The 66,550-nt window shown below is 37.5% G+C and overlaps 1 protein-coding gene and 2 long non-coding RNA genes across 8 annotated transcripts; all 3 read left to right on the top strand.

Moving 5' to 3' along the window:
* The first annotated feature begins 24,435 nt into the window (after positions 1–24,435).
* Positions 24,436–36,736, top strand: LOC149846892 (cyclin-dependent kinase F-4-like). 5 transcript variants are annotated; one of them, XM_089996642.1, is made up of 20 exons: positions 24,436–24,639; positions 25,977–26,574; positions 27,394–27,444; positions 27,687–27,749; positions 27,834–27,912; positions 28,009–28,077; positions 28,161–28,250; positions 29,298–29,436; positions 30,795–30,897; positions 31,009–31,061; positions 31,147–31,213; positions 31,313–31,421; positions 33,137–33,202; positions 33,436–33,504; positions 33,622–33,688; positions 34,568–34,681; positions 34,795–34,826; positions 34,918–34,999; positions 35,080–35,143; positions 36,313–36,577. In XM_089996642.1, exons 4-20 carry the CDS (start codon positions 27,742–27,744, stop codon positions 36,470–36,472), a joined length of 1,371 nt encoding a protein of 456 aa, XP_089852768.1. In that variant the 5' UTR covers positions 24,436–24,639; positions 25,977–26,574; positions 27,394–27,444; positions 27,687–27,741; the 3' UTR covers positions 36,473–36,577. The 5 variants fall into 5 exon arrangements, with proteins under 5 accessions (XP_089852768.1, XP_089852770.1, XP_089852766.1 ...); XM_089996644.1 differs by having other exon boundaries at positions 24,500–24,639; positions 26,305–26,570; positions 27,394–27,749; positions 35,080–35,186; positions 36,313–36,736; XM_089996640.1 differs by having other exon boundaries at positions 24,500–24,639; positions 26,305–26,570; positions 27,394–27,749.
* LOC149846893 (uncharacterized) lies at positions 33,773–34,209 on the top strand. The gene is made up of 2 exons (XR_016430326.1): positions 33,773–33,901; positions 34,149–34,209. It is a non-coding gene; the product is annotated as an uncharacterized LOC149846893 (long non-coding RNA).
* Positions 36,737–44,643: 7,907 nt separating the features above from the next.
* Positions 44,644–53,121, top strand: LOC149846891 (uncharacterized). Of its 2 annotated transcripts, XR_016430571.1 has the most exons (4): positions 44,644–44,719; positions 44,984–45,094; positions 48,293–48,422; positions 52,596–53,121. It is a non-coding gene; the product is annotated as an uncharacterized LOC149846891 (long non-coding RNA). The 2 variants fall into 2 exon arrangements; XR_016430570.1 differs by having other exon boundaries at positions 44,650–45,094.
* Positions 53,122–66,550: the final 13,429 nt, after the last annotated feature.

The following is a 66,550-nucleotide window of genomic DNA, read 5'->3' as shown; positions in this document are numbered from 1 at the left end:
CCCAATGTCGGCGAATACCCTGCAAAAACAACATAGACAGGGAGCGTACCTGAACTTACCATTGTTCGTGTAGGAAGTTTGGCGTTCTCCTCAGTCGGTCGACGCCCACAATGAGCCCAGGCCTTAGGTCGACGGTGAGCAGGACCCTTTCCGCTAAATCTGAATGCATAATAGAATTCAGGACAGGATAATGGCTATGAATACTCATCATTTTCGTAGCCCCTAACCCCTTATTTGTAATGGGAGATTAGGCAGTTACGTGAATGTGGTCTCTCCACATTCACATAACTCCCACCCACTATCTCCATTACTTGGCCACTTACGTGACCCACTAAGAGGGTGTCAAACCGGGTCACACTGTGGGTTGGACCCAAAACCCATAATGTCCAACACACCAGTCGGTAGTCGCTCCTTCGTGGCTTTGTCCTTCTCCTTCCCCGCGCTCTCACCAGTCACCCCTTAGAGGCTTGAACTCGAAATTTACAATCACCAATCGCCCTTCTCCTTCCCCCACTCAACCACCACCACTAAGTATTCTCATGAGGCCAGGGTTCTTGATCAAGTTTGAATAACCATAGCTCTCTCTCTCTCTCTCTCTCTCTCTCTCTCTCTCTCTCTCTCTCTCTCATGCCCTAATCACCAAAAATAGCATACTGAGCTCGAGCCAGCTGGGTCTGTTATGCGTGCTTGTAGCTTGGAAAATAGCAGACACACACACACACACACACACATATATATATATATATATATATATATATATATATATATATGTGTGTGTGTGTGTGTGTGTGTGTGTGTGTGAAGCACCAACTCTTACGTACTTGAAGTCATAGTTGTAGGTTGCATCTTCTCAATCAGACTTTGTAGATGTATTCAACAAAGTTTATTTGATAGGAACCATATCATGTTTTTTGGACATAAAACTAAGATTTTTTAAGTCATGAAATTTTGATGTATTGTAAGTTTTTGATTTTTAACTAAAGAATGCTTATACATTATATCCACAGGGTGATCAACAAAAAAAGTTAAAAAAAATTGTAAATATAAAGCATCTATTAGGTGGGAGTAGGTGCTCTTGGACCACCTTATCATTATTGTGTGTGTGTATATATATATATATATATATGCTACATTCGTGGGGAAGGAATTTTTGGTTAGTACTCATAAGGAGAGGTTGTTTTGACTGAATTTGACCTAGTAGATATGGTCAACAAAGTGAAAAATTGTAGGAATCAAAGTATTTCAATGTACAAATATGGTTTTTTGAGAATTTGGTATATTGTAGGCCATTGTTTTTTCAGCCATAATAAAATCTGACATATACATTAGAAAAAAGAATAATCCATATGTTAGGTTCTACTCAACTTAACATGTAGACCACACCTGGGTCAGATGTATCAACAAAAAGACTTATAAAAAAACATCACATTTTTTTCACTAGGGGTTCTTTACCCATGCGGGTAGCAAATATCACACGCATATATAATATATGATGGTTTTATACCATGATAACATATGGTGGTACACACTATTCCTTTTGCTTATATCTAATCATCAGATGGTATATCTAACCGTGCAAATATGTCAAGCATGAATTATTAGTATCTTAAAAGGTTTTATCATGTTTATTACACTGCAATGCAGTGAGAATCAACAACTTACAATTCATGAAAATAATACCACTGTAAGTTGTGGTGGTACAATACCACCAAAGACGCTCCATTTATATATATACATATATATATATATACAAATTTTGGCTGTTGCTCACTCATTAGGTGGTAAAAACTAAATCACTCCTGCTCAACGTCATTTTGCAAACAAACACTTTTACTGGCGCTAAAATAGGTGTCAGTAAAAAAGTATCAGTGGAACACTTTGCCTTTTACTGGCACTTTTAGTGCACCTGTAAAAGCATTTTGGAACAAAAAGGACCTTGAGCATCAGTGTAAGTGAGTTCTGTTTGAGCACCTAACAAGTGAGTCTCTCTCTCTCTCTCTCTCTCTCTCTCTCTCTCTCTCTATATATATATATATATATATATATATATATATATATATATATATATATATATATACACTACAACAAAGCAGTAGATTAGCGACGACCACATTCCGTCGCTAACATGGTTAGCGACGGATTAGCGACAACGAGACGACAGTATGCTTACGTCGCGAATATTTCGACGCTAACTGGCGACAGAATTATTCCCTTGCCAGGTCTGTCGCTAATTGCGACAGAATAATGAGCGCTATATTCCATCGCCAATCCGCCGGTACTCAACGTCGACCACCGCTTGGCGACGGATTTACTTCCGTCGCTATGTCGTCGCTATATTAATATGAATAGCGACGGATGGTTCCGTCGCTAATCCGTCGCAAACACGAAAAAAAATTAAAAAAAAAATTATTTGAAAATTAATTACCGAGAACTGTACAATTTCTATTTCCTGTACAATTTATATTTCCTGTAAATAAAAAACAAACCACACAAAAAAATTCATATAACAAGAATCTACAACAATTAATCGTTCCACCTTAAAATTACGAAGTTTAATTATTTACAATTCAACAATTACAATTAGGAAAAATAAAAAAAATAGAACTTCTTCAACACAGTCCTCTAATCATCGCCAAGATTTTGTGCGTCTTCTTGTTCATTGTCTTTATCTGTCCCTTCAGCTCCACTACCCTGATTATCGCTAGCAGCCTACACAAGAAAAGAACAGTCAGTATTGATAAACAAAATATAATGAAATAAATTACACACTATATGTGATTCTATCATGTACTCATGTGTGATCTAAGGCAATAAAAAAACTCTATATGTGATTCTATCATGCTCATATGTGCTCTAAGGCAGTCAAAAAATTGAATATGTGATTATAGCATGTTCATATGTGTTCTAAGGCATCTAAAAAAACTCTATATGTGATTCTAACATGCTCAGATGTGCTTTAAGGCAGGCAAAAAACTATATATGTGATTCGATCATGCTCGTATGTGTGCTAAGGCAGCAAAAAAATTGAATATGTGAATATAGCATGCTCATATGTGCTCTAAGGCAGGCAAAGCCAAAAATTTTATATGTGATTCTGTCATAAATGATATATAACATGTTCATATATGTTCTAAGGCAGTAAAAAAACTCTATATGTTATTATAGCATGCTCATATGTGTGTTAAGGCAGTCAAAAAACTGAATATGTGATTATAATATGCTCATATGTGTTCTTAGGCAGTCAAAAAACTGAATATGTGATTATAGCATGCTCATATGTGTTCTAATGCAGTCAAAAAAACTGTATATGTGATTCTATCATGCTCATATGTGCTCTAAGGCAGACAAAAAGTTATATATATATATATGTGATTCTATCATGCTCATATGTGTGCCAAGGCAGTAAAAAAATTGAATATGTGAATATAGCATGCTCATATGTGCTCTAAGGCAGGCAAAGCCAAAAATTTTATATGTGATTCTATCATAAATGATATATAACATGTTCATATGTGTTCTAAGGCAGTCAAAAAATTGAATATGTGATTATAGCATGTTCATATGTGTTCTAAGGCATCTAAAAAAACTCTATATGTGATTCTACCATGCTCAGATGTGCTTTAAGGCAGGCAAAAAACTATATATGTGATTCAATCATGCTCGTATGTGTGCTAAGGCAGTCAAAAAATCGAATATATGAATATAGCATGCTCATATGTGCTCTAAGGCAGTAAAAAAACTGAATATGTGATTATACCTGAGAGGGACCTGGAATCGAAGATCCCCTATCCTGAACAGCGGCCTTGATCTCATTTCAGAGAAAGGGGGCGACGGTGTATTGAAAGTAGTTATTCAGTGATTCATTAATGATCTCGCGTACATCATCACCAGAAAGAATAGTCGGCTGCTTGGAGCTTATGTCGGCGCAAGAAGTCGGTGAGCCGTAACTGGAAGAACCAATAACTGGTGAAGTGTTCATATTACTCTCAAACCCGAACACGCGACCTTTTTTGGGTTCACCTGCTGCAGTCACCCATGCTGTAGGATCAAATGATGGATGCTGAGTAGCGTCTTCGCCATATCGCTCTACCATCTGTTGCTCATATGCCTCGTACAAAATAATGTTTAAAGTATTCATTAATAATTAATGATAACATTATGATAACTTGCATATATATTGCAATGATTATCAATAGAATTAATACATACCGTTGTCGTTCTCGCCTTCTCTGATACGAAGACTCTCGTGGTCTTCCGTTTATGTGTTTCTACAAACACATCCTTATATGGTACACTGCCTCCTTTTCTGCTTTCTGCGAAGTTAAATGACAAAAGATTTAATACACAAGTTTGCAACAATACTTATAAAATTAATATTATATATTAATGAGTTACCATTTTCTTTAGGTGGCTCCCAAATGTCTTAGATCCACCTGTGTGTAGATGGGCTTCGGGCATCTTCGATCGATTTTGTGAAGCCTTCGCAGAGCAATTTTTAAATGCATCTCCCGCCCACTTATCGCACATTTCATCCCAGTAATCTCTCCTGATAGTAATAGGACCATGGCCCTTCCACAGTAATGGATCATCTACTACGCCAGATGTTTTTTTGCTGCAGTCTTCATAGTGTGCAGCATGTCTGCAAATCGATTGGCAACCACCTTCTGCCACACCTTCCTTGCATCATTTTCTTTCACCGTAGTTGCGAAGCGATTCAAAGCCTACAAATATTTTCAGAAAGTTAGTAGACATTGCTTAAATAAATTAAATATAAAACACATTAACTATGAGGAACGACTGTATACCATGAATGAGGACCACAATCTGTCTAACACCTCATTTGGGTACTCTTTCCATTGAGCAACTGGTCCTGGTAGATGTTGAAGAAGTGAATTCCTAATCTCTCGTACTACTTCTTGTGGCTCAAACCTCGTGCTACATATGAATTGTTACACAATAAATATCAATATAAAATATTTAAAAGATATGCAATAATTGAAAACAAAATACTTACGGTCGATTATCGATATACACTATTCGAATGAGTCTTCTTGTGCCAGCCTGAGAAGACCCTGTTTCCTGTGTTGGTTGTTGACTTGTGTGATCAACTGGTGTAGGTGGGTTGTGTACAGGCGCAACATCATCTGTAAAAAAATACATTAGAAATTCTCAGAATGTGCATTTGAACTAATCAAGCATCTAATTAGTTATATGATATACCTATCACAGGAGCCCGTGAAGATGAAGGCTGAGCCTGGCTACTACTGGATGAGCGACCACTATAACCTTCACGAACCATATTCTAACAAATAACATATGTCATACAATACATTCAAATAATTCACATCAAGTATTACAATGCATTCAAGTCATTCACATCAAACATTGCAATGCATTCAAATAATTCAAATCATTGGCATCAAGTATTGCACTAATTCAAATCATTCGTTAATTGCATAAATTATAATACATTCAGATAATTAAAATCATTCACATCAAGTATTACAATGCAATCAAGTCATTCACATCTAGCATTGCAATGCATTCAAATAATTCAAATCATTGGCATCAAGTATTGCACTAATTCAAATCATTCGTTAATTGCATAAATTATAATACATTCAGATAATTGAAATCATTCACATCAAGTATTACAATGCAATCAAGTCATTCACATCAAGCATTGCAATGCATTCAAATAATTCAAATCATTGGCATCAAGTATTGCACTAATTCAAATCATTCGTTAATTGCATAAATTATAATACATTCAGATAATTGAAATCATTCACATCAAGTATTACAATGCAATCAAGTCATTCACATCAAACATTGCCGAGCCATGTATCCACATATAGAACATAAAAGGATTTATAATTGAGTTACATATACATATACTTACTCGATGTATGGGTCGATCGCTGAGCAATTAAAAAGAATATAGATGTGTGTTGCATCTTGCTCTCGATCTGTCAATAGCCTTGATCGACAACTACCAAATGCATGCCCAAGTGGTTGAAATATCGACAGCTTGTCAGCTACAGTTACTTGTTCCCCATCATCGTTAGGGGGAGGGCATGTGTAACGTGTTGGAATATGAGGTTCGAAGTACATAGATGAGAAATTTGAAATCTCTTCTAAAGTGTACGCCTCACAAATAGAGCCTTCTACTCTTGCTTTATTACGAACCTTTTTTTTAAGTCAAACATGCATCTGACAAGAATATACATTTCAAATTTTAAATATTTGTCATTAAAGAGACAAATATAAAAAAATATATACCTTTCAAATGGGTACATCCATCGATATTGCACAGGGCCACTAACCCTTAGTTCATATGGCAGATGTATGATCAAATGTTCCATAACATCGAAAAATGCTGGCGAAAATATCTTTTCTAACAGACAAACAGTGGTGATGACAGAGTTCTGGAGATTCTTTACATCTGATACAACGACCTCCCGTGCGCACAATGTTCTGAAAAATCCGCTCAACTCAGACAATACCCCCCATATAGGTTTGTCTAACATATCATGGAATGCTAGGGGTATCAATCGTTGCATAAAGATATGACAATCATGGCTCTTCAACCCATATAACTGTCCATCGTCAATCTTCACAGCCCGAGCAATGTTAGAGACATATCCATCTGGAAATCTCAGTTGTCTCAACCATTGACATACATGTTTTATTTGATCAGGTCCGAGCACGTACTTCGCCTTTGGTTTCAGTACTTTGCCATTATACTCTGAGTTCCAATTCTGGTCTTTTACATATTAATTTTAAATCCATACGGGCCTTCGGATTATCCTTCGTTTTTCCTTTAATATTCATTACTGTATTGAACACATTATCAAACACATTTTTCTCTACATGCATCACATCCAAATTATGTCGTATCAATAGGGTCGGGCAATATGGTAATTCCCAAAAAATAGATTTTTTCGTCCAATTGTGATCCTTCCCAAATCCACGGAAGGTTGTAGGACTGCGGGCATCTGTTAATACATCGAGAAAGTATCACAATCTTCTTAGAATCTCTATGCCAGACAATCTTGAGGATGGACCTTCCGTTTCAGTTGTGCCTGCTTTAAATGCATTCTTTTGACGTCGGAACGGATAATCGCTGGGTAGAAATCGACGATGACAATCAAACCAGCAAGGCTTCCTTCCATGCCTCAATCTAAAAGCTTTGGAATCCTCCATGCAGTACGGACAAGCCAACCTCCCATGTGTGCTCCAACCAGATAACATACCATATGCAGGGAAGTCACTGATTGTCCATAGAACAGTGGCCTTCATGTTGAAATTTTATTTTTTGTGGGCATCATACGTGGTAACACCGTCATCCCACGGTACTTTTAATTCATCAATCAATGGCCTTAGATATACATCAAGATTTTGGCCAGGTGAGGTCAGACCAGGGATCAACAGAGACAAGAAAAGATTTGGATGTTTCATACACAAGCTTGGTGGAAGGTTGTATGGAGTTACAAATACTGGCCAACATGAGTATGGAGTTGATCTACCTCCAAATGGATTAAATCCATTTGTACATAGACCGAGTCTAACATTTCGCACTTCCATTGCGAAGTTCTGATGAGTACGATCAAAGTGCTTCCAAGCTTCAGCGTCAACAGGATGCGTGATCTTGTTTTCATCGTGTCGAACTTTATTTGCATGCCATGTCATGTGTTTAGCTGTCTTTGAAGACATATACAATCGCTGCAATCTAGGAGTGATAGGAAAGTAGCGGAGCAACTTGTATGAAACTTCATTTGATCTCGTGCTACCATTGCCTCTTGTCTTTGGCTTAACCGAGGATGCCCACATGACGGGCATGATATGTCGTTTTCCTGCTCCTTGAAATACAACATGCAGTGATTTGGACAAGCATCAATCTTTTTGTAACCCATACCTAGAGCGTTGACCATAACTTTCGCACGATAGAAATTTTGTGGCAATTTCTCATCTTTAGGCAACATACTCTTCACAATCATGCACAAACGGTCAAAACATGATTGAATCAAATTATACTCGGACTTCAAATTCATTAGTTGAAGAACTGCAGACAAGATAGTGTGACTCTCACAACCGTTCCAAAGTGGCTCATCAGCATCTTTAAGTAAATCATAAAATCTACTAGTTGCATCGTTTGGTGATTCTTCATCTACGGCAGTTCTTACATCACTAGAACTCATAGCAGAACCCAGTTCTGTTCCTGCAGCATCAAATATCAAATTCGTATATGGATTATTGTGCACCACATTCACCCGTGCATCAAAATCGTTTCTAATTTCTTCTCCATGAAACGTCCAGTTCTGATAATCACTCACAAAACCCTTCCTGTATAGGTGATGTCTAACGCCATGAGGTTCTACAAATCGATTATTCTTACAAATCTTGCAGGGACACCTAATCCGACCTGTGGGATCTACCGTACTGACACTTGTCGTTGCAAATTCAATAAAACTATCGACACCATCCATATATTCATGCGATAACTCATTGTCCACTATCCTACGGTACATCCATTCACAGTTTGCAGTCATTCTGTCGTATGATGTTACAAATAGTATCCTAACCAGTTAAAAAAGAACCATCAGAATGCTATGATGAAGAAAATATCAAATTTATCATGCAATATATGATGTCATACAATCACAAGAATTATGATGCATGCATTGATAACTTAATATTTTCATGTGCAAACTATTCATGACACGATACATTCATTTGAAGCATGCTTTCAGTATACAATTTCACATGAAAGACATAATCAAATTGAAAGTAACTACATGTAAGCATGGATACAATCACATCAAACATTGCAAAATATCGAAATAATTCATATCAAACAAATGTCAAACATGTACCTGCAGCAAACACACTTCAATATCTCACTAACTACTATTATGCATAGCATGGACTCCGTACTCCAAAAATAAGAACACTTTTATTCTCATACATTAAAATCATGCTCAGCATGATCTCCGAACTCCAACAAAGCAGTCCTAGATATCAACAACTAAGTGAGTGTGTGAACAATAAAGTGTTACATTCAATCAATTAAATAAATGTGATGCGCTTGCATCACTTACTCACCACGGGTATTTACCCGATTTGCATTGTTTTTGTCACTTACTTACCACGGGTGGCGGGGCACAAGCGAGTTCCGTTGAGAAATCTGCAAAAAACACTATGTTAAAATGAATATTGAAGCTAATTAGGGAAACACAAACACTTATGCAATGCAAAAAACAACTAAACTGTTGATGATATATCTAATGATGAAATGCGATGAAATAAAGTGAAAAAGAAGCATTGATGATATATTTTTTTAAACTAGCGTCTTCCCCTAAAAAAAAGGGAGAAAAATTATAAGTGCACTCTGAACCTTGTTTTTGAAGCTTGAACATCAAATTGTAGTGAGAACTCGATGAAAAAACTAAAGGCTAATTTTTCACATTGCTCCCATGTTTTCAGTATAATTCAAAATTGCACCAATGTTACAAAACTTTTCGCCCAAAGTAGGAAAAAAAAAGAAATCTGATTCTTTCATGCTTGATGCACACATTCATGATCATCACCAAAGTGGAAAAAAGAAAAAAAAAATACTTATGGCTCTGCAAGTTTACACTGAATGTAGGTTCTTAAGGTTAAGGAGTTAGAAAGTTTAGCTTGTAGCTTTTAACACTTGACAAATTTTGCATCAAGAGTCAAGGAACATGTTCTCTTTGTATATGCTTCTTCTCCTGTACTAACCTCACATGTCTTACTTCCAATGGTGTTTTGTCATCATTATATTGCCCTATTTGTGGAGAAGTTTAACATATTGTTAAAATGTGTGTTTCCACTTATATATCCTTGTTCAATGACATTTTCTTATTCTAAGAGTGAAATTTTATATGTTTTGTTCTTATTCTTTATGAAATTCATGGTTGGCATTTTCTAGTGGAATAACAGTGTGATAACCCTTTTCTGAAAGTCTTAATATTTAAAAGTCTAAAAAGTATTGTCATGAGTCCACGTTTTGCCAAAATATGAATTTTACTCAAACAAAGCTGGATCCAAAATGGCAGTTTTTTAGATGGTCGGTCATGGCATGAAACTTTTTAAGGAGAAAAAGTCTAAATAACTGTAACAGGAAAAAACAAAAAAGTTTTAGGCGTGGATGAGCAAGACCTCAAGCCTGACTGAAGTGAAGAATGGAGGCTAGGCTGAGGTGAGCTCGCCTCAGGGGAGGCTCAGACGTGAACCTGGCCCAGGCGAGGGCTCGACCCTGTCCTCAACGAGCACACCTTATGGCTCGAGCATGAGGCTGGCTCAAGCGAGGACTCACCTCAGGCTATGAGCCTGAGGCAAGCCCGGCTCAGGCGAAGCCTCACCTCAGGCCATGAGCTTGAGGCAAGGCAAGCTCAGGCGAGTTTCTTCGCCGATAGCCCGGGCTCAACCTCATCGGCCATCGCCGGGGCGTACAACGTGAAGAAGAAGAAGAAGAAGAAGAAGAAGATTACCTGCGCGTCGCCGGGCGGTGGCGGGAGGTTGACGGGGAGCGGCAGCTGGCGAGCGGCGGACGGGGAGCGGCGGCTGGCGAGCGGCGGCGGCTGGCGAGCGACGGCGGCCGGACGGTGGCGAGAGCCGACGGGCGGCGGGAGGGAGAGGGCGGCGGGCGGGAGCAATACAGCAAAACATGAAAAAGAGAAAGAGGGATGAGATTAGGGATTTACGCGACATTTAGCGACGGCTTAGCGATGGAAACATTCCGTCGCTAAGCCGTCGCTAAATCAAAATACAAAAAAAGCGACGGAATATATTCTGTCGCTACGCCCTCGCTAATTAGCGACGACAGAGTTCCCTCTCTAAATCCATCGCTAAAATGGTGTTCTTGTAATAAAAAGTAGCGACAAAAAATGCAGTCGCTAATCCGTCGCTAAGTAGCAACAGATTAGCGATAAAAGTTGTTTCCTCGCTAATCCGTCGCGAATTAGCGACAGATTCTATCTCTAGCTAATCTGTCGCTAATTAGCGACGAAAAAAATCCGTCGCTAATGTCCGTCGCTAATTAACAATTTTCTTGTAGTGATATATATATATATATATATATATATATTGTGTGTGTGTTAATATTTGGTGCTATTGAGCTGAAAATCATAGCTTAATGCTTTATCAACTCAATCCGACCATACAGATGTGTTTAACATTGTTTGCTAATGGTAAAAAAAATCAACCATATAATTTCAATCTCAAATTATGATTTTTTGCGTCATAAAATTTTAGTGCATTGTAGGTAGTAGGCTTTTAGAGCCCTTAAAAAACCTACTTACATGTCACAACTGCATGCTTCAAAACTCATTTTCTACTAAATAAATATTGTATTTCACATCCATAAGGTCTGATACGCAAAAAAAAAAAATGGAAACAAGGTAATTTATACTCAAATATTTATGCCTTAAATAACATGAAATATTGACCATATACATAGTGTTAGCGTTTGGTCAGGTCATTGATCATGCATAATATTTGTATTTTGTTAATCATTATTTATGCATGATTTATGTTAAAATCGCTCTAAAAACCTATTTTTATCGTTAGTTTTGAGAAACTGCATTGAATTGAATTTTTGTCAGAAAATCAGGTTTTTCAAAGCTTTCTTTGCAGTTTTAGTGTTTTTATTAGATTTTTATTTTCTTAATTGTAGTTCAATTAGTTTAGGCTTGTATTAGCTAAATTTTAATTTGTTTAGTAAGTTTTAATTTTTAGAAAAACATGTTTTTCATAAGAGACCTTGTTTTGGAAATTAGTAAAAATCTTCAGGCTCTTTTTGAAAAAAACTATTTTAACCTAATTAGATCTTTATAAATACATATTTTCAAGCCAAGGAGGTTGTTTTTCCAGCAGCCTCTTGCACCCCTTTCATCTTGCCTCCCTCTTCTTCCCTCTCTTGCCTTCTCTCTCTTAAAGTTGATTTCTCCTCTCTTTTCTTCTTCTTCTCCCTCCTTTTCATCAAGCTTCAGATATCTCTTCATTGGCAACCTCTTCTTCTTCGTCGGAATTGTGTGCACGCAGCTGAAATCACAACTTTCTTCTTCTCAACCCCTCCATCAGAAGAGATCCACGATGATTTGCTTCTTTTTTCCCCTTTTTCGTAGTTAGGCTCATGGCATGCATCATTGTTTACTTTTTTGCATATTTACAACATGTAGAGTAACCTGAGTTTATTGCATTTAATTTAGTATATTTGTTTCAGCCCTTTTACTGGAAAAGAAGAAAAAATCGACAAAGTATAGTGCAGCGTTTTGCATTTTTAGTTTCTTTATAAGTCAATTCGTGTTTTGTATAATAGCCACAGTCGTTTTCCCTTTTTTTATTGGTAGTCGGTCATGTTTTTGCCGATTAATAGCAATATGGGTTAGTGTTAGTTATTTCAGCAGTCAGCATTAAGTGGATTCACGTTTATTTGGTATAGGTCAGTTAATAGATTTTATAGCAGTTAGTTAGTTCATTGATTTTATATAGTACACATAGGTTAGTTGATTAATGTTTTACATAGCATAGTTTGGCATGTTTTGTTAATTTCTGTTTTCTATAGTGCAACAACGTGTTCTTATGTTTTTTTGGGTTTTCTCATTAGTTTGTTTCAATCAACGATTTAGCTCTTTGATACTTTGCTTTAGCTAATCAGTATATGATATTTTCTTCAGTCTTCACCGTGATTGACGTTCATTAAGGGTTTAGTTATAACTTAGGTAATTTAAATATTAAGCATTAGTTTTAGTGTTGGTTCAGCCTATTTAATGTTGCAATTTAACTTACTTTATCAAGTGGCTCTTACATGTGTTATGTTTTTTTTTTAGCACAAGTTTTTTTAGTTCCTTTCATTAGCCATGTATGATGTAAGTAAATTTACATAGTTTAATTTAATAGTTGCTGATTGGTTTCTTTGATTAATTTATTTAGTATAGATTGAATTCAGTAGTTTAGTTGAATTGTGGCATTAGATGTGTAGTATTGCATTAATGTTTTTCTTTGGAATTAGCTATTCATTATTCATTAGACATTAACTTCATCAACTGTGATTTGTGATTAATTAATTTTGTATAGTTTTTGGATTAGCATTTTATATTAGTCAATTCTTTCCTTGAATTTGGAGTACTTATTCTATTAGTTAATTTTTGGTTTACACATATACGTAGTAGATTAGTTTCTTGATTTCTTGATTTCTTGAATTAGTTTCCTGAATTCGTATTGGATAGTTTGCTTTTCCATTGTGTCTTTTAGTATAGTTGTTACAATTAGTATTATAGTTAGTTCATGTTATTTATTCATGTTTTTGTGATTTTTTGTCATATTTTCTGTAGATATTCTTATAGATTTTTTGGTTCTGCTTCGTGCTTTATTATTGTGTTTTGCAGGAAAGCGTTTGAACGTGCGATAGAGCCCATTTTGTGCCCTCAAAGTGCTCTCTGAGGTCTCCTCATGCCCTCAAAAGTGCCTTCAAGGAGCCCTCAGAAAAGCAAAAGTTCAAGAAAACATGCATTACCTTAAGAAGGGACAAAAAGATTTTAAGCACTGAAGCCTTTTTATTTTCGTTTTAGCTTAGAATTTTTAATTATTTTATGTTATTGGGTTTGTAATAAAACTAATTATTTATTTTGTTTAAGCCCTCTATGTAAGGTCGTATTCCCTTAGTTATTTAATTATTTAATTAATTCTTTTATTTTAGCAATAAGAAGTAATTTAGATTGTGTGATTGAATACAAAGTATTTTCCGTTCCCTGAAATCGACCCAGACTCCACCGCTCGTGCGAGCCGATTTTTATATTTTTTGTGTCTGGCTTTCACTAGATTTTCATACAAAATATTGTTTTAAAAAATGTTTTCATAAAACTCATACCAACTTTTGGCACCGTTACAAGGGAACGGTGAAATATGAGTATTCACTTTATTGCCTTGTGTTTGTTCTCGTATTTCAGGTTGTTAGTTCGCTTTCAATTCATTACCTTGGACTGCTTAGTATACATTTCTCTTGATTTCTTAGGATTGCTTAGTTTGTTTTTCGCATTTAGGATTAGAACCACGTGTGTGCATACCGTAGATATGAGCTTACTTTTCCTGTACAACCCACCCATTAGGACACCCTTAGAGGTGACTGTGTAAGATTGGTACCGTGTACATAGATTTCATTTTTCTGCATAATCCTTGTTGTGTGCAACTACGTGGTGCTTGTTTATTTCCAGTTTCCAGCTTTTGCTTTTTGTTTTACTCGCTTTGTGGTTTGTGTGGGTTGGCCGCTTAGTGCATTAGTTAGATAGAAAACCCAATTTTAGGACAATTGTCGCACCGGTCTACTCCGTTGGTGCATGTAAGGGCGACGATCGCTCAACCCCGAGCTTGTTGAGCCTATTAAGGATCCTAAGTCTCTCATTAGGAGAGCCCCCCGGTCCCATCACCATGGCCAATGATCAACCTCTGATTCGTCCGCTTAGGGAGTATTTCATGCCAAATCAGTACACTCCCACCTCCTGCATCATGAGACATGATGTAGAAGCGAACCACTTTGAGATTAAGGCCAGTGTAATCGAGATGCTACCTTTGTTTTATGGCCTTAGCAATGACGACTCATATCGTCATCTCGACGAATTTCTTGAGATTTGCTAGACAGTGCGAATCAACAATTTTGGAGACGATGCTATGAGGTTGACCTTATTCCTCTTCTCTCTGAAGGATAAAGCCAAGCATTGGCTTAAGGGGTTAGATATTGTTTAAATGACCACTTGAGAACATATGCAAATGGAGTTCTTAAAGAAATATTTCTCAATTGGTAAGACGAATCAATATCGAAAGTCTATCACCAACTTTTCATAAATAGAGGAGGAATTGTTTCACGAGACTTGGGAGAAGAAGAAGGATCTTTTCCGCAAGTGCCCCTACCACCAGGTGCCCCGTTGGCAACTGGTGCAATAATTTTATGATGGCCTGACCGAGAAGAACAGTCAAATAGTTGATTCGTCATGTGGGGGCATTTTTATACTCAAGAGTGAGGACGAGGCTTGGTCTTTATTTGAGACCTTGAGTGAGAACATGATGCATCAAGCCTTGTCTTCACGGCTTGATAGGACCATATATGTGCCTAGTGGTCCTAGGAAAGTTGGGATTTTCGAATTAGGGTCTGAGAGAGATTTGCAAACCAAGGTCAACCTGTTGACTAGGAAATTAGATCAATTCCTAGTCAATTATTTGCGAAGTCCAGTAGGAAGAGTGTGCAAGCTATGTGCTATCTCTGCACACTGTGTTTTAGAGTGTCTGACAACATCACTATATCTTGAATTCGTTCAAGAGCAGGTGAAGGTTGCCCAAGGTTTCGCTAGACCCGTGCACGATTCATTTGCACCCTCATATAACCCGGGATGACAAAACCACCCCATCGGCTCTTCTAGACACAGCATACACAAAGTAACTTTTCATAAGGTTACTCATGTCCCATCATTTCATAGGTCCACCCCCAGTATAGTTTGCCTTCTCTTCAGAAGCCCACATCGAGGACATCGTGTTAGGAGAAGATGTTAGAGGCTTTTTTTGATATTAAGGATACTCTTTGTTCCCACATGCAGTCAATAGCCAAACTAGAGACTCAAATGAGACAGTTGGCTAAGGCCTTCAACAGACAAAGCGAGGGAAGCCTATCTAGTCATTATGTTGTCATCCCCAAAGAAGCAGATTCTTTGTCATGTGACCTGCACCCCACAGATTCACACCCTGCGCAGGTCAAATCTGTTATATCCCTTAAGAATGGGAAGGCATGTCACCTCATTCAGGAATCGACTCAGGAGCCCAATGTCATAACCATTGCAGAGTCAATATCCTCCATTAGGCCTCATAAGAAGGGGCAAGGCCCGCAACATTCATTATCATCATATATCCCCCGAGCCCCTGTTTCCCAAGCCTTACGGCAAGCGATTGCTTTTATCAAGTAAGATGTGTAGATGCAAAAGATGCTTAACCTAATCAAGCAGGATCATGGCCACCACTCGTTTTATGTTTCATATATTGATAGTGGATCGGTCCTAGATTCTTCTTTTGAGAGTAGTCTCCTAGAAGAGACTAACCTTCGTTTTTCTTGTAGTGAGAGTCATGATACTACTTTTAGGGGTCGAGTGGGCGGGAACATAGTGCGCAGTGTCATATATGACACTCTTTTCTTCAGAGAGCCCGATTAAGCCTAACTTTATGTCCATTGATCTCGTGGACGATGAAGGATTTTTCCTGGGATCCGTCTGGCTGGGGACATGAATCTTAACACTTTATGGGAGACAACCCATATTTTTGATGTACCACTAGTAGCTTTAGTAATTTTCTATTTTTAGATAGTTTTTCTTCATGAGCGTCAAGCCTAGATCATGTATGCATTGCATTCTTTTGCATATTTCTATGAGTTGTAAACTGTGAGACAGGTGGAACCTATGCAGAGCTATTCGCATATCGTATCAGGTAAGGTTCCACAGTATGGATCAGGTGATCTCTACCCTTTTCTCCCATTCATTTCGTTCTCATATGCATTCACTTAGTTTCATGCAAGCATGGAGGAGTGCCACTGAGGACAGTGTCATTCAAGCATGGGAAATTGTGTAGTTGGCACACCCAGATTTTTTTTGTTTTAGTACTTGCACTTTTGATGAAAACTCATAAAAACTGGGCTTTTAAGGAACAAGATTGAACTTATATGACTGTTTTGTAAAATCTAATGTTTTTAGAGAATTTTCAAGCCCAAAAAAAAAAAATCGGACACGGATCTAGAAAATCATTGTTGTTTATGTGGATTTTAAAGAAATGGCGATAAATGCATGTTAGAGTTTATTTTGAATCACAAGTATGTATATGCACAATTTTATTTTTTGAAAAACTAATCAAATGAACAACATTGCATTTATGAGCTCAAAAAGTGAAAAAGAATATATGTTTAGTTGTTTGATATCTTCGTACTCCTTAATAGCTGGACTTAGAGATGTGAAGACGTCACACCCTGGACTTCTTAATTAACACCCTCACATATGGGCCCTGCCGGTTGGCTCTCTCTGCTTCAGACATGGAAAAGTGTCATGTTTTTTTTTTCTTCTTCTGATATATACATGTGTCCATTGACTTTTTCACATGCAAACAAGACACCTAATATCACCTTTATAGGTCCCACGTAAGCATGAATGACCCTCACTGCCTGCAGAAAAAAACATGTAGATCTTGGAGCTCATATGTGCGCCATCTTCTGAAATTCGGGTCGTAACAAGTTCGTCGAACTACGCCACACAAGGTCATAATTGATAAAATAGAGAAAGGCTCAACATCAGGGGGTTCAATATTTTACTTTTTAATGTCAATCAAGTTACTATTTTTATCCATAGATCCTCTTTTCTCTTGAGAAAATGATTGAGGCGAAACCGCCGCCTTTGCGATATGACTCTTAAGCTTATAAATCCTGCAATTCGACCTTAGAGCGTGACCTAGTTCCTCTAAGCGCTAATTTTCGAACAGACATAACTTTACATTGCATTTTAGGTTCGTTCTTTGGTTTCTTAGTGCTAGTAGGATTACTGTTTTTGTTTACAAACTCTGTCTTTTCTCGAGCAAATGATTATGATGAAACTACCTTCTCTGCACACTTTCCACAACCAAGACCCTCTCTGTTTGCTAAGGACCATCAACATTATTCACCACCTCAACATCTCCACCTCCTATCTTCTCTAAAATATTCTTCACCTCAGTCATGTCATTCTCCCCTTTTTGTTCCAAAATCTTCTTCAGTATCACTTTTTAAAGGCGAAAACAATCCCTAAAATGCAAACCATCATCTTTTTAATATCAAAATGTTGTTTTAAATGTTGAAGCATTACAATTAATGGGGTTCAATCAAACTTGCATGAAAAAAGTTACGCAGATCACTATGTATTTATGGATCTCTTGTGAGTATATTCACATTTTTTGGAGGACTTCGTATAATTGGGAGAAAATTCGCATATTTGTGAGGAACTTCGCATATTTTACGAACTTCACGATGTTCACAAAAAACCTCCTTTGCGATACTCAACGGGTAGGGATATATAGCGTGAACTTCGTGAGTGTCGCACATGTGAAGGTTAAAAGGGTCTTTTTACAATTATCGATTTGCGATTTTGGACATCGGCAAATTTTGGCAAATTATAGGTTTTTTGGGAAATACATGATTTTTGTCATAAAATATGGTTATTTTTTGTTCACCATCATGAGCAACTTTAGAATACATTTACATTTGGATGAATATTATGAAATTTAGGTAATTGTGAAACATAAATATATTCTATGTGTGCCAATGTTATGTATATAAAACTTTTCCTTACATATGGTTTTATATTTAATTTTCTTCATTAAAACCTTTATCTTGGATGGATTGTATTTAAAAAAACAGGGTATAAAATGCTTTAAGCACATATATATATTTTTGTGTCTTTGTCTATTTATTTGTCATAAAAATATTAATTAAAACATGATATATCTAGGACATACCATATGAACGGGCCACTAAATATCTAGCGGTGAATAAAGAGTCTGGATCGGGTGTAATATGATTGCACAAAAAATAATGCATTAAGCACCCGATCACCTTTCATCGGGTCTTCATCGGGTCTTGGCCCCACACCTAGCAGACCCTGTCCCTAAGATGGAGTGCTTAATGCACAAATATTCGTGCAATCATATTTGCTCTGATCTTTTGACGTGAATAAAGGCAGAATGGATCAAGTGCAATGTGATTGCACAAAAAAAACATGTCCCACTCCATCATCTTGCTAGGGAACTGTCTGTTTCGGCTGAATGGGACAGATGCCATTGCATGTTTGGTACGTCACGTGATTTTGCACAACCACATTGCACGTGATGCCTGGGCATCCACACAATGGCGTTGCATGTTGGGCAGAAGCATGGCGATCACGATAAGCCAAGGCTTAGAGAGCCATCAGTCTTTCACTTCAAAATGCGCCTATGTGAGTTACTATTTTTTTTATATTTACACCGAGAAACCACCTTCAGTATAGAGACTTCGCGCTGGCTTTGCCTGCTATACTTACTATCACTAAAACTCCTTAGGCTGACCCTTTGCCTTAGCTAGGGCTACGGGACACTAATTGAAACTTTTGAATTGAGGTGTCCCAATGGGTCTGATTGAGAGGACGACCTCATGTAGACAGAAGAAAAGCATTGATGGCCACACTAATGAAGATGAATGGGTTGGATAGAGATCCGGCCAGGTTCATGGAAGGTCCATCAAGCAGCACCCAAAAGTTCATACATCATGACACTACAAGAAAAACGCCAATTCACGACGGACGCTATCCATCGCTAATCTGTCGCAAATTCCGTTGCTAACGTGTTAAGCGACGAATAGCGTTTGTCACATAATCTTAATCGCTAAATTACGACGGAATTTATCTGGCGCCAGTCCATCACTATTTAGTGATGAATTAACGACAGACTATATCCGAATAAACTTCGCCGCTAACTTTTCGTCGACAAGTTAGCAATGGATTAGAGACGGATTAAAGTTCTTCGCAAACCATTGCCTGATTGAAATTGACGATGAAAATAATCCGTCGCTAATTTAAAAAAAAAAACAAAACTTTTTTTTTATTATGAAACTCGAGAAAAATTTCTTGTAATACAATTAATATAACCTGCTTATAAAAAACAAAATACATATACATGTGAAACAAAATTAACACAGGTTCTAAGTTAAACAATCAAATACCGTCTTTGCCAAGTTATAATTAATTACAAGTACGTCAAACAAATTAAATACATGAAACTAATCGTTGTTAAAATTCGGTGCATCATCCTCTTTATTTTCTCGATCTACCTCTCCCTCCATACCTCCGTCAGCTCCTCTACGCTGATCATTTCTAGCATCCTATAAGAGAACCAAACTGTTAATATTTATAAACAAAACACTCATATATGTTATAAAATAGTCAAAAACTTGCATATTAATTCAACCATGCTCATGTGTTCTAAGGCAGTCAAAAAACTTGCATAGTGATTCTATCATGCTCATATGTGTTCTAAGGCAGTCAAAAAACTTTATATGTGCTTCAATCATGCTCATATGTGTTCTAAGGCAGTCAAAAAACTTGCATAGTGATTCTATCATGCTCATATGTGTTATAAGACAGTAAAAAAAAATTATATGTGCTTCAATCATGCTCATATGTGTTCTAAGGCAGTAAAAAAACTTTATATGTGATTCTATCATGCTCATATGTGTTTTAAGACAGTAAAAAAAACTTTATATGTGATTCTATTATGCTCGTATGGTTTCAAAATATTGATCCAACTTTAAACAAGCAAATTTGATTTGCATAGTCCAACTTCAGAGGGGAGACAAAAAGGCTTTGTTTCTCCACTAACAGGAAATATCATCATTGAAATTTTTGAGAAACAAAAAAGCTGGGCAAACACTCATGATTCGATATGTTTCATGTCACCACTGGCTAAAGATTATATAGAGAGTTATCTCATCCTAACAATTCAATCATTTTAATTAAATGTCTCTGCCATTCCCTTTTCCATTGCATATTATGTCTTTCAGCTTATTTCTTTTTTTAAAGTTTTGCCCAACAATTACCTCTGATCATACAAGAAACAAAAAACCACAACTAGATACCATCTGCAATATGAAAATAACTATATTAAAAAAGATTGATTGGAAATCAAGACCTATACAACAAAATCTCTTAGGAAAAGAATTGAAGTTTTTTTTAACATAAAAAATTAACTAGAGTTTTATCTTAATACTATCATGCCAGGGTATAGCCGTAAAGGAAAGCAAAAATCAGGAATTTGGTGGGACAAAATTGGGTAACAAAAAATGTTCCATTCAAAATCAATCCCTTATCGATAAGAAGATAGGAGAAGAGAAGAGAGAAATAAGAAAGCAGGAGAAGAAAAAGGCAATTACTTAGAACATGATATAAATAATCCATTCTAGTGATCATTACTAACATATATGCTGGTAATTTATAGATTCTAAAACAAGTCTTCACAAATATGCAACAATCTTAGATACCAAACAAATAAAAAACAAATAATAATACACCATACATGGCCATGGAATTGGAGAATACTACTAGTGTCTGCTCATATGTTACAGTTTCACACCTTAGGCACCTCAAAAAGCAAAAGCAAAGGTTTACCTGCAACTGCAATCGAGCGAGTAGATTCAGATGGTCGAGTATGAGTTGCTAGAGGAAGAGGAGGAGGGTGTACCAAACGACCGAGAGATCGCTTGTTCGAGTCCGAAACCGGGTGACTGAGCTCGCATTTTCTCTGAGACCATGGTTTCCCTATCGCAGATTTCGGCACGCTCCGTAGTCGATTTGGCAAAGTCCAAAGCCACCGAAGCTCGATCCATGCGGACCCTGCGCTCCAAATTCTTCCTCCATGTCGATCTCCCGCCTTTCGATGCCTCGTCGCTCGCCGACTCCAGAGACATCGACCTCGCCCAGCTCGTGGGCTCCTCTACCTCATTCCGCGATGCCCACAAATTAAATTTCAACCCACCATCGTGAAATGCTTGAAGTTCAGGCCTTAACATTACAACATCTGAGCTTCAAAAAAATAAAAACCACTAGACTCGTCAAACTTAAATTGAGAAAACATTACCAAAAGTATCAAATACATAACAAAGAAAAACCAACAAAGACAAGAAAAACAAGGGAAGGAAGACCTCAAGCCACTCTTCTTTGTCAAGATCGACAACCTTGGAGTCTAGCATCATCGCCTGGACCGTCAGATCTACAAAGTACTTGATCCAGTAAGTCTTTTGGATCTCTCTCTCACCTGTACACAAAACGAAAAGAAAAATCCAAACAACAAAACAAACAAACACATGTTATCCATCACACTGAGAGCACTATAAACGACCAACAAAGACGAAACAACTGTGCAAAACACTAGAACGAGAGAACAAATGGCAACAAACGAGTGAGTGCAAAAAAGCAAGAGGAGAGTAGAAATTCGATAAAAAACTACCTGTTGCGTCAACCATTCTGGAGAGAACGACGTGAAGGATTTGTGAGTTTTTTAGAATACCCTAGCATGGAGCTCGGGCATCTCTGGAGGCAAGGAGTACGAAATGAAGAGGAGGAAAATTGCCCTCTTTTCCTCTCTTTCTTCTTGTTGGGTCGTTCGGGAGCTCCAGCGCCTCGCCTCGATTCCGGCCGGATCTGACAAGGCCGATCGGGACATCGCTGCCTCTCTGTTGGAGTTGGATGTAGGGTTGGCATTTGGGGAACGACTGTCGGAAGAGGAGGAAGAAGAGATTCTAGGGTTTTTGGAGAGCATAGACGCGGAGGAGCTCGAGTCGACGATCAACCTGCTCATCTCGGCTCTCGGATCGCCGTCGGTCTCTGTTCGGCGGAGTGCCACCTGAAAGATCCGCCTTCTGGCGAATAATTGGGAGGAGAATCGTGAGCTGAGGGCGACAAACATTTGCGGGTCGGTGGTGGTTACGGCGAGGCGTCACGGATTTGGGGTTAATCAAAGAGAGAAAGAGGTAGGGAGAGAGAATTTCGCGCTCAGTTTTTATCGAAAACTAGCGATGAACTTAGCGACATAAATATTACGTTGCAAATCCGTCACTAAGTTGCGTGGAAAGAAATTCTGTCTCTAATTAACGACAGGCCTTTGCGACAAAATTTTTCTATGGTGAGTTCGTCGCTAATTAGCGACAAATTTTTTTCTGTCGCTAATTTCATAAATATTTCGCAGTTTAGCCATGAATTGTTTTCTCTCGCCAATCCGTTGCTAATTTGTGACGAAAAAAAATCATCGCAAATGTCCGTCGCTAATTAACAATTTTATTGTAGTGTGAATGTCTACGTGGATTGGACCCACATAAAGAACACAAATCAATTGGATTAGCCCTGTTTTTACTGGATCCAGTTCATAATTGTCAGATCCGGACAGTATATATCAGAACGCAGGTTGGGCTGAGAACAAATATGGCTGTTGGTTGCACGACTCGCATCTAGGTTGAAATATATCACGTGGACATGGATGTGAATGCAGACTCCAATAGCATACAATACACAAGCGTGCATTTTTTTGGGTTGGAAATATATGGCAGGGGAGCACGTTTTTTTTAGTTTAATTTATAAAAACGTTTTAAATATTTTAACAGATCTTTATATATTATTATTAAGTAATATCGTGAGTGTCATAGCATGTAACATTGTGCGTCTATACACAGCGATTGCATATCGACGGTCAATAACATCAAATGACCTGATCATTTGTGTCCCTCCATCACCGACCACACATTGGCTATCTTCCATATGGTTGAAACAAACGTTGAACTTAATGGTTGAAACAAACGTTGAACTTAATTGATACAGTTGTTACAGAACAGACCGTTTTGTTTGTTAGTTCATTCTATTCAATCTTGAGCAATGCATCAAACATGCTCTAAAGGGCATTCGTTATGCCGGACAAATGTTGTGCGGACAGAATGCGTGGCGTTTCAAACTCGAAATAAATGTGGTATGATCTAATTATGTCTAGGCGGGGATCACATAAATAAATACGTTGATAACGGGGTCGAGACTTGAACTAACCACAACCTGTTTTACAACTTTCACAAGAAAGTCGATATGTTTGATCCGTTTAAAGTTGATCCAGCACAAGTGTTACAACTTACATCTTGCCTGGATCTCGGATTCTACTATGATATTAAGATGGATCTGAATCTTAAACCAATCCGCTATTAAATTCTGTATCGAGTATCAGGTCAGTCTTGACTTGACCCATACACAAGCCCTTTGAATCTGTAGCCACAGCTAGACCTCCCGGGAGGTCTTCTAATTTTCCAAGTTGAGCTCGGAAAGTAGGATGTCAACAGGTCAGATCTAGGAATTACCAAATCCGACTTAATCAAACCTGACCTAATTGGAGTCGGATGAAAAAAGATTAATTAAACTGAATCTGGATCCAATGAATCTAAAACCGGATATTTACACATAATGGGATTCGTGTTTTAATCGGTTTCAGATTCAGATTACAATGCAAAATTAATACCAAATCCAACTAATCAGATTCAGATTCAGGTAGGATATCGGGTTACATCCGACCCGTTGACATCCCTATTGGATAGAGGGCTGGACAACACAAACACATGGCCCCACAAGGTTCAATAAAGGTCGATGCAACCAGACCCAAACCTGATAAGACCTGGCTCAGCTGGAACCTGGTAAGGGTCAGCGGGGTTTCAGCAGGCCAGGTTTGGACCTGGGCCCGCGGGATCTGATGGACATTGGATCGGGCCGGCTTGATTCCCACCCCAAGATTCATAGAGATCCGAACCCGGACCGAGGCGCTTAATCGGCTGTTTTTTGAACGCGCGCGAAGGATATTCGCGGGGATGTTCTATTTGCGGTGGCTTTAATTTTCCCGAGAAATTAAAGAGTGAGAAATAAGGGAAAGACGACGGAGGAAGAGTCATCGCACCGCTCGGACTCTTGCGCGTGGACTATTTTAAAGGCGTGTTGGCCACCGCTCCGATTCGACGCACAACACATCGTTTTCTTTCAGGAACTTCTTCTTCAGGGGAAAGGCGTCGAGGTGCGAAAATCCCTTCTCCTCCTCCTCTTTCTTCTTCATCATCTTCTTATTCTTATTCCTATTATTCTCATCATCATCCTTATCTTCTTTCTATATCGCATCGATTATTTTCCTCGATCCTTTCCTATTGTTGTTTGTTTTCTTGCGGAGAAAGAAAAACCCTATAATTCACGGGGCTCTTTTGCTTTTACGAGGAATTCTAGGGTTTGAGTTTTATATATTGTAGTTCGGATTTTGATGTTCTGGTATGGCTTTTTAGTTTTTTTTTAATTAACGGATTGGACTTTGTGGAAATTCGAGTTGTCGTTGTAGGATTTGTGGCGTTGATTGATTTGTCGATGTTGGATCAACTTTGTGGTTTATTGATTGTTTGGAGTAAGATTTGATTGGGATTAGTCGTCGCCTCATCGGTGTTTTTTCCTTTTTCTGTTTTTTGCTGGAGATTAGATTGATGCTCCTAAAATCTATCATGTATAGATCGATCGTGCAGTCCCTTGTTTTCCTTTTTCGGATAAGATGTGTCGGTTTTCGTGAATTGGAATTGTGAAACCTTTGCATGTTTTTTTTTTGTTTATTAATTAATGCCTTTATACTGCTTCACGAGGCGAAACTCTCTTTAGATGTACGACCTTTTTTAATTTTATTTGGATAACTGTAGCGATGATGATTTCTTGGTATGCAATCAAATATGCGATGTCCTGAATTGTTTAAGCATGCATTGATTTGGTTTTTATTTACTATGTTGCAATTGTAGATTTGTGGTGTCATTCCTTGAATTTCTTATATTGATAAATTTCGTGCTAGTCTTCTTCTTTAATTCACGAGAACACACAATTGAAATTCTGATAAATTGGTGTGTGTAAGGAATTTTAGCAAGGGACCTTTTACGTTTCCCGTGGGTGCAATTTTTGCTCATACTGACCAAAATGGTTTCAGGATGAAATACTTATCATGCATTCATATTTATCATTTATGTTCGAAGGTTTTGCTGTACCATTCAAATAAGTGATGGAGTCAGAAAAAAAATCGTAAAAATTTCATCAAGTTCACATGGTTCTCTTCCCTAAAATGATAATTGCATTCATGACTTCCAATCTACAGTTCATTATTGTTGGCATTATTGGTTTTTGGATTCCTGTCTGTAATGAGTTCTTCATTTTTTTCAAAAGAGAGATGTCTTGTCATTCTGATATTACATCTATGGTCTGACATCAGTGACATGGTTCTCATGACAGTAAAATGTTTCAGGTTCTTTTTGGTCAGTTACCCTCATATTGTTGGACTGTCCTGTCATTCCTTTTATTTTAATCTTGGTCTGATGCAAGTATTCCATGCAGATGATCTATTTATCTAGAAATACGTATGGATGACAGATTTAGATTTTGCCTGCTTGTCAGCAAAACAATCAAAGTCTTGGCCACCTTCGGTTCTCAAATTTGGCCCAAATGGTCCTTAAGAAAAATCTCTGAATTAATAGCCCTCTTGGTCATGTCTTTAATTCTACTGCAACTATAGCTGTTTTAAGCTGAGTTCATGGTAGCTGTTTTTTGCACAGGGAGCTTCCTTTTCACTATTGTTATTTTAATCTAAACATTCTTGTGTTGTTTGGAGTGGTTTTGTTACATAATTAATCATTGTTGATTTTGCTTTGGCATTTTTTTATAGATTAAAACTTCTTATGCTCTTGAGGCTTTCCATTTTCTTGGCGAAGACATGGAAACAATGCTTCTCTGGTCAAAATTTCTCCGCACCCAGATCCCATTGTTGCAAGAGGTCCTTGATTGGCAGTTTTGTATCTGTGAGGAATTCACAGCTGGCATGCTCGTCTGCTACAGTTAACAAGATGATGTTTTATCAAGGTCAAAGGAAGCCGACGAGGAATCATGCTGACCTGCTATTAAGAATATCCAATATGCACTACTGTTCTTTAAGTAAGTAAAATTTAACTTGTTATTTTGATCATGAACTTCTCTTGATATTATTTTCTGATCACTGACTTCTAGTCATTATTTGCTGTATGATTTTGAGTTTGAATATTGTAAGTTTATTTTCTCTCAATAACGACTTCTTCCAATATGTTATTTCAGTAAGTATAGTTCTTCTAGCATCATTAACATTTGTTCGGTTATTCATGTTTTTGACCCCTTTTGAACATGCGCTTTTTTTACCATTGTATTGTTCTCGGATCCAACCTGTCTCACCTGCAAATTTTATGCATATATATCTGAATAGTGACTATTTTCTTTAATTAGATTAGTCTGTTGGTTGTAATCTAATGGTGGATAATTATTTCTAAGACGTATTATTAGATTTTACCTTCAGTAGTGCATATCCTTGATTAGGAGATATAGAACTTCAGACATACTGGTGATATACATTTTCGTGACACAGCTTGTTTATTTATATTCCTTTGTTTTTTAGTTGATAAGTAGTTTTTCTTTTATCTCAGAATCACTGTCGGAGGTTGTAATTACTAATTAGTCTGATTTTTCCTTAATAAAGGAAACCTAGGTTTTAATTCTTTTAATCTGAACTGAAGACTGACCCATAAATTGGTTCTCAATCTGTTTATGTCAGTCTGTCTTGTTTGAAAACCTGTTTAAGTTGGTGATGCATATAGTCTCTAGATAAATTTTTGTTTCAGTTTTTTCTTTTATGCATGTGCTGACATTTTCCCTTTATCATCTTTTATAATATGAATTTCGTCAAAGTTGGATAGAGCTTATGTAATCTAACTATATCTGTTTTGAACAGGGAACTCTATGAGTTACTAATGAAGTGCTCTTTATCGTAGTAAGTCTAGAGGTGGGTCAAATATGTGGCGCATTGACACATATCAAGTTCGTAGATGGTACATAAAAGAAGTTTGAGGCTTGGAAGCCTGAAAATAAGTGCCTTACTTTTTTAAGACAATGGTTATAGGTTGTAGTCAATAAGAGATCCTTCCTTCCATTGCTTGAATCTTGCAAATCGTAGGAAGATCCACTCTACTGGTTTGCTAAAACCAGACTTCATGAAATATTGAGCTTTTGTCATATTTCCTTTAGAATAAGAGCTACTGAAATTTGGAAGACCTTTGCTGCTGTTTCGTGAAGCCGAAGAATGGACAAGTGAGTTTGCATGTGACTTCTTGTTGTTTGCTGAATTAGTAAAATTGACAAGACATTTTAGTGATGCTTGGCTTCTGTCATCAGGTACAAGGCTCTCAATGGGTTGGGGGAGGGCACTTTTGGAAGTGTTTGGAAAGCTATTAATTGCCAGACTGGTGAAATTGTACGTACTTGCCTTTTTCATGTTTTGTATTTTTGATCTGCTAATTAGCTGTTAACTCATTGATGCCATTTATTATATACTGCTATCTTGGTGCAGGTTGCAATAAAGAAATTAAAGAAAAAATACTATTCATGGGAAGAGTGCCTTAATCTTAGGGAGGTTCAGGTGACTATTAAATTGTTTGGCCTTGATTGATTAGAACAATTGATTTTTACCATCTTAATGAGGCACTTGTGTTGTTATTGCAGTCCTTGCGTAAGATGAACCACCCCAACATTGTGAAGCTCAAGGAAGTCATCAGAGAGAATAACCTTCTGTATTTTGTATTCGAATATATGGTACCATTTAAAACGAACTACTTGTTTTCTGCATCATAGCCTGTATTTTTAGCTATATAGTAAAAGATGGTGTTGGTGCCTAGGCGCCAGGCCCCTAAAATCCTAGTAGGCCTAGTTGGGACCAAAAAAGGAAAAAAAAAAACAAGTGCAATAAATTTGTAAAGTCATAAAGCACATGTACATACACAAGAATCAAAGCACATACACAGATAAACATGCACACACATACACACACACACACGAAATATTAAGCACAAACAAAAAATCATGTATATACACATGCAAAATCATAAAGCGCGCACACACATTTAGATATCTATGTAGTTATGTATTATGTATGTATGTATGTATAGATGAAGAAATGTATTGTGGTTCTGTACCATGATACCATACTGTGTACACACTCTTGTTTGTGTAGATCTAGCCAGCAAATGTCACATCATAACTGTACAGATGTGTTTAGCATAGCTTATTTACTACCTTAGAAGTTTTTTATCATGTCTAATACACCACAAGATTTCATTTTTGAGATGGTGAAAAATTGATGGCTCACAATTCTTGAAGATAAGGGTGGTTTAGAAATGGTAAAAACAAATCATATTTGAGTCAACTCTAACAAATGAAAACGGTAAATAGAACATGCTAAACATGATTTAAAGGTTAGATTTTGCTTTTGGAGCTTAGATCTATGTAAATCAAGTATGTACCACCATAAGTTATGCTTGTCCAGTACCACAACAGAAGCACCCTATATATATGTATATATGCACAATATTTGTAGAAAACAGATATATAAATAAATAGATATTATATGTATAAAGAAATGTGTGTACATATTATATATATAATATAAAAATATATTATATCCCTAAAAACAGAAAAAAAGAAACAAAGGTGATGAAAGAGGAAAAAAAGAAGAACAACTGAAAAAGAAGGGAAAAAATTGGACCCTACCACATAGGTGCCTGGGCCTAGGCAGTAGCGGCGCCTTTGACTGCATACGTTTTTAGCTATGTGCAATTGTCTGATTCTTCTATATTAATCCAGGAATGCAATTTATATGAAGTTATGAAGAACAGGGGCACGCTCTTCACAGAGGCAGAGGTTAGGAGCTGGTGCTTTCAAGTGTTTCAAGCTCTTGCTTACATGCACCATTGTGGTTATTTTCATCGAGACCTAAAGCCAGGTAATTTTGTGTATTTTAGTTCAGATAGATACCTCTTGTTCATTCTAAAATGAGTTTGTGCCTTTCAAGTGATTCAAGTTCTTGCTTACATGCATCAACATGGCTATCTTCATTGAGACATAAAGCCAGTTATTTTTTGTGTATTTTAGTTCGGATAGATACCTCTTGTTCATTCTGAAATGAGCTTGTGCCTTACTTGATTTGTACATAGTCAAAAGCAAACAAAAAAAGATAATTTTTAAAGGTTAAAAAATATGAAGCTATACTGAATTCTAGTTTTGTATTTTGTGAACATTATATGTGATAGGGACTTGTATTATTCTATGAAAATTGAGATTATTTAAAACACCTATGAAACTTTTGTCTGTGCCATTATCATTTTGTCATATAAATGGGTAAGTTTCCATACCCATTTGATGAGCATATCAGTGATCATAAGTGACAGGTTCAGACTGAAGCTGCATTAAGTATATAGTCAGGTACATATACAAAAATAATTTTTGGTAGCAAGATACTTATTTACAGGCTACAGTTTGTTATCATTTGCTTCCTCTCTATTTAAAAAACTGAACCCTTGGATAACAACTTGCTTTCTCATTTGCAATATAAAATCTAGGAATCAAGCATTCACAGGTAGACATGCACACGAGCCGAGCCTGGGCTGTTCGAACTCGGCTTCCTCCAAAATGCATTTGTTCAAGCTCGAGCTCGGAGCCGAGCTTGAACAGCATTGTCTAGACTCTGCTCGGTTCTGAGCTTGAGCCGAACCGTGCTTGACTGTTATTCCAAAAAGACTTTACCAGAAAAAGGTGCTGCAACGGTGGGATTCAATCCCCAATCTCTCCAGACGGTGCACAAATGAGCCGCCATTATGCCAGACTCTGCCTTGTGATTATTTTGATCTAGAAAATTTACATATACTAAAAACCTGTTAGATTATTGAAGAGAGAAAAGGATACAGGGCATGAAATTGGAACGCAGCACCTCTTGGGAAAGAAACTAACACCCTACCCACTATGGAGACAACTACTTTAAGGTTTATTTTGTAAATATATATTATATATATATACTCTTATGCGAACCTTATCAAGCTTAATCAAGCTCAACGACTTGATCAAGCTTGGCTTGTTCAAAAAATAAACGAGCCGAGCTTGAACACGAGTTCGAGCCGAGCTTAAACGGGTCGAGCCCGAGCTAGCTCGGCTTGTTGTGCATCCCTATTCACAATTTCACAGGTAATGGATTTGCAAATTTAATCTAATAGAAATGGAAAACCAGCACATTTCTAGTTGTTTTTTACTTTTATGTGTTCTTGATTTTACTGCCTTAACTGCAATTGACTTTTTGAATTCTTTCAGAAAATTTGTTAGTCACTAAGGATGCAATCAAAATTGCTGATTTTGGTCTTGCTCGGGAGGTCCTTTCTCATCCTCCATATACAAACTATGTTTCGACACGTTGGTGAGTTTTCCTATCCTCAAGCCCGGTGTTGTCCTTTACCTTTATTCTTTTAGAATAAAGATGAATAAAGAAGGATTGAAGGCTACCAACTGCAATGTCCTGTTGTTCCAGGTACCGAGCACCTGAAGTTTTGCTCCAGTCATCTGTTTACAGCTCAGCTGTAGGTATGAAAAATTGGAAAAATCTGTGTATTTGCCATTGGAATGGACTTTTTTTCCCTTGTTGAATGCTTACATTTTCCTTTTGCAGATATGTGGGCCATGGGTGCTATTGTGGCAGAACTGTTTACCCTTCAGCCTCTTTTCCCTGGATCAAGGTTTTTAAACTTTTATCGCTATTAGATAACAATAAACATTTATCTGCGGTATGTTTTGCTCATTTCTTGTTTGATTCTTCATTTGCTGATTGTATGCAGTGAGCTGGATGAGATCTACAAGATATGCAGCATAATTGGTAGCCCCAACATGGATTCTTGGTCTGAAGGGTTACAGCTTGCAAATTCACTGAATTATCAGTTTCCACTGGTAACTTTTTAATGATATCGAGCATGCTTTGCTCTGTCCTCATCCATGGTATCTGTGGGATTGCTCAAAAGTGATGGTTGAAGGGGGTTTTGTCTTCATTTGATTTGCTTCCATCTTTACTTATTGTTTCTGGTTTGATCAATGGTTTTTTTGATCGGATGTTCAATTTGCTTGCTAATTCTCTAGATTTGCTAAAATTTCCTCATACTTCTAAGAATTTTTGGTTTGCATGGAACTTTCTTTTCTCATATGTATTCACTGTTATAGCCTTCCCAACTTAAATGTTACATTTGGAAGTTTTGGGTGCCATATGCTTGCTTTTGCATTTCAGTGCTTTATTTGTGGCCTTCTGTTAGATTCCCCATGTAGTTGTTGATTTGGCTACTGCTACTTGTGACTGTTGATTACTTTGAGTAGTCACGAGGTGCCTGCTCCGTTGATGATTATTCTAGGTTCTTGAATCGAAACGTCTCACGACTAAGAACTTCGTGCATGATAATTCTTCTATCATTCTGGTAATGCTGGTTTTGCTAACAAGAATTTTATTACTTCATGATAATTTGGTACAATGATCATACATTCAAGGTGATTTAGCTCACCAACCTTCCTTACAAGCCCATCAAGTGGTAATATGTAAATCTAAACTTTGCGAAGAAGGTTGTAATTGATAGATTGAGGAAAATTATGGATCTCAAAAGTAATTAAAAATTAAATTTGATTAGGCCCAAGGACTAAAGAAACATGGAAGAAAGCTACTGAGTGAAATTGCAGCCAATTGCTTTCTGTCTTGTCTGTGCTGAAACTTATGAGGATGCTTATACACAAGCCTACATTTGTGTCAGCTATGGGCTTTTGCTGGATTAAAGTCTAGCTTCTACCTGGTGTGGTAGAGCATTCCTATAAATTCAATCCCGACTTACCAACTTGCAAAGCAAACCTGGTCTGGTGAAGCTTTCCTGTATATTCAGTCCTGACTGGAATCAACTTGCAAGGGCAAACCTTAGGCACCACGGCTATATATCATAGTCATGCCAAAATAAACATTAGGCTTACATCCTAGGAGTGTCCTGATTGGGCCACTTCAAACTGCTCATGGGTCTAGTTAAAATGCTATAGTTGGCTTGGGAAAGATTTCCAAGTATGTTATCCTTTTAGTGGTTGACGAAAAGGTTAAAGCTTTTTGCATTGTGAGCTGTGGGCCAATTTTTCCATTTTTTTAGGCTACATATAAGCTATATTTCATAGCTACTTGTTCTTCACTTTTTCTTCCAGACTCTGATATATTGCTCCTAAAGGAACACTAAAAACAGCTGCAGTTGTCTCCTGGTGATATTGCTTTTGGGATATGTGGAATGTTCTTCATCTTTTTGCTACTATGTGCTCAGTTCGATTGTTAACACTAGACTCCTTGTTAGCAGATCTATCCCCCCCCCTCTTTTAAGCTTTGGCACTCTTCTGTGAGGGTCTTTTTTTCTTTTATCTATTTGATAATCATGTGCCAGCAGAAATGCCAGTGCTTTCTTTGTTTGGAAGCTTCTATGTGTTTCAAACATGCTATGCAGTTATGGCTGTTGGATTTTCCCATTGTTGAATATTATATTATTCATGAATGTTATTCATCATGTTAGAATTCACTATTGCAGTAGCTTTGATTCTTATGAAGATGAAATACTCTGTCATAGATCTGATTGAGGGCTTGGTTTTGTTCCATTCAGTTTGCACCCTGCCAGCTATCTGTTCTGATACCATCAGCCAGCAAGGATGCTATAGATCTCATATCTGTAAGTAACAGGGGAATGTCTATAATTTCTCCTTACCGCTATGACTGGAAAGTTCTGTTGACATAGTAATCTATGGTATATTGGGGTTGACATAAGGATAATCTATTGTGTATGGAGGATTTGAATTTTTGGGTGGTTAGGATAGACATCAATTACAAGTTGAATGCTTTATTGTTTGTTACTTGTTCAATACGATTTCAACTTGACATGGTGATATTTATAATCCTGTGCAGTCACTTTGTGCTTGGGATCCGAAGTCAAGGCCAACTGCTGCTGAGGCACTTGGACACTCTTTTTTTCAGGTACAGAACATTCTTGCACTAATTGACAATGATGTCTTTGTAATAATTTTGTAAATTAAAAAAAAAATTCTCTAGTAATGTAAGCTACGTGGTACCTTATTATTTTTATTTATGCAGGCTTGCTTCTATATACCTCCACCACTTCGCCAAAGAGCGGATTCTTCATTTATGAATCATCAGATTGGTGAATCCCTCATGCCAAGTTTGGTTTTAGTTAGTGGTGAAAGTGGGATGTTTACTTGGTTTTGAATGCTTAAATTCCAATTGTTCAGCCACTATATTCAACTCCACTCATGCTTAAGATGCTTCAGTTCTAATCATTCAGCCATTGTATTCAATATCAAGGAGTATATTGTTGACTTCTGAAGAAATAAGCCTTATGTTTGAGAGTTTGCATGTGAGCTACAGATTTTAAATTATAACATTTTGCTTTGGGAGATAAATGGCACGATGAACAAAATATTTTCCTTGGGAGAATTTGACAATATCTTTTTAAAAGTTGCATCTGTTACAAGTTATATTTGCCTGATGCCAACTTTTGGATGTTGTCATGATTGCCCAAAAATGAGCTAAATGATAAACAATCTAATTATTTGTTCTTTAGTTTGACAAATTTCCTAGTTTAACATGATATAAGGTTTCAGAAATTAGTAACAAAGAATAGCTGTGCCCATGGAGGTGGATTGACCAAGAGAAAAATAAAAAGGAAAGCAGTTATGGTGGGTTAGATTTTGATCTAATTATGAGCTCTGAATTACTGACCACCGAGCATTTTCTAGTATCCTTTTAAAATGTTATTTCATGGTATGATCAATCAAAATCTTGCAGTGAACACGATATAATGAAATATTTGTTTTCAAACATTATTGAGAAAGCACTCTAATCACACTTGTAGAGGTGAACTGATCGGGGTTAAAGAAAGATGGATAACAACATGGGGCTAAATCTTTAGTTGTTCAGAATTTTGGCTGCATTCCTTTAATCATCTGCACCTCATTTGTTTCTTGTTGTTTTCCTTCCAATTGTTTTTGTTCCTTTGTAGAAATGATGTTTCTCTCTGCAGTGAGGAAAAAAGGAGCTTTTGATCAAAAGTTTGACAGAAGATTTCCAGAAGCACCACTTAACATTGAAGCTCCATATGTCTCTTATGCTCCTATGCAGTCTACTTCTTATTCAGGTAATTTTATTCTTGGCTGTTTAGCACAGAAATTTCATTTTTCCGGAGAAGCTTTGAGTAAAGGAAGTTACCTTGTATTTTAGTAATTTTATTAGTATTTTATGTTGGTATAGGAATGCAACGAGGGATTGCAGTGGATAATTTGGTAATGTTCATTTCAGTTTGTCCTTTTCACACCTAAGATATTTATGATTTTGGTTACTGAGGTGCATGTTAATTTTCCCTGAAAAACACAGGGTGCATGCATGAACAAAAAGACTATTGCAGGAGGCACTAGGAGACAGATGGGATATCAGTATGAAGTGAAATATAACTCTGGCAAGTGATTGAAAATGATGAATTGTTCATCTGTTTCTTCTTCTGTTTGATTTTGTCCTGAATTATTTTGGTTGTGCCAGGTTTTGGCTATGTTGGTGGTGTTACTCCCAGGAATGTCTTGAACGGTTCCCTCAACAGAAACAGGTCAGTAGGTCTTGCAAGTGGCGTGCTTTATTACATCAAACCAGTAAGCGTTTTTCTTAGTCTTTGATGAACTGGCTGTGGTTGTACTTTGAATTATATCCCGTGATTTGGCTTGAAGTTTCTAGAAGGAAATTACAGAAAACAAAAATACATGAGGCTCAAATAATTGAAAGGAAAGGGATCGGGAGAGGGAGGAGGATGGTTGATTCCATATCTAAAGATGCTAGAATTTTTTTGTTGTATGGATGTCAAAGAGAGTTTTGTGCACAAATTGCTAAGAATCACACGGATCAGGTTGACTAAATTATTGTTTAATGTACGGAGAAAGTGGCTGTAGCACATAGGCAAACAGTCTTTAGAACCAATCAATGTGACAATTGAAGCACAATAAGCTGCGGCTCTTGTGCCATGTTGGAATTTCTATGTTCTCCATTGTAGGAGATGGCGGCATTGTTGAATATAAAAAAAGAAAAAATAGAAACAAAAAAATAGAAAAAAAGAGTTGTGCAAGTACCCACTGCCAAGTGGTAGAAATGGTTCAAATGGTAGTCATAAAACTCCATTCTGCTTCATGTGAATTTGTGTAGAAATTCCTAGCAGTACTGAATATAAATATAGAGGACAATGTATATAGGGATACTGTTCCCTTTTTTACCTTTCATGATGGATTGGATAATATGAAAAGAGAATGGTGCTCCTTAGAATGCCACGGACAGCTGTCTGAAATTCAATAATGGGGTCGACCTGAAAAAGGATAGGATAGTGCTTTCCAGGTTCTTCGGGTGTCCATATTTTGGCAAGAGTTTCCTGTACCTCCGTCTCCTATATTAGGTGGCCATAATCTATTGTTGCGTTCCACCTCGCCAGAGATCCAAGGTTCCACATGAGCTCCCAGTCTGCGTAGTGATGGATAGTTGGTTTATTGTCGGTCAGGCCATTTGCTAAAAATTACAGATAAATTGATTCTATAGCATCTGATTTGCTTTTCAACTGTTTCTGCTGTATTTGGAGGAAAATTTCCTCTTAACCGTATTCATATGTACATCTGCTGATACTGGTGATCTTCTATACATCTTTCTCATTCTGGTACTGAGTTCTCCCCCACCAAGCTAAGGCTTGTTCGGCCGTTTGCTATGTGGAGGCTGACATGAAGTCTGCTGTTTTGTCAGGAGGGTGTCGTATCTGCCCAGTGGCTGTGCGCCAGGCAATGCCGAGCGTTCAAAAGCTGACACGAGGGGAAGTCATGCATCAGCCACTTTGTCTAGTTGGCACCGGCGTGAAATCTTAGGCCCTGGCTATGTTCACGGTCTCTCTGAGGCAGCTTGTTAGGTGGTCTTCCCAACAGTCAACTTGGCTCTTATTATTTACGTACGGATCCTTGTTATTTGCAGCACAAATAAATGACTTCCTGTTGGGTTTAGGGAACTCAGATACAACTGAAGTTTGATACAAATTTGTTTGTCCCTTATCTTGGTTTCCGTTTTTAAACCGATACCGTGTTATTTTCTCTTGGGAAGTGATATTAAACGTCCTGACTTGTGGGTGACTAAACAAATTGGTCCATGTGCTATAAACCAGCTGTGATTTACTGGCTGTCTTCGTGTGAAATATGTGGGTCCTGTCTGTAGGGCCTACTCTGGTCGGTGCCCCTTTTGGGTGCAACAGGCCATAGTTGCATTGTTACTTGGCGTATTAGTCATACCAGTACAAGATACTGGTACGAAATCGGTCTCGAAACCATAAACCGAAGTACGCTTTTTTTTCAAGAAACTGGTCTCAATTACTTGCGTTTTTATTACATTATAAATGAACATTAAGTTTGTTTTCATCAACTTTTTTGTATAAAACAATAATTTTATTTTATAAAGATGCTATTTTATTAAGAGTGATAAATATTATAATTTATGAAATATATTCTACAATATTGATTGATTTGCATATAACGTCTAATCATTTTAATTCGTATGTATTTTTATAAAAAATATATACAGTTTTTTTCACAAACTCGTACCAATTCTTTTAAAAACCATATCAGTGTATAAGAGAAACTCGTGTTAAGATTTTTAGAAACCATTTCAATATGAGTTTCAAATAAAAATATACCTGAAACTTTTTAAGCTCTTGTATCTGTACCGGTACCCGTTTCTGGCAACTATGCAACAAGAGAATATGGTTAACCTACACTGCGAACAACTGTTCAACTATTCCGCAAATGGGAGTGGGCTAGGCATGTATATATATAGAGAGAGAGGTACCTGGCTCTCGACTAGACTTCTTCTCAATTCCCCAGCGTTGCCGGCATCACTGGGCTGCAGCTGCTGACCGAAACTTTATCTTCAACTCGTCGTAGACGAGAGCTGAGCAGGTTGAGACACTGGTAGTGTTTCTGTCAGAAATCCCTATCTTCTTTCTCTGTGACAAATATCGTGCGATTTATAAAAAAATCTTGCCAATATATCGTGAGAAATTGCCTGAAAATTTAAAACGGCAGTTTCTTGCGAGATTTTCAAACCATGACAAATATCACGATATTTATATTTTTAAAAGATAGTTCTCATGAAAACCACCAAGATTTTTATTTTTAAATATGTTTTATTTATATTTTCTTATAAAAATTATTATTTTTATTTATTTTTTATTCCTAAAAATTTATTATTATTTATTTAAATTTATGAAAAAATTCAAAAGCCCTCAAATTTTTGCCTGCCGAGATTTTGCCGCTTTTAACTTTTGTCACTATGTCTGCATTCTCATTCCTTTTATACAACAACTAAGTTCTGCACTTACTAACTGATTGACTGGGTTTTTCTTTTATATATGTGTGTGTATATATATAAACAGTGGTAGCTACGCAACTAAAGTGGAACGACACTGGCCGTCCATCACTCGGTGGGATGAATGGCCAGCGCCACAAAAATGCCAAAAAAATGCCTTTTAGCGTGGTTTTTGACCACCTAAAGGTCCAACAGAACTGGGACCTTTAGCGACAGTCGAAAAGCGCCATTAAAGGGGCAATAATGCACAAATTTATGTTTTAGCCCTTTTTTGTATTTTTTCAATTATGGCCGTCCATCAAGCCCTGTGATGGATGGCTACATGCACCCCGTCAGTCTCTCTCTCTCTCTCTCTCTCTCTCTCTCTCTCTCTCTCTCTCTCTCTCTCTCTCTCTCTCTCTCTCTCGGACGAAGGCACGCTCTCCATCTCTGTCGCCCTGTCCCTTCCTGCCAAGCTTGTGCCGGCCGTGGTCACCATGGTGGTCCCCATCGTCAAAGACGTCAGAAGGAGTTTTGACCAGACCTGAATAAAGTCATTCAGTCCTTCGGGGAGCGACATCTTATCATGGGCGATTTCAACTGCCTGTTGTCATCAAATGACTCAAGCATTCCTGTTTCCTACTTGGCTTCTATGATTGGCTTTCAAAACTTTATTCAGATGCACCAGTAGTATCTCGTCCCCCATATCGGTGAAGCTTTCTCTTGGTCCAATCAGCGATCTCGCCTGTGCTACCGCCTGCTCGACCGCGTGCTCGTCTCTCTGGTTTTGTTGCGCTCTCTTAATGACATCTCGTGTTGTCTTCTATCCCAATCTGCATCAGATCATAGTCAGGTTGTTATCCGATGGGGGCATGGCTTCTCCAGCTACAAAACTTTCAAATTTGAGCAATGATGCCTTAAGGAGTCTGGTTTCGAGTCGATCATCCTCCATTCTTGGAGTAGACCTTGCTCTGCAGCTAGGGCGACAACTTGTTGTCTGGTCAAGCTCCTTCGCTTATCTTGCGACATCAAATCTTGGCTTATTTAAAGTAACATCAGTAAATTTCAGAATCTGGGAGAATGGGAGCGCAAACTGTCTTCTATCCATCAGTCTCTCTCAGCTACGACCTCCCTGACTGCCTCTGATATTGAAACCCTCAATGCAAGATCTGATGAGCTGACTCTACTATTGTATTCTTGGTGACTAGAGGATGAGATTCATTCAAAGCAGTGGTCTCGTGTGATATGGCTTAAAGCAGGTGACAAGAACAACAATTTTTTCCATTCCTTCACATCTCATAGGCATAGGAGGCAAGCCATTCACTCTCTTTCAATTGAGGGTGTCTCCTACTCGGGCGAATAGGCCCTACCAGCGGTTATCAATTATTTCACTAACTTTTATTCCTGCAACCCCTCGGTCAGTGGTTCAATGGGTCCTGCCTTTATTTGGTCCATGGACCGTGCTCTTTCCTCGTCTATGCAAGTTTCTTTCACTGAAGAAGAAATCTATTCTGCCATGCAGGATTCGTTGGATTGGAAAGCTTCATGCTCTAATGGTTATTTTGTGGATTTTTTTCATATTTTCTAGCCCTGTGTTAAGAGTGACATTCTTAGTGTCTTCGCTGAATTCCATCGCGACTGTCATTTGCGGATTGACTATCACCTGACCATTGTTTCTCTATTCCTAAGAAAGCATCTTCATCGAACATCTCGCGGTTCCGCCCCATATCCGTTTTAGGAAGAATATACCAAATTATCACCAATGTCATGGCGAATAGGATGCGTTCAGTCGCTCCTCAGATTTTTTCGGATGCACAGTTCACCTTGTTTCTCTTATTCCTAAGAAAGCATCTTCATCGAACATCTCGCGGTTCCGCCCCATATCCGTTTTAGAAAGAATATACCAAATTATCGCCAATGTCATGGCGAATAGGATGCGTTCAGTCGCTCCTCAGATTTTTTCGGATGCACAGTTCACCTTCATCCCTCATAAACAACTGCAACATTCCTTCATTCTGGCCACAAAAGTGTTACACTCTCTCAAGATCAGTGGGCAACCTTTCTTCACTTTAAAGCTTGACTTCCACAAAGCCTACGACTCAGTTAATTGGCCTTTCCTTTTTCACATGATGACGAACTTTGGTTTTGGTCGGCATTTCTCTAGTTGGGTGCATGAGCTGGTTACAAATGCCCAGTCACAAATTCAGATCAACGGGGTCCGTGACCAGCAGTTCAAACTTGGTCACGGTCTTCGGCAAGAATGCCCCCTATCTCCTTTGCTCTTTAATGTCGATTCTGAAGGTCTTGTGATTTTGTTTAAGAGGGCCAGGGAGTGTGGTCTCATTGCTTCTGTCAGAATCCAAGAGTTCCATAGTCATATCCTTACTTATGTCGATGACATGATAATTTTTGGTAGTGCCTCCATCCAACAAATATTAAGAATCAAGCTTATCCTTCTTTTTTTTCTATCGATGTCAGGTTTATCTATAAACAATGATAAGTGAAGTCTGTCCATGATAAATGCCCTTCCTTTTATGCTGGCTATTGGTAAACAGATTTTCATATGCGCTATTTAGAATTCTTTTTCCTACTTGGGTCTGCCGCTACAGATCTCGCGTATCCCATCGGCAACCTGGAATGCAACTCTTCAAAAGGTTCAGACTAAAATATTGGCCTGACAAACATCCTATATTTTCGTCGCTGGTAGACTTACTCGCTGGTAGAATTTTCTTTGGTCTGGGAGAAGTACCAACAACAAGCGCCACCTGGTGGGTTGAGAATCTCTATTGCTTCCTCAAAATAGGGCTGGGTTGGGATTCCGGATTTCAAGTTGAGAAGTATTATTCTCGTCGTGAAGCAAAGCTGGCTTGCGCACCAACCAGGGTCCCCATGTGCAAGCTTTCTTCTTGCTAAATACGGATCAGTTGAATCATTATTTGTTGACCACCATGCGATACAACCATTCGTTTCGCAACTACGTCGCTCGTGGATCCAAGCTTGGTCTGCCGCTTTTTCTAATGAGGGTGATGATGTCTCTCAAGCCCAGTTCTTTCGCTGCACTCTCGCCCCTAACGACCCTTTCCACACAAGAGCTCGCTACCTTTCTCTCCTTCCTTCGGGGGTGGATTGGTTCCCTGTGCGCCTTATCTGGGGCAAGGGACCTACTCTTTGATCGCATTTCCTGGCATGGCTAATCCTTCACGAACGAGTGCAGACATACATCTTTCGCAAATATATCAGTTTTCATCTTTCAAGTAAATATGTTCTGTGCGAGGCAGCAAAAGAATATGCGTTTCACCTTTTCTGAGAGTGTCATGTTTTTTAGAACCTCTTTAAGATTACCTGGAATAAGCCTGTCGTTAGCATGCGCCAGGAGTCGTTCGTTGTAGACCTTTTGTGGGGCCCTCAGTCAGTTCACAGTTGCAAGCACTGGCGATTTATTTGGAGAACGTGGCTTCTCTCATCCTGGTGGGCTGTTTGGATGACTCACAACAATGTCATTTTTCGGCAAGTTCCAACAATTTTCAATAAATTAGTGAACTGTATTTTGGCAGATGTGTACACCATTTTGCGCATTACCATCCCCGATCTTTAGCGCTTTCTGTCACTTTGGACTCCCCCTAACCAGGCTGATCTCGTATGGTTTTTATTCTTAGTTTTGTTTCTGTGCTCTCAGCCTGTCTGGGGCCTGTTTTGCGTTGCCGCTGGGTTCAATGTTTGTTGACCCTTTTCGTAATGTTGATGTTTATAGTTCGTCTCTCTCTCTCTCTCTCTTTCTCTCTCTCTCTCTCTCTCTCTATATATATATATTGCCATCATGAATGATCGAATTTGTTCTAAGATGCTTCGTTGAATGGCTAATCTGTTTTGATTTTATTTTTATGTTTAATAAATCTAATATTTATTTTTATTAATTTTTTACTTATTAAGGCATTATATTCATATTGTAGAATTCAATTGGGACATATAAGTCACCATTTACTTTTTTCTGCATTTTTTATAATTTTACTTTGTTTGTTTGATTTTGATTATTATTTTTTATTTTTAAAAGTCAAAATTTTAAAATGGCTGCTTCTCTGAGTGATTTTAAAAAGCAGTTTAGTTTATATATCAATTCTAATAATTTTTTATTTAGTATTTATTGATTTACATCACTAGTTAACAACTAAAGCCAATTAGTTTTTTCTATAAAATTATATTAGTAGTATGCACTAAGAGAAAGGTATAAAAAATAAATGTTTGTAAGAAACATCATCGGATATGTGTTGTTGCTTTCCACATTAATCAACAATGCCTTTTTACCACTATACACTGCTTAATTTGCATTTAATAAGTAATTGGTTTTTGAGTTTGTACAATTGTTTGTTTTGGATCATTATTTGATAAAATAAACCAGTGCGTCTTATTTTGTTTTCTTCCCTTTTATGCATTTTTGTGATTTCTTTATTTTTTAAAATTTTTATGGGTTTGACCATTTTTTTTAATATAAAAACTCAAAATGGCTTATACAAAATTATTTGATTCAATTATGAATGGAACCAATGTTTTCAAAATCAAATCAAACCAGTACTTCAACGATGTTCTAGAAAATGATAAATCAGATCATTTTATTCTTTAATTTTATAATAATTTTAATTGTATTTGGTATTGATTGTTTAGACACTTAATTCATATTTTGATTCAACTTTGAATCAAACCCATGGTTGACACAAAATTAATCGATTAAATTCTAAATCAATTCAATCAATCCAATGTTGTCAGAATCAAATCAAATCAAATCAGTTCCTTGTTGATTAAAAAAATGTTAGATCAGTTGTCATTTTGTTGGCTCTGATAATTATAATATCTATTTGCTATTTTGTTTTTTTTCTTTTGTGTGTGTGTGTTTGTGGTGGTGTGTGTGTGTGTGTGTGTGTGTGGGGGGGGGGGGGGGGGGGCAATGAAAACTGCATCAGTAACCGGGTTGGCAAAACCATTGGGAAAACCAAAATAGAGAATTCTCACATCCAATACATCTCCTGGATGTACAACACACACATCACAAGTCACAACAGTAAATCAATCAAAACCCACTCCTCTTTAGATGCTATTACTGTTTCATTTAAAAATTCCAACCATATACCGTATTTACTAAAAAGGGTAGGCCTCATCAAGATAAAACTTTGTAGTTTTGTACACCAAACAAAGGATCCAAATCAGATCATTTTGAAAATGAGCATTCTGCTCATTCGAACATCATGGCCGTCTGTTATGAGTTTCGGATGGATGCCAGGTCGCTGTTCTCTTTTCCGTTAACGGCGTCAAGTGTTACATCTCCTTAGGGATGGCAGTGGACCGGGGGAAAGCGCCCCCCCCCCCCCCCCCCCCCCGTTTGGATCGGGGATGGAGGGTATGAAACGGGGATGGAGGCGGGGACGAAGGTTAAAATTCATCCCCGTCCGGGGGTGGAGGCGGGGATGGACTGACACGTTCCCCCGCCCCGCCCTGCCCCGGCACATCCCCGCTCCGCCCCGGCCCATCCCCGTCCCGCCCCCGCCCCATCCCTGCTCCGCCCCATCCTTGCCCCCAACCCTTTATATTTTTCTTACTGTTTACTAACCCGAACTCCCTTCCCTAATTTCTTAACCCTTGGGCCGCCGAGCCGGGCCGTCGCCTCTCCATCCACATTATCATTGGAGCCGGACCGTCGCCGACCACCGTTGGCCGACACGATCTCTCCCTCCTTCCATCTCTGCCGCTGCCTTGTGCCACTGTCGTGAGCCTCCTCTGTGGTGCCATCTCCTCCCTCTTTTCTTTTTCCTTTTCTCGTCTGTGGCCTTGCATCGTCGGAGCAGCGTCGTCGCTGACCCCTCTCCTCACCATCTTTCTGTTTCTTTGCTTCACTTCTCTTAGGCTTGTGATATCGTTTCGTTCTTTCAAAGCCGATCTGTGCCGGAACTCTTATAGCGGAATTAGGGTTTTTAAAATATCGTTTATCGGTTTTGTAACGTCTTGTTACGGGTCTGTGGTTGAGTTTTGTATCTGTTGTGTATAGTAGATTTGTGTTGACTACGTGATTCGGTTGCAACTCGATTCTCCATGCATTTTTTTGATTTCTAAAGAGTCGTTTGATGTGGATTTTCTGTTGGTATCGGTGTGATTCCTGTTGATGTTACGATATTCTGGTTAGATTTCCAATTAATGTTGAATAGTTGTGATAACAGAGCTTTGCTTGATGAATTGCTGGGGAAAGAAATCTTCATATGGATTTTTCGCAGGGTGCATTTGGATTTTGAGATGAGCATTCTTGTAAATGAGAATTCAATGGATCACGGTTTAGGTGGAAGTCTAATCCAACACATGATACACATGTTGGATATCATATATTTTGAATCCACAATAAGGTCTTTTAGTTTAATTGAAATCCTTAAGAAGGTTACCTTTCGTGATCCATTCAAAACCTTGGTAATGTCGCATTGTCACTCATGAAAATAAAGAGTGTAATATTGCTTAGGACAGACTTTGTAGAATATCAAAGAGTGATGCAATTTGACAAACGGGAAAGGGTCGGGGATTAGAATGTTGAGAGGGCGGGGTGGAGCTCCAAAGTCTCCCCCGTCACGGGGGTGGACCGGGGATGATGAAGGTTACATTTTAGAGACGGGGCGGGGGTGGAGACCTTGTCCCCCGCCCCGCCCCGGTCCACTGCCATCCCTACATCTCCTCTCTCTCTCTCGCGCGCGCGCGCGTTCCACTAACGAGATGATGCTCTGAGCGAAATGAGATCTAATCCCACCTCAATACATCTCCTGGAAGAAGAATCGTGGATCCGTCTCCTGGATAGGTCCCTCTCTCTCTCCTGCCATTGATACCAGAGGGAACCAGATCAGGGTTCCCTTTCTCTCCTCTCTCATTTTTATCTTCTTGTTCTTGTTCTTTTTCTTTCCCGATTGAAGAGAGGGCACAGATCTCTTGCTCTTTGTATATCTCTCTCTGTTTCTTATTCCCCGACGAGCGACAGATCTCTCTCGGTTTCTTCTCCCCTTGCAAGCGACAGATCGAAAGGGGTTTCTCGTTTCAGGGATTGATTGTGGTGTTTTGATTATAGGGCAAACCTCTCAGCGGTCAATTTTTTCCTTTTGATTTCGAAACACTATTATCGTGAAGCACCTAATTTTTTGCAACCGGCCTCCATAGATTCAGCATCCCAAAAAATCAGGTTCAATCTCTCCCCCCTTATTTCTGCTTGTTTTCTCTTTCAGATTTGTGTCATTTTTTTCCGGCAGCTTGGTGTTCTTTTTGTGCGAAGAGATTTTTTGGGTTTTTTTTTATTTTTTAATTGTGTGTTTTTTTTAAGTATGTTTTCGTGTTTTTTTTGGTTTGTGCATCCATGCGGATGTGTGTGTCTGGTGGTTCGAATGATGTGATTGTTTCTGCAGTGCAAGAGGGGTATGAACCTAATTACAGGGTGTTGAATAGCACATGCTACCACTGCAACTACTATAAGTGTAGGCACTTGACTGTGTGATATGCATACATAGTTTTTCATGAGACATGTTGATGTGTTGGTTGTCGCAGTTGCTGCTTTAGTGTGGACATATTTGGAATTGCAAATTCTTTTAGGTGTTCATTACGGGTGTAATTCTTGCATATTAAACTTGCAGGAAATTTCCTAATCTTGTCATTTTATTTGGAATTATAAAATCTCTCATTTTTTAAACTCTTCCTTAGTCCTCTATTAGGGAGCATTGATTGCCTATCAGGTTTAGACACTTATATTTTACTCAGGACCACATATACAAGAGGCACGTGCCCTATTTTTCTTTTGTGTTCGTTGTGTTGCAGAGAAGAAGTGGGAGAGATCTCGCCTCTCACGATCAATCAATCGAGCTCACCTCTGTGTGCCACCCTGGCGGGCTTGCGTCAGGCTGAAGAGGCCTCACCTGATGGAGGCTCAGTCCAAACCTCCCCTGAGGCGGGCTTGCCTCAGGCCCGAGACTAGGCTTGCTTAAGGCCTTGGCTGAGCAATGCTCGCTCAAGGCAGATGCTCACAACCTCTCTTTTTCTCTTGCTTGAGGCAGGTTAGCCCGAGCAGAGGCTCGCAACCTGACTAAGTGGCACAAGTCTGAGATTTGTCTTCAAGTGATCAATTTTTGGTAAAAATGACCAATGAAGGCAAATATATTTATAGTATACCTTCTAACAAATTTGTTCCATGGACTTGATATGTGCATCTTTTGTGTCTTGGAATTCATGATATTCATACTTCCAAAGGGGAGTTTGGAGAATTTTCTGTATTCTGTATATTAGTTAAAATCACTTGTCATTTTCTGGTGGACAATGATGAAGAAAGGTGTTTCTCTCAAGTACATTAGTATAATTAAAGATATGTATGAAGTAGTAACCAATGTCCGCACTTGTGGAGGGGTGACAACCAATTTTCCGATAACGGTTGGGTTACATCAAGGATCTGCTTTAAGCCCTTTCCTATTTGCGATAGTGATGGATGAGCTTACGAGATCAATTCAAGAAAATGTACCGTGGTGTATGTTGTTTGCTGATGATATTGTTTTGATTGATGAGTCTAGAGCTGGGGTTAATGTTAAGTTAGAATTATGGAGACAGACATTGGAAGCTAGAGGTTTTAAGTTGAGTAAGAGTAAGACTGAATATATGGAATGTCGGTTTAGTAAGCAACGAAGTAGTGATGGGAGTGTAGTGAAGCTTGGTGAGCAAGAAATACCGGTGAATGATTATTTCAAATATTTGGGATCCATCATTCAAAAGTATGGAGAAATTGATGGAGATGTAAATCATAGGATAAAGGTTGGGTGGATGAAATGGAAAAGTGCAACTGGAGTGCTGTGCGATCGTAGAATGCCATTGCGGTTGAAGGGAAAGTTTTATAGGACGACTATTAGACCCGCTTTACTATATGGTACGGAATGTTGGGCTGCCAAGAGACATCATATTCAAAAAATGAGTGTAGCTGAGATGCGGATGCTTAGATGGATGTGTGGAAATACAATAAAAGATAAGATTCGGAACGAAGAGATACGTAAGAAGGTAAGTGTTGCACCCATTGAAAATAAGATGCGAGAGAATCGTTTACGGTGGTTTGGAACTTTGGACATATTCGGCGAAGGCCTAATGATGCTCCAGTTAGAAGGTTGGAGAAATGGGAAAATATATTAGTTGAAAGAGGTCGGGGTAGGCCTAGGAAGACTTGGATGGAGATGATAGGAAAGGATATGAATGCTTTGAACCTCACCGAGGACATGGCATTGGATAGAAATGATTGGAGGAAAAGGATTCATGTGGAAGACCCAAAATGATTTTCTCTTTTGGTTCATATCGCTGACCCCAATTGTTTTGGGATGAAGGCGTAGTTGTTGTTGTTGTTGTATTGTCATATTTTTGCAAGAGAAATTATATTGTATTGTGTGCTTGCATATCAACATGTCTTTTTTTTTTTATTTGTTTCATCAGTATGATTGCACCATTATTGTGCATTATTAAAAATTCTAAACTATTTTTCTCATAGGGCTCGGGAAACTTTTTTTTATTGTTTTGGTTGCCTACTCTGCTTGGGTTTCACCGTTTGAGTATAAGTTGGTAGCATTGATGGTTGGGGCTTCAATGAATATCTTTGTGTGTGTGTGTGTACTCACGATCAAAGAGGGCAGTGGTGTGTAGATTGTGGGTCATGTGAGAAGGGGATGGCTTTTGTGTGTTTTGGTGATTCTACCCTTCACATACAGATGGTTTTGTAAATAATGCATATTATGGAACACGAATTTCGCAAAGGATATATATGCTTTTTATTTTTCTAGTTTTTGTATGTGATATGCACTCAACTCTTGTATGAGGATTTCTGAACTTTCCAAATGTCATGGGGTTGCTTGGTTCTTATGAGTTTAAAATACTTATCAAACGGGATTTGCCACCACCAAACTTTGTTGATTATATTTTGGTATTTGTAATTTTCTGCAATTTAGGTTATGAAGTCACCATGGTTTGTACAGATTTGCATAATCATGTACTTTCAAGATTGTATATATGCTTATATGCACTCAGATTGGTTAAATCTGTGTGATATGAGGTTCTGACATGGACTTTCTGTCCTTTTAAGACTTTGGTGGAATAGGGGACATAAGGCTTATTATCTCTGTTCACGCTCATATACCTCTTATTTACTGGACTTGAAGGAAAATAACTGCTTCTTCAATGGTCAAAAACCTTTGTGCAGCTTTTTGTTTTCCACCTGTGTTTCTATGTTGATGTTTTTAGGGCATTAGGCATTAGAGGTTAAATGCATGGGATCATTTGTCTGTAAACTGAAATGAACTCAGATGCATGATGAAGAAACATCATGCATTGATGTAGCTGCCAACTTTCTATTTGTTTGTATGCGCAGGCATCCATCTGCCTATGCATGGTACATTTGGTGTTGGTCGGAGGAGCACAACATACTTGGATGACCCATTTTTTCGGCTTTCAGAGATGCATGGTGGGCAAAGGATGCAAACAAGTTTATTTTTTGAAAGGTAAGGTAGACACCCCAAACTTTATGCATTATTTTGTTACTCTTTTTTTGAAAGGTAGACCCCCCAAACTTTATGCATTATCTTGTTACTCTTTTTTTGAAAGGCTAGTCGTCTAAAAGGACAATCTATAGCCTTTTAGAAAAAAAAGAAACTCACTTCATTAAATGACAATCTCCAATATGCCTATCTCAAAACATGGCTACTACAAATCAAGCAACCTTCAATGGCCAATCATTCTATAACTTATTGTCTTATGCAAAAATTTGACATCCTGTAAAACCAAAACCAATGGTTGTAAAAGCGCCCTTCTTGGTCGGTTTTAGTTATCCTGAAACACCGAACAATCGCTTACTAAAAAAACCACTGAACAATCATTTTCCTAAGATTTTTTACTGTTTTTTAAAGAGCTAAATGATTTTCTGATTATGACATTAAATGGGTTATGGGCCGTTGGATAGCTTTCAATCTATGTCACAGCATTTGGTCCATTTTGGATTTTTTTTTTTTATTTTGCCCTGTGAAATGGGCTGTGGAATTAAAAAAAAATCTTGGGGGGGGGGCATAGGGGCGCCCCCCGCTGACCGCGCGGGGGGGAACCCCCGGACCCCCCTTCTCTCTCTCTCTATATATATATCTATCTATCTATATATCTATATATATATATATATATATATATATATATATATATATATATATATATATATATATATATATATATATTTGCCGCACCCCCGCACCCAAGGTTTTTGGAAGTGCCGCACCCTCGCACCCATGTGACATAGCTTTCAATGAAATATTAAAAGGTTCATGCTTTGATGAAAAATATATCTCAAAAGTGACTTGAGAAATTGACAAAACTGATCCTCATAGCCTTCAGATTCAGTCAAATAAAACCAAATGAGAGAAACTCGCTTCTTGAGAGGAATTTTTTCTAAACAAAAGAACTGATTATTACTTTCAAGTGATGAATGATCGCCAATGCTTAGTTTAGTATTGTCAGTATCCTGTTGTAAGGTGTTACCTCAAATTTATAGCAAAGGAAAACACACTTTCAAAAGTAAATTTTCTGTAGATCATGGTTACAATAAGAGATGCAACTAATGTACACTGTTGAAAGAATATTTGCCCATAAACATTCGTTTATTTATGGAATTTACCAATCTCTACAGAAACATGAGCCCATTCAACAAAAAAACTCTTCCTTTTTAACAGTCTGTCTTGAGCAAAACCAAACCAGTAAAGAAAGAAAAACCAAGAAAGCTCTTCTTTTTTAGCAGTGTATGTCTTGAGCAAAACCAAACAAATAAGATTAAAGATGGAACTATGTGAGTCTGCTGAGAAAGTAACTCGGTTTAAGATTAGTCTTATCCCTCGATATGAAGCATTGAAGATGATAAAAAAACCCAACTTAAGTTGAAGCCTCCCTCACTCTTTATATGATCATAGAGGGTATATTTTAATGTAAAGAAGTCTGTTGTAGCAAAGGATTCATGAATTTGGCAACACAACTGTATTTAGAGATTGAGTATTTCATGTACACTGATGTCAATTTTCCCACACCCGCATTTTGGCGTGTCTCCTCTATCAATTTCACACATTCCCTGCAAGAAAAGAGAAATTTTGTAAATCTTTGTCCAATGCAGATTTACATGTTTTGTCAGTAGAGACCAATTCAAGTCTCCAGTATAGGAATGAAACCACAATTCTAGTATAGCTTCATCAGTGAAGCCACAATTCTAGTAGCTTCTGGTGTATCTTGCAGCATCAACCAACAATGATAGTGGAAACTTTATCATCTGATGTTCCACCATACCAGGCTCTACTAAATAGAATGATTCAATTTTCAACTTAACAAGAAAAACTACAAATATAACAACACTTACATACATTTTAGTTTTATAAATGTGAAAATGATCACAAATTAATGCACGAACTAACTGAAATATGGATTTTGAGACACAATTTTCATTCAAACTGTTAGTAAGGGCTGTTACGAACAATGGTTTCTAAATAAACTTCTTTTAAGCACTACACTCTGGTTGAACCTTGATATGCTGTGAATGAGGCATACCAAATATTCCTGGTAGTGTCCTATCCCTAGAGACTTTAAACATAACTATATTCTACTCAACATATCTCTACTAGCTTCATTCACATGCAAGGAAAAGGAAAAAAATCACCAAATTAACCAAAGAGTACATATCTAACTCTAATTTTGAGATTTTCATACATGATGTCATAGTCTAGAGTGGGAGACCCATGTATCTCAATTCATTAATAGGGCAATCATCAGCTTCTCAATTGGTCAGATTTGAAAATGATGACAGAATTCTTACTGTTTAGACAAAATCAATCCAAAAACAACCTATTGGTTAATTAATCAACTAAAAAATAGCACAACACAATAAAGAAAATGCTTTAAAGCCTAGTAAAAATCATGAGGCAACCAATCATTTGAATTTTCCTCAAATTATCTCCTGCTTTGTGTTCAACTATGCAAACCATTATGCAATCCAGAACTTTAATGTGTATGACAACCGTGAGTTTGTTCACATTTATTGTCTTCATCACAAAGATATTTCATCATTTTAAACCGCTATTGTTTATTCACTACATAGGATCACGAACAATAGTTGTTTACAATGATAAAATATTTTTCTTGATATTTTATGTTTATGGAATTACATACAACCAATCAAGCATATAGGCTACCTGAATCCAGTTTGCAGGACAATTTCTCTTTAACAAACTTTGACATGTAATAGAAGCAAAAAAAATACCCACTTGAAGAAAACAATCCATTCAACATGTATTTGATCAAATTCATCACCACGTCCTGTATTTTTCAGGATGATGCTAGTCACACCCTTGCCGAAGAGCCATTGTCACATACCCCCTTGATTTTCAGGTAGATAAACTTTTCCATTTGTATGGACCCAAACATGACACATAAAACCTCACATATTTCACAGTCAACAAGAATACACACACATATCAAAATAGGTAACCACATGCTACCAAACAAATTCATTTACTCATCACCAAGCACCCTCTTTTAGACGGTGCATTCCTTAAAAGACAGAAATAACCAGATATCATCCTTTCATGAGCAAACTACTTGAGATATTTATAAAACCAAAAGGTTGTGCCAAGCATCCGATCACAACTAATCTCAATCTTGAATGAATGAGAACCATCAATTTAGACTCTACACCAAGCAGCTGAAAAAAGGGAGAAAACCTGAAAGAGAACAAGCAGAAATTAGGAAGAGTGCTAACTTGATTTTTGGGGAGCTGAATCCAGGGAGGCCAATCACAGAAAATTAGGGATTTGGCCAAAGTCATATCTATAAATGGCTGCGTACAGGATAGCCACAACCAAGATGAGCTCCATGACATAAACAATGGACTTGAAAATCTCTTTGAAGGGTCCTTGGCTTAGCTGGTAGGCGATGTTTGGTGCACCATCGTAGTGAGGGAAGCTCTCAATGGGCTCCATCAATACTGTCGTGAATAAATAAAGTTTTGCTCTGAAACTAGTGCCCTTCAGTAGTGCCACCAGTCCCGGAGCGGGTGCTGTTGCAGAATGGACAGAGGAGGGGACCGGAGGCGAGCAGGATTGAGAGAGGGGCAGTATTTGGGTCCGAAATGTCCAACTATATTTTCATTTCTTTTATATAGATTATAGACCAAGTCAATTACAAAAACTCAATTTTATTTTTTGCCAACTGATTGACTCGATTCCTCACTAACTAAAAAAATTAATGCCAGATCAGTTTTCATTTTATTCTTTATAGGCTCATGATTAATTATAATATCCATTTTCTATTTAATTGTTTATCCATTAAATACATATTTTGGGAATTTAATATATAATATAAGTCAACGTTTTACTAAGTTACGCATCCGAGGTTTGATGGCAGCAGCATCCAGCACTGGCGCGGGGTCTTGTGTGACGCTGAAAGTAGTACAATGATTACAGAACAGACATAACATGTATTCTGTTTGTCATGTTCTGCTGTTCCATCCAATTTGGACAAGCAATCAAACACACCCTTAGGTTTTGACTGGACAAAAAGCGATGTTCTTTTTTGTTCAACAACAATTCATCCAATAAGCATTCCTGTTTTTTCTCTAAAAAAACACATTCCTGATGTTACTCATCTTCCTGCAGTGAAAGGTTTTCTCTCTGGTTGCGGCTCTACTTTCCAGTATATCCGTCATACACTTTCAATCATAACTCTGGCCCTTGAATTACAGGGCGCCCAACCTGGCTGTGCATACTGAGAATCCCAACCCAGAAAGAAGGAAAAGAGGAAAATATGTATTCTTGATGCTTCTCTTATATGGCAGTTCTCATATCCTGAAGATAATTGTGTTAACTGTGGGAGGATTCATCCTTGGATTTCAGTTACAATTTGGGTGCAAAATTCTAACATATTTGAACCTTCAACATACTTATTGCCATTGTCCCATTTTCAAGTTCATTTGAGGAGGTTGGGTCTCCTATGGATGAACTTGATGAATCAGTTGGTGCAAAACTTTCATGATGGAGATCCAACTGCATGCTGCTACAATCCTTGTGGTCAGGATTATGAGAATTCATGCATTCCTAATGTATTGGCTAATTATGAAGCAGAGATTGTGGAAAGCCTTGATTCCTATTTGGAGTGAGATGAAAACAATGCATTCAGTTTCCCAGAACTAACCTGGCCATGGGGCAGGGGTCCTTGCCTCAGAGTTTTATGCTGCCGAGGGTAGGTATGGCAGTCTGAGCCAGCACTATCAGGTCTTTGTGCCGGGTGTGGTTTCTTTGGGTTATAAATCCAAAAAACAAAACAAAACTGGGCACCTTAGGTTCCCAACTAAGCAAATGCTCTGTTGATATTCCTAGCAATCTTAGTGGGGCATTTGCGTGCCATGGAAAAACACAAAGCACGAGGCATTTCCAGGGGCCTCACCGTGGCTACTTAAACGTTGCCAATGGTTTCCTTGCAGAAAGAGGACCCCCAAATCAATAGAAAACCCCCACGGATTGCCCTTCCGCATTACACAAACGTGTCCTTGGGGCCACTTGATTCGTGGACAGGCTTGGACAAGGACTGTGAACACCAGTAAAATGTGTTTTTGTTTCAAGTGTCCAGGGTGTCCCGTCTTCCCCTGTTCCAAGGGGGAGGGTGAAACCCTAGACTCAAAAAGCATTCCAGCAGGACACTTTTTCAAATTTGTTTCACCCATCCAGGTGTCCTGCATTTGCGTGGGTGCATGGACATGCGTGAGCCCCACACATTGCGCAGATGGAGGACACCACCATCAGTGCAATCAAACGCCCCGTCACATATCTCATTAGAAAGAAATGGTACTTGTCACGTCCTAACGGGAACTGACCTGCTCGCATCCATACTTGTAACCCGCCATCCGAAACCAATGCCACATCTCATTCTCAAGAAAACCTCACGTAATGATACATGTTTTTTTTCCTTTTTTTTTTCGACAGAGAGCTGGGGTTAGGCATACCCCTACCCGTTATACAACCATACCATTTGGGGTTTGAACTTGCAACATCCCAACACAAGGTGACGTGCACTAACTGCTCCTGCCAGACAAGCGAGCCCCTAATGATACATGTTTTCTTAGGAAGTCCTTTCCAAAAATAAATAATGCTTACAAAATACAAACAACAAAATAAATGCGTAAGAAAAATTGCCTTTTGTGAAAACATTGTGCTTTCTTTGATATTATATTAGCCACTAAATATATCACAATAAAATCACGATATCATCAAATGATTAACAATGTTTATGACATAGAGTGTCACAAGTTACTAGTATAGCTATTGCTGTTTTCACGTATTAAAGTTTTTATTAAGATGAATGCCGTTTTAAGCTAACCTCATATTCATGGATTTTAAGCCATTGATTTTATGATATCGTGTTGGAGATGATTAGTTATACACTGCCGGTCCCAAGCCCGGATAAAGGAGGAGGGTTGCGGTAGGCCAATAACAGCCAACATAAAAACTTAATCATACCCTATGAATATGAACCAATATGAGAATTTCGTTGAGGCGTTCTCTACTGAGCAACAAACTGTACTCTATAAGCCCGAAGGCAGTGATAAATGGGCAAGGGTTGCTAGGTCGTTGCCCAGAAGCAACGCGTCACACCGGCGCCCAGGTGTGGTGTCAAATAGGCAAGGATTCCCTCACTTTGTTGGACGGGTGGGGGTAAAGAAGTTAGTCCAAGACCATAAAATTAGGTTAGTCACTTGGAACATAGGGTCTTTAACTGGTAAGTTGGTAGAGTTAGTAGATGTTATGTGTAGGAGAAAAATTGATATTTTATGTCTACAAGAGACCAAATGGGTAGGTGAGAAAGCAAAAGTGATAGAACCTTGGGGATATAAGATTTGATATACAGGAATAAATAGGAATATGAATGGAGTAGAGATTGTTATGAGTCGTGAGTTTATAGATAATGTAGTTGAGGTCCGTAGGAAGGGTGATAGGATTTTACTTATTAAATTAGTATTAGGCATGGATATTATTAATATTATTAGTGTTTATGCACCTCAAGTAGGTTTAGATGATTCCATTAAACATCAATTTGAGGAAGATTTAGATAGAGTAGTACAAGGGATATCTTATGGAGAAAAGCTTTTCATTGGCGATGACCTTAATGGACATGTAGGCATTAGTAGGGATGGATTTGAGAGTATCCATGGAGGCTATGGTATAGGAGAAAGAAACGAAAGTGGAGAAAGGATTTTAGATTTTGGTTTGCCCTATGATATGATTTTAGCCAACACTTGGTTTAGGAAGAGGGAGTCTCACCTAGTAACATTTAAAAGTGGGGTTAATACGAGTCAGATAGATTTTTTTCTACTTAGAAAGAGAGATAGGGGTTGTTGCATCGATTGTAAGGTTATACCGAGAGAAAGTGTAGCTACACAACATAGAGTCTTAATTTTAGATCTTAAAATTAGACAATGCCGCAAAAGGGATAGACATAAGATAGATTCTAGAATTAAGTGGTGGGCACTGAAAGGAGCTAAATAATGAATGTTGGTAAAGCAACTAGTTAAGGAAGCTGATTGGTGTCTCGAGGATGATTCATAATAAATGTGTAATAAGATAGTGGGTGGCATGAGAAAGGTGGCGAATGAGGTATTGGGTGAGTCGAAAGGCGGTGCACTGTTAGGTAATGATACCTCATGGTGGAATGAGGATGTCAAATTAACAATTAAGGTTAAAAGAGAGTGTTATAGAAATCTAAGAGTCGTGATAATGAGAATTTGGAGAAGTATATGATAGCAAAGAAGGAAGCTAAAAAAGTAGTTCAAAACGTGAGGGATAAGGTATATAAGGAGGTTTATGACAAGTTGGATACCAAAGAGGGCGAGAAGGATATTTATAGGCTTGCAAAGATAAGAAATAAGAAATCGAGGGATCTGGGTATGGTTAGATGTATCAAAGATGAAATATAAAGGGTTTTAGTCAACGATGAGGAGATTAAGGAGAGATGGAAAAATTATTTTGATAAGCTATTTAATGGAAGTCATGCTCAAGATCTTAGAGACTTCTCCATTCCTTTTCATGAGATGAATTGTGACTTCATGCACAAGATTCAAAAAAAAGAAATTGCTGAGGCTTTGAAGAAAATGAAATCAAGAAGGGCAGTTGGCCCAGATGGTATACCTATCGAGGCTTGGAAATGCTTGGGAGAGAAATGTTTAGAATGGTTGACAAATCTTTTTAACAAGATTTGGCGGACAAATAAGAATCCTAATGAGTGGAGGAAGAGTACTTTGGTGCCTCTATATAAGAATAAGGATGATATACAAGATTGCACAAACTATCGCGGTATAAAACTCATGAGACATACTATAAAACTTTGGGAGAGGGTGATTGAGTCTAGGATGATGAAGGTTGTCATGATATCAGAGAATCAATTTGGTTTTATGCTTGAAAGATCAACTATAGAAGTTATACATCTTCTTAGACAACTTATTGAGAGATATAGAGAGAGAAACAAAGATTTGCATATGGTTTTTATTGATTTGGAGAAGGCATACGATAGAGTACCTAGGGATGTTCTCTGATGGACTATGATGAAGAAATGTGTTTCTCTCAAGTACATTAGTATAATTAAAAATATGTATGAAGGAGTAGTAACCAATGTTCGCACTTGTGGAGGGGTGACAACCAATTTTCCTATAACGGTTGGGTTACATTAAGGATCTGCTTTAAGCCCTTTCCTATTTGCTATAGTGATGGATGAGCTTACGAGATCAATTCAAGAAAATGTGCCATGGTGTATGTTGTTTGATGATGATATTGTTTTGATTGATCTATGGAGTCTAGAGCTGGGGTTAATGCTAAGTTAGAATTATGGAGACATACATTGGAAGCAAGAGGTTTTAGGTTGAGTAAGAGTAAGGAAAAATATATGGAATGTCGTTTTAGTAAGCAACGAAGTAGTGATGGGAGTATAGTGAAGCTTGGTGAGCAAGAAATATCGGTGGATGATTGTTTCAAATATTTGGGATCTATCATTCAAAAGTATGGAGAAATTGATGAAGATGTAAATCACAGGATAAAGGTTGGGTGGATGAAATGGAAAAGTGCAACTGGAGTGCTGTGCGTTCGTAGAATGCCATTGCGGTTGCAGAGAAAGTTTTATAGGATGACTATTAGGCCCACTTTACTATATGGTACAGAATGTTGGGCTGCCAAGAGATATCATAATAAAAAAATGAGTGTAGCTGAGATGCTTATGCTTAGATGGATGTGTGAAAATACAATAAAAGATAAGATTCAGAACAAGGAGATACGTAACAAGGTAGGCGTTGCACCCATTGAAAATAAGATAAGAGAGAATCATTTACGGTGGTTTGGACATATTCGGCGAAGGCCTAATGATGCTCCAGTTAGAAGGATGGAGAAAGGGGAAAATATATTAGTTAAAAGAGGTCGGAGTAGGCCTAGGAAGACTTGGATGGAGATGATAGGAAAGGATATGAATGCTTTGAACCTCACCGAGAACATGACATTGAATAGAAATAATTGGAGGAGAAGGATTCATGTGGAAGACCTAAAATGATTTTCTTTTTTGGTTCATATCGCCGACCCCGATTGTTTTGGGATGAAGGTGTAGTTGTGGTGTTGGAGATGATTAGGTCAACAAAGAGGATAGAACGACCCCGTATTTGATGGTGATAGTGAGGGCCAGAATGGAGACTATCCTAACCTTGCATTTATTGCACTGGGACTAGAAACTGCGAGATTTCATCAACAGAACACTTTAATACTTTATCGTTCTATCAAGCAATGACCGTCGTCATTAAACCAACTAATACAATACCATAGAAGTACCACCGTACAACATCATGGTTGAGAACCTCTCTCTCTGCCCCCACTTTCTCGTTTTGCCCCATTAGGGCCCTTCAAAATTCTTAGTTTTGGTGTTTTTTCTCACATCTAACGTCATAGATGTGATATGTAGGTTTTGTTTAGTGGGAACCAACTTTTGGATCACCGAAATCTGACCTATACAGAGATTTTTTCAGTGATCCAAAATCAACGATTATGAAGGTATCAGTTTTTTTTAGCTCATAAAAATATGTTTTTTTGTCATAGATCCAAGAGGGGATTCCCACTAAATTGAGCATACTAAGCACATCTAACAGTTCAAATCTATCATAAAACACTTCAAACTATAGGCCTAATGGGGCAAAACTAGAAAGTGATCCTAATATGTTCATCTCTCTCTCTCTCTCTCTCTCTCTATATATATATATATATATATAGTTACTATAATATGCTAACTGAAAATATGTCAATTGGATTGTAAACTAGAAATTTTTGATGCCTTTTTTGCAAATCCAACCCAACATGCATTTAAAGTGACGTATTTGCTACGAATCTACTATTGGATTATGTATTTTCGATGCAAAAATGTGATTTTTTTGATGCTTGAATATTTATAAAAGTTCTAAGCCGTTGATTTTTAAGCCTGAAAAGATCCTTATGCATCATAATCGGATGATCCAAGAGAATATTTTTATAAAGTCAAGCATCTAGATCACATCTATACGGTGAATTTTAAGAAAAAAAAACTCATGAAAATATTGGTTCATACTTCAATTCACATATTTTCAGTTAACATATTCTAGTGGCCATGTATATATATGTGTGTGTGTGTGTGATTCTATAGTGGTACGGTACCACCGTAACTTATAGTGGAAAAAATACTTGATCTACATAGAGCTAAGCATCAAGTGCAAAATCTAAACTTTTGGATCATGTTTACATGTTCTAATTACTATTTTCATGTGTTAAAATTGAATGTAAGATGATGTTTTATATCATTTCTAACCGACCCTTATTTTCATGAATCGTGAACCATTGGTTTTCATTGTCTAAAATATATGATCTTATAATATATTAGGCATGATAAAACCTTCTAACATAGTAAATAGATCATGCTAAACACACATATATAGTTAGATATACTATTTGATCGCTAAATCCATACAAACAAGGGTATGTACCACTGTATGGTATTATGATACAGAACCACTGTATGTACCACTGTATGGTATTATATATATAAATATTATATATATATATATAGGAAAACTGGAATATGTAAACCAACAAAATATGTAAACTGGTATGAACTGAGATTTTCATAGGGTTTTTTGCAAATCTAACTTTGCAAATGCATTCAACTTGGTCCATTTGCTTGAAATCGACTATTGGATCATCATAATCAGTTCAAGAAATATGGTTTTTTATACTTGAATATTTGCAAAATTTATGAGCTATTGATTTTCAAGTCTTAAAAGATCATTCTTATACATTGTAATTGGATGATCCAAGAATCCATTTCTATAAAACCAAGTATTCAGATGACATCCGTACAGTGAAATTAAAAAAAAAAATCTATGAAAATCTCGGTGCATACCAGTTTGCATATTTTGTTGGTTTACATTCAGTTACCTTTATATATATATAGTAGAGGGTAGTTGCATACGCCAATTTGTATTTACTGCAACTTACAAGGCTTTTGAAGTGTCCTTTTCCATGTTTTTCTTGAATATGACCATACATATGTGTTTTATGTGATTGATTTTATAGGATTTGAACAGTCTGATTCTAACACAAGGGTAAGTTTTTGTAAGGTTTGAAAACTATGTAAAATCTTTATAAATATCATAAATATCATAAATATCGAAGGCTTAATTTTTTTATTGAAAAAATACGATCCAAGTGTTGTTTCTTAGCAAATTGACTATGTCAAACACATCTGCAAAGTTAGATTTGTGAAAAACAATCCCCTCGTTCACTTGTGCTAGACACTAAATTATATGAGATTATTGTGTTGAAATCATAGGTTCAAACTTTATCAACTCAATCTAACCACATGGATGTGTCGAGGAAGGTATGTTTGCTAATAATTAAACCTTGAATCATGTTATTTTGATCAATATATATATTTTTTTGAGTCATGAAATTTAAATGTATTGTGGAAAAAAACATGCTTATGTATCACAATCAAATAATTCAAAACTCATTTCTCACTAAACAAACATTGTAAATCACATTCATAATATTTAAATTACAAAAAAAATCCAAAAGCTATAATTTTTAGGTCAATAGTTTCATATAATTTGGTGCCTTCAATAGCACCAAATATTGACCCATATATATATAACAATATTTTAGGTTGGGTGGATGAAATAGAAAAGTGCAACTGGAGTGTTGTGCGATCGTAGAATGCCATTGCGGTTGAAGGGAAAGTTTTATAGGACGACTATTAGGCCCGCTTTACTATATGGTACAAAATGTTGGGCTGCCAAGAGACATCATATTCAAAAAATGAGTGTAGCTGAGATGCGTATGCCCAGATGGATGTGTGAAAATACAATAAAAGATAAGATTCTTAACGAGGAGATACGTATGAAGGTAGACATTTCACTGATTGAAAATAAAATGAGAGAGAATCGTTTACGGTGGTTTGGACATATTCGGCGAAGGCCTAATGATGCTCCAGTTAGAAAGATGGAGAAATGGGAAAATATATTAGTTAAAAGAGGTCGGGGTAGGCGTAGGAAGACTTGGATGGAGATGATAGGAAAGGATATGAATGCTTTGAACCTCACCGAGGACATGGCATTGGATAGAAATGATTGGAGGAGAAAGATTCTTGTGGAAGACCTAGAATGATTTTCTTTGTTGGTTCATATCGCCGACCCCAATTGTTTTGGGATGAAGGCGTAGTAGTTGTTGTTGTATATATATATAACAATATTTTATAAAAAATATAATAAATCAATAAATATAAATATTATTAGCTAGGTCAAGAGAAAACCACTTCCTTAACTAGCTGCACACAGGCTGACCTTCTATTGATAAAACGCTTGAGGTCCTTCGGCCCACTAGAGAGCACACACAACTGCAATCTTTCGACAATGGACAATTTTCATGAGTTTTGAATTGGTGACATTCCATCAACTTGGTGACATTCACAAATTGCCCTAACCACGTTAGGGTCGTCCTTGTGGGTGATATTAATTTTACTTACAACCAGCCTACTCAGTCTACTCTGTGCACCTATGACCTACCTCCGAGGAAGCTGGAGGCATTAGAGACCCGTTTGCATGTCATAGAAACAATTCATCAAAGAGAACAAATTTGCAAAGACTTAAAATCCTTTCATTTCTTTTGTGCAATGATTACAAATACCATGTTTTTTTATTGATGGGAAAGAGGAAGGGATGAGATTTCTACTATTTGACTATGCACTATGGAAAATCCTTTTCTGTGCACTATTAAGCTCATGATTATGTAGATCCAGATATGCATTAACATCCAATTCAAATTTGTTAAATGGGTTTTTGAAATAAGATTCAAATATGCATTAAGTTCATATTCAAAATTGCAAAATGGGTTCTTTTAGTGTTTGGCTCATACTTAAATTAGGTATATTCAGTTTGCCTGCCACAAGTATGAATACAAACATGTCAAACATAGTTTAGGTGGACCTTGGGCTTGATTCTTTTTCAGCTGAAGTCCAACAAATCAGCATCCTTCTTGGAACTTGAAACTGAATGAACCTACTTATAAATCATTTACAAGGAAACAATCACTCGGATGTTGCTGAAATTATGAATTTATGGTTTTTTTGAATTACACCTACAACTTATAATCAATACCAACGAGTCAAATTCACACCATAATATCCAAACCCGATATTCATTAATAAGATTTAGATTGCAAACAACTTGTGGTTATTTAGAGTACATATGATAGCATAGCAAATAAATGAAAATCGAGGCTTCATAACTATAATCGATTCAAATTATAATTTCTTATGATAAATGATCCAAATATAACAAAAAAAGTTGCCTTCAAGCACTAAACTACTAAAGCTTTATAACTCAAGTTGACCTACGTACAATGTCCATGTTGCCTGCAAATAATAAAATTCATGTTATAATTTGTTCTATAAATGATATCCAACCATTAAATTATTTTTCACAACCTATTACCTACAATAATCTTGTCACGTCTGATTTGCAATATTAAGTCATAGTGGGTTGTTAATATGATGATGGCGTGCTCAACTATGGGCTAATAAGTCATCATAATCATCACCATTGTCCTCCTCTCCTCTAACACATTCATCTTCAATTCTAAATTGCTTGTTTTATAGATTACAATAAAAAATGGAGTTATGCAATACACATGTTACAAGCACTATTTTCACTTGAGTACGATATGTATATTGTATTTGTGATTTTAACACTGAAAATCTAACTTTTAACAAACTAAATGCTTGTTCCCTAGTAGTTTTTAATGATGAACGATGAAGATTAAAAAACTCTTTATTTTTATCAAGGCAACGAGCATTAGGGCCATTAACTTCTTGCAAATGATAACGAGTCGAAGGAAATGGTGTAAGAAACCACTCCATATTTGGATATCCTTTATTAGCAAGATAATATTTTTCTACGCAATATAAATTTTGAATAACAATATGTCAAATAAAATTTGTAGTAAAGCATGTTACCTCTAGTAATTGTGAAAGAATAATGAAAGGATAATCTATATTATCAAGTACATTGTATAGACTCAAGTTAGATACATACCTATCCCATCCTGAAGGTACATAATGAAACCTCATATTGAATCTTACTTTTGCCATTACATTTTGGAATAAGTAACCTTTTCTGTTATGAAATCGCACTTGTGAGGTTGTAGGCACCCAAGTTGAGATATGAATTTCATAAATAACACCAATATAATCCTATAATAATAATAAAATAAATAAATATGTTTTTTGATCTAAAAAAGTATAAATAAAATATATGATTACCTTAAAATATAAAAAAATTGAAGGTCGCTCTTGATCTTAGGTAGAAAGCTATTGTCAAGCAACTGCACGTAGTCTTCACCCAATTCACATATTGCATACAATACCAAATTGAAATATTTGCTAGTTGTTTGACCTTAATGTTGAAATACATATGTTTTGCTCATCGTGTCCTAATGTATAAAGAAATATTGTAACCTTTTCTTCGAGCATCACTTGGCGTGAATCACATAGTAAACCTTTTATTCTTAATTTGTTACACAACTCTTTGTATAGCTTTGCCTCCATGAGTAATAAGTCAAAACTGTTTCTTCGATTTCTGTGAAGGTAGTCATGAAAACAATCTCTTTTAGTGTGATTTGAGTCATGTACAACTTCTATTTTATAATAATAATTAACTACTATAACAAACACTACAGTGTTGCAAGGTACAACATATCCATATCAAGGTTTACGTTCAAACAATCTGAGTCTCTGTTACATTCAGGGGCGTAGCTAGGATTCATGTGGGGGGGGGGGGGGGGGGCAAACAGGGGTGTAGCAAAAAAAAATTTATTTGTGAGATAGTCGGGGGTAGCGTCCCCGAATTTTTTTTTTTTTAGATAAAATAAAAAATGACTACAATTATTAATAAAAATCTATTTCATGTGGACAAATCAAACTATTTGCTGCAGTCAGGGCTGGGCTAGGACTGGGATGGGCTACAAAAATGGATAAAAATCTATTTCATATGGAATCAGGGCTGGGCTAGGACTGGGATTTTAAATTTTTTTTTTTTTTAACTGTTTCGGGAGGCAGGACTGGGCTACAGCCCAGTCCTGCCCCCCCCCTAGCTACGCCCCTGGTTACATTTTGCATATACCAAAGTAATACATTTAATCAATCCATCATAAATAATGCACAAACAAGTCTAGAGTAGCTATCATTTTATACACAAATATAATTGCCCAGTAATAAGCATCATGTATAGAAGTTATAAAAACAAATAAAAAAATGTTTGTCATTTAAAATACACTAAAAGATATAATTCACATGATTAATTTTGAAACATGAGTTCAATGTTGTCACTCAATAAAAAAATATGAACTCATCAAGCACAAAATATGTGAGACAATAATTAATAGTTTCTAAAATTGTTAGCTACATCATGTACAAACTAAAACCAACATATTTACCACCTAACCAACCCTACAACAACATTCATATATAACTTTGAACCCTTTAATCACATCATGTATGTGAAGCTAGTTATCTAATCCGATAAGTAAAAAACTATCTATATTTGGCTTGTACATCATTGATATAATTATGTACAAAATTGAAACCAACATTATTCAGTTACATCCATATCTAAACATCAGGAAAGGATCCATGTGCTCTTAATTTGTCAATCAACCCTATGGCCTTTATTTCATCATCGATGAGTAAAAACATTTATTCCATTTTTTCATCATAAAAAAGATCCATGACCCTCATCTTTGTAAACCCATTAATATGTCTTTTGGTACATGAATACAATTTTCTAACTTCGACTATGTTTTTGATGTGTACTTGCAAAGAGTTTTAACCCTATCAAGTGCATCACAAAATTTGTCACCACTTTTAAGATGTTTTCGAGGGCCATGATCTTGTTTACCTCTCTTTCATTGATTGGAACCTACGGCTTCTTCAAGTATAACATCTATATCATCCAAAGGTGAATTGTTACCCCCACTCGAGTTTACTCAAGTATTGGAGGCTCTTTCATATCTATGTTTGTCTCTTGTGTATCAAATAATGCATTGATATCATGAAGTTTCTTGCTAAATAAAGTAAATGTTTCATTTCTAGTAGCATAGATTCATAAAAATTAATAGACAACTGTTTATACCAGTCCCGACCTTCCTTCTATGCTTCTTTCTACCTGTATACCTTTGCATAAACTAACATTTATATTAGAGTATATGTTGCCAAACAAAAAATTATTAAGCAAACTTTTGATGTACCATATACTTCAATATACAAGTTTCATATTTCATCTTTAACATCTAAACTTTTGGTAGTTTCATTCCATCCCTTGCCACTTGTATTAAGAATTTTCTTCAAATTTTTAAAATGCTTTTTAATTGTCTTGATGTGATCTTTTAGTTTGTCAGTCTCATATTTTTTGCCAAATTTATGTCATTGTTTGCTCATATTTGTCAACCCCTTTGTACTAAACCTACCTGGAATTAAGTATCTATTCTGACATGCATATAGCATGCAATGCATAAAATATTTGTCATGTATTGCCAACCATTGCATATTTCTCTTTGATTCATTCTGAGATGCAACACAACTTGTAGATGAAGCCATTCCCATGATAATTCAATGAACCAAGTAATATAAAAAAAGAAACATAATACTATCAAGATTCAAGTCAACACACATGGAATTTAAAACAAATTCATAAGCTAACAATGATATGAACAACTATATGAATGCCCCTGTGTGTGCAAGTTTTGTGTCCATGTGTTTGGTGTGCTAACAATGAGCATTGAACATGACACAACATGCCTTTTCCATTTCATAAGAAGGTGACAACAATAAAATAATCTAAACAAGGAGACCACGAAATAAATCACCATTGCAAACCAACATATAAAATGAAAATGAATCTAGGATGTAAGTATGTAGTTAACATACTAAAGAAGGAAGAACCAAAGAATGATCGAGCAAGATTTTACCAAAACATATATTGTAAAACTCGTACCTAGCCAAGCCAGGTGGGTGGCTCGACTAGGTCACGACAGAAGGGGAAAATCCCTTCCTCTTTCTACTTTCCCTATTTATGTGGGAAGTGGGAGAGAGAAAGAGAGCCCATTAAAGAAGGCTCTTCCTCTTCCCACATACGGAGTAGCGGGGGAAGAGGGAGAGCTCCCTTGTTAATGCACAGTTAATGGGGGGAATGAAACCCCCCATTTCCATGAGCCTATAAAAGGCCAAGGTCCTCTCTTTCATTCCCTCCATTTTGGGTGAAAGAAGAGGAGGAAAAGCAATGAGGAAGAAGGAGAGCTTGAGAGAGGGGTCCATCACCGTACGATGACATGTAAGCCTCTCTCCCATTTTTTTTTTGTGTTATGTAAAAAAAAAGAGAGAGGGGCAGGGGGTGACCCCCTGTCCCTGCCACCACCATGGCAAAGTGTGAGGGAGTAGAGGGACAAAGGTTTGCCTCTGTCCATGCCGTCCCTCATGAGGCAAGGGGTGGGGCGAGCTGCCACCCGCTGAAAGTAAGAGAGAGAGAGAGATAGGAGACAGGGGGAGCCGCCTGTGTCCCTTCCACTCTTCTGAAAGGGGAGCAGAGGGAGATGACTCCCTCTGTCTCTACCGCCAGCAACCACCGTCGCTGATGACACCACCCTTTTTTGAGGAGGGAGGCAAGGGGGTTGCCCCTACCTCAACCACCAACAACCACGAGGTTGTTGGTGGCAACCGTATCAGAGGAAGGAGGGGAGATAGGCCCTCTGTCTCTATTTCTTTAAAAAAAAAAAAGACCGACTCGGTCTGGGCACGCCAGACCGAGTCGGATCATAAAGGAGGCAGCTCTGTCTCAGGTCACTAGAGAGGGACGAGACAGAGAGTTAAACTCTCTATCTCGGTTCATAATATAAATCGACTCGATCTGGGGTTGACCCAGATCAAGTCGGGTTAATAATGGGGGGAGAGACATAAAGCAGTGCTCTCTGTCCAAGGTTTTATAAACACAAAGGGGTCCTAGACCGACTCGGTCAAG

Source organism: Nuphar pumila, chromosome 2, assembly GCF_984573655.1.
Source record: "Nuphar pumila chromosome 2, dmNupPumi1.hap1.1, whole genome shotgun sequence".
Classification (NCBI taxonomy): domain Eukaryota; kingdom Viridiplantae; phylum Streptophyta; class Magnoliopsida; order Nymphaeales; family Nymphaeaceae; genus Nuphar; species Nuphar pumila.
This window is presented reverse-complemented; position numbering and strand designations above follow the sequence as displayed.

Coding starts and splice junctions, on each gene's coding strand:
- LOC149846892 (XM_089996642.1), top strand. Junction 31,062..31,146: donor TGTTTACAGCTCAGCTGTAG/GTATGAAAAATT, acceptor TTCCTTTTGCAG/ATATGTGGGCCATGGGTGCT. Junction 35,144..36,312: donor GGTTCCCTCAACAGAAACAG/GTCAGTAGGTCT, acceptor CTGTTTTGTCAG/GAGGGTGTCGTATCTGCCCA.